General features: G+C 38.1%; 2 protein-coding genes across 6 annotated transcripts; both read right to left on the bottom strand.

Annotated features, from left to right (window-relative positions):
• Positions 1-12,049: 12,049 nt before the first annotated feature.
• Positions 12,050-41,100, bottom strand: LOC149813133 (uncharacterized). 5 transcript variants are annotated; one of them, XM_089992467.1, is made up of 6 exons: positions 40,788-41,028; positions 40,359-40,649; positions 38,310-38,444; positions 34,561-34,617; positions 31,824-31,958; positions 12,050-12,335 (listed from the first exon to the last, which is right to left on the bottom strand). In XM_089992467.1, exons 1-6 carry the CDS (start codon positions 40,848-40,850, stop codon positions 12,291-12,293), a joined length of 726 nt encoding a protein of 241 aa, XP_089848593.1. In that variant the 5' UTR covers positions 40,851-41,028; the 3' UTR covers positions 12,050-12,290. The 5 variants fall into 5 exon arrangements, with proteins under 5 accessions (XP_089848593.1, XP_089848591.1, XP_089848592.1 ...); XM_089992465.1 differs by having other exon boundaries at positions 40,758-41,002; XM_089992466.1 differs by lacking the exon at positions 12,050-12,335 and adding an exon at positions 20,733-20,955 and having other exon boundaries at positions 40,788-41,100.
• Positions 41,101-55,571: 14,471 nt separating this feature from the next.
• Positions 55,572-57,987, bottom strand: LOC149813132 (serine/arginine repetitive matrix-like protein). The gene has a single exon (XM_089992462.1). It carries the CDS (start codon positions 57,918-57,920, stop codon positions 55,767-55,769), a length of 2,154 nt encoding a protein of 717 aa, XP_089848588.1. The 5' UTR covers positions 57,921-57,987; the 3' UTR covers positions 55,572-55,766.
• Positions 57,988-60,948: the final 2,961 nt, after the last annotated feature.

The following is a 60,948-nucleotide window of genomic DNA, read 5'->3' as shown; positions in this document are numbered from 1 at the left end:
GATTTCATGGTAATAAACACTTATAAACATAGTTACAAACATTTTTATCGGCAATTTCTCATTTTTCAAAAACTCGCGAGAAATTAAAAAAACTCCATAAATCTCACATTTTTTCAACAAAATTTTGGTAATAAAAAATAAATTTAAAATATAAAAATTATTCTTTATAAGAAAATATTAATAAAAATTAATTTAAAATAAAAATACATGATTTTTTCATAATAAATAGCCATTTAAAACATAAATATCGCATTTAAATAATGGTATTTATGTTTTTTCATAAATCTTGTGATATTTTGAAAATCTCATGAGAATTTGTTGTTTTAAACTTTCAGGCAATTTCTCGCGATATTATCGCGAGATTTTCATAAATCTTGCGATATTTGTCACACTGCTTATAAAGCATGAAAAATAACAAAAATGCATTCTTTTAGGTAAAATCTAGGGTTCTTTTGCTGAAACCGGTCACAAACTGCTTTGAACCGGTCTAAAACGGCCCTGAACCAGTCATCTAAGGGTCTGAACAGGTCCCAGAACTTATAAACCGGTCCAAAACATGAATAAAAGCTCATAAAAACCCTATAATTAAATGAGAAAATCCTTGTCCATTCACTTATTCAAGAAAACATGGTCTCTACATTTCGAAACCAGTGAAAATGAATAGGAATCGGTAAAAAATGGCTTTAAAATAGTCCCAAAATGTGCCATATTGGTCACAAAATTGGTTCAAATGTAAATATTGAATGAACCCCTTTTTCGGATTTGATCCGATCCAATTCAGATCCAAATTCAGTTCTAATGGATCCCAGGTTTGATCCCCCTGATCCAGATCCAGACCCACGTATGACTGGGTCCCGGGTTAGATCCAATGACCCACACCTGAATCAGATCCAGATCCGTAAAGAAATCAGGTCAGATCTGGATCCTGAAACCTATTCAGATCAAGATCCAATCCTAATAGGACTCGGGTCAGATCAAAATCTCAACCCGATCATGATCCGGATCAGGTCCATAATGGGACTCAGTTCGGATCCCGAAACCTGACCCGATCCAAACTCAGATCTGGTTCAAACAGGACTTAGAGCAGATCCAGAAACCTAACCTGGTACAGACCCAAACCTTGTCCAAATAGAACCCTGGTTGGATCTAAGAACCCGACCTCACCTACACCTGAACCCGCCCGGTTTGATCGAGTCTGACCCAGATCTGAAACCTCAAATGGATCTGGATCCACCTCTCAGTTCTGAGACAGACCCGATCCATAATATATCCTATTATAATCTGGATCCTGGGTACATTAAAATCATATCAGACCCAGACCCGAAACTCAAATGGGTCTGGGTCCGATGCATGACCTTGGGTCTGATTCGAGCAACGGGGATGGATTCGAGTTTGGATCGGGCCACTTGGGCTTAGATCCAATACCTGATTGGGTTGGATCAAGAGATTCTGGGTCGGGTTCCATAGGAAATCTTATAGTGAAAGGCTAGGGGTTGTGATTCAAAGCCAAGGCTCTTAGCGATTTATTATGTAATTGTGTATGCCCTTTGATTCGGGTTTACCCTCCTTCCACATGTACTCATAATGGTATCAAAACACAATTCGGCAAACCCTGTCAATGCTCGAAATAGACGCGGTGTGCGTGTTGATGCAAGAATCAAACACATTCGATATCGACAAATCAAACAAGAAATTTAGTGAAAAATAGGTCAGTCAATATTTTTCTATTTTGTGTTAACAAACAATGAATATAACTCATTGTTTGTGAAAACCAAAAAAAAAAAATCTTTTACAGAGTATATATAATATATATATATATAGAGAGAGAGAGAGAAAATAAAAAAATTTAAGAAGCGAGGGGTTTAGATAATACCCAGTTTCTGGTTTTCGATGGTCAGCACCCTCTGAGAAAGGTCACCAAAAATCTGGTGAACAAAGGAAGCCTGGCGACTGCCCTGGGGGTATTCCCTTCATACATAAAAAAAAATCATGAAAATAAAGATTGAAAAAGGGAAAACAGAGGGTTTTCTATTTAACCCTTATTAGAGACACAAATCTGACTGGTGAAAGTCAATTTTGTAACTAGTGATGGCAGACTTTGTAATCTAAAAAACACTCTCAAAATCCTCTTTTTAAGGGCCACTTTTTCTTTAGTGGTTGAAAAATCCATCGGCCAAGACCATCAATTGGGTCAATTGTGTTGGTAAAATCTACCAAAGTGGGTTTAGAGAACAAGAGACTTGCCCTGTATTGCTTGAGGTTGAATGAAATAGATCAAATATAATCAAATCATATTATATTTGAATAGACCCAATTAAGGCAGTTTGATCCAATTAAACATGTTTGGTCAAATTGGACCAGATAGGATATGGTATTTATAGATTAGATCTTCTTGGCTTAAATTAGATGGATGAAAGTACAAGTCAATTCATCTTAACCATATATTTTGGTCGAATAAAATCAATAATAATTAATCTTGATTATGCTGGTTGGATCAAGTTAATGATAATTAATCTTGACTGAATGTGTTAGATCTAATATGTTTGTTAATATGAATTAAAAATAGAATATTTGGCTCAAACTCACATAATATATTTTAGGATCCAGAATTAGAAATGGATCCAGATAAGCATAATGAAATTATGAGATGTTTTACTTTTCTATGTGCTTTGGATAACTTTGGTTTAAATTTTATATTAGATCAAAAGAGTATCAAGTTGGATGTGGATCCATATTGATAGTATGTGATACAAGATTGCTGCATGTTTTGTTGACACTGCATCTTGTGTTGAATGTGCTTTATTGGTATTTCATGCTTAGATCTTATTGATATATGAATTCAGTTTAATCCATTTTTTTATGGTTGATCTGGATAAGATAAAACTTAATAAGTTTGGAGCCTAAGTATGTGTAAATTATGATTTGAAATATAGTCAAATCATAGTGATTCACAATCAAGGATATGAATGAACTTGATATATAATCAATTTAGATCCATATAATTGTTTAACTTTGCACCTGTATCAAGCATATTTTAAATGTCTTGATAATAATATCTCAAGTTAATATGGATATGTAAAATCTATAAATGAGATTCAAAAATATCTTAAGGGTTATGCTTTATGAATGGTCCCTCATTTGTTACAAAATTATGTAATGGGCATGAATAGTTGAGTGTTGGATATTTTTAGATCCATGTATATAATGGATTTGCACTATAGTCAAATCCTATATAATTCATGATTTTGCTTGAGTTATCTAGCCTTGCATGAAGATCAAATTTTAACTTTATGATAACATCTCAAGTAAATTTTATGACCTATATGAATCCATTAAAATGAGTATGCTAATGACATGGATTTGGACAATAGTGAAATCCTTCATGACCCATGATCAAATGCATAACCAAGGGAATATATTTTATTTTTAGATATGATATTATATCCATTTGACTTATATGGTAATCATATGAATTTAGACGATAATTGAATTCTATATGATACATGGTTGTATTTTACAATAAACTTGATGCCTATCTTGTTTGACTTGATGATAATATCCCAAGTCAGATTTTGTTATAAATTGAATCTAATAAACTTGTTCTTATATCTATATATGGATCTAAATGTTCATGTGTTCATTTGATATGTCAAGAGTCTTAAAAATGAATTTATAGCCTTTGACATAATCTTTATGATGAGATGAAAAATTAATCTCCTATTAGGTTTGGATATAATTTATATCAAATTGGTTAAAAGACTTGTGTTTTGTCCTAAGAAATAATACATGTGTTTGGCATGTAATACTTTGCATTGATAAAATGATATGCATAGCCGGAAGACTACAAAAACATGAAACTCATTTCCCTGTTTATGCAATCGTTTCCTTGTTTCTACAGTGATCATCGGCTACCTTCGACAGCCGGTCTCGGATGCCGTCAGCTATAGCGTCCTACTGCCAGCAATGACTTCCCTCCACCGGCGACAACATATGTTCAGAGGTCAACGGTTGTAGTGGCTGCAACTTACAGAAATCAGGGAACTAAGTTCCCTGATATTGTGGTAACACCTTCAACCATCAGCCACCTGTTGTGGCCGGTCCTAGATGCTGTCGGTGACATCTCAATGCTGGCGACGACCTGCAGAAATAGGAAACCTATCAGTGTCCTACTATCAGAGATGACGTGCACCTCCTGTCCCCTCTAACCTCCTTGTTGTGATCGACCATACTACCATCTGCATCGGTGGTCATCGGAGGCCAACCGTCAACAGAAAACAGCTAACAACAAGTTGGTTGTGGCCCGAGCAAGTCTGCGGTTAAACAAAAGTTGGGGGGCTCTAAAAAGAAATATGGCAAAAAACAAGATTTCGGTGAGTGACAACAAGAACACCAACACACCCACACCGACAATGGAATGCGAGGTGTGGGCCCATAACCCAATGTTGGCGTTCTATAAAGTATAACCAGAATATAATAGCATTAATACATATTGATAGACACCATGGATGAAATGAGCGTATGCTGGTGCTCGGCATTCTCCTTAGCCCATCAATGCCCACAATGAGCCCAGGTCGTCAAGTCAACGATGAGCAAGACCCTAAACCCAAATGAGAGAAAGATGACACCCCTGGTTGTTCTCATCAAGCAACCAAGCCTCTTTTTATAGACTTTTGAGAGAAGCCTGTAGTGGGAGTCTATAGTGAGAGGCTACCAAAATCAGTGGTTACCCTGCATGGGCAGTTGCAATAATTGGCCTGTAACTCCCATGAGTCATGACATCTCATGATGTACTTATGTCAAACTGAGTCACATCAGGTTGGATATGATCCATATTCTAATATTGCTTCATTGTTCACCGCGTCTTTCTAGTACAAGTCTATCTTTTGTAGTTTCAGTTTTGTTTGAGTATGGTCTAGCTCGAAGCTTAGCACAAAGCCTAGCACCTTTTCAGAGAGTGTTGCCTACGAGAGACGCCTCCCCTCTCTAGCCACTACCATCCCCGACCATCTCCGTCGCCGCCCCTTTCCCACCCTCCCTTCGGTGGCCACCACCATTGTCACCCATCAGATATTCTCCCCTCCCATACGTGGGCTTCTCTCTCTGACGAGATGGAGATAAATCTCTCTCTCTCTCTCTGAGTCGTGCCCTTGCCCCTAATTTGGATGGTTATTTATGGGTTCAACATAAAAATAGAGCCTAGAATCATTTTTTGTTGGGATTAATCTATCACAATCTCGACCTATCATGTGTGTAAGGCCATGTGACCATAAGGTGACTGTTGGGGGCCATTCCAACAGTCACACTACTCAAATGCAAGTGACATGTCTCTTGGGGGATTAAGAATTTTTTTCTAGGGGTGTGTCCCAAAAACTTGAACTCTTCACAACTATAAATGCAATGAAAAGGGTATGGTGCAAAGATGATGAATCATTCAAAGAATCATACAAGCATTCACAGAAAGTAACAATTTCAGTTACTAAAGGCATTCAAACTTGTGAAAGGGTTGAAAGTGCGGACTCCCTAGCGATTTCGAGAGTAACAATGACATCTTCACCCCTGCTACAATTTTGTATCTGTTCATAAAGGTCCCAATATTGATATCAAAGCAGGTTCAACAGATCCCTAATGGTGCCGGAAGCAGTTTGTGTGTGTGTGGGTGTGTTGACACAGAAATTGAACATCGATGATGACAACGTCTCATCGCCAGAAAAAGAGGCATAAAGAAAAATCAAAATTAAAAACAAGAGGTCAGTTTTTATTTTTCTGATTTCGACAAATCGACAAACCAAGCATTCTTGATTCGCGTAAAAAAAAAAGAGAAGAGAAAGAGGGTTCGATTCTCTCTCTCTCTCTCTCTGCTGAGAGGCGTTACTGAATGGAAAATGTCTACAGAGGCATTACTGAATAGAAAACGCCTGTAGAGGCATCAGTTGAAGCCATTGAAAGAAAAAAGAAGAAGCTCACCCTTTTCGATCGGAGGCCAAATTTATCACCAGATTTTCACCTACAACAGCAGACAGAGGCCGCAGAGGCCTTCTGAGGTCGTGCGGCTACCGCCGATCACCTAGTCTGGTGTAGCATGTTGTCGTCAGGCTGGTAGCCGGGTGTCGTGTGGTGTCGCTGGATCGACGTTGAATTTTTGCCTGCAGTGGTCGATAGACAAAAAAAAAACATAAAAAGGGGAAGAAGAAGAAGAAGGGGAACATGGTCTTTACCTCGCTGGGGCATCGCCGAACAAGTTGGAGGTGGTGGCCATTCCTTGCCGAAAAACTCGACGCCTCTCCAACGCCACTCCGGCGGGTTCCCCTCTTTCTCGAAACAAAAGAAAAAGAAAACAAAAAAGGGGAACCCCAATCGGGTTTCCCCTACATTTTAATGCATAAGCCTTTTTTACATAAAAATAAAAAAATAAATATCCAGTTTAAACCTGAAATTTCCTGTAAATTCGAGAAAAGGGTTGGTTTTCCTAAAAAACAGAAAACAATATACCAACCTTTTTAAAATTACAGAAAAGTGGTTCCTTTCTTTTCTGTTAAACTCAAGAAATTATATATATATATATATATATATATAGTTTGCTGAATAATTAAGAAAAGGCTACAGATCTTTTCTGAAACTATAGAAAGAGGGTTGAATATTTCTGTTTAACTCAAAAAAAATTATTTTTGAGGTTTTATTTTTTCGTTTTTGCTTAAAAAGGCTTTTGCCTTTTTGAAAATTGCAGAAAAGTGGTTTATCTTTTCTGATAAACTCAAAATTTTTAGGTGTTTGCTTTATTAAGTTTTTGCAGAATAGGGCCTTTCAACTTTTTTGATATTATAGAAAGAGAGTCAGAATTTTCTATTTAACTCAGAAAGTTGCAGAAACAGGTTTCTGTGATTTTTGTTTACACAAAACCTCTCCTATTACTTTATGAAATTACAAAAAAATAGTTTTGAGTTTCTGAAAACCACCAGCTACTTATTTTTGTCAAATAGTGCTTAAATTTAGCATTTTTTGAGAATTTCTTGGGTACTTGGAGACCATATTATATGCTAAATTAGTTTAGAAGGATCAAAACTAGTTATATTTATAAATATTAGTTGAAATAAGCTTTATTAATTTTAATATTTATTTATAATTAGGAATATGACAAATTGAATAGTTATGGTTGAGTTATCTAAAATCGAAAAACTCAATGGGATGAATTTTGGAATATGGAGAAAGAAGATGAAATATCTATTAATATATGACAATACCTTATACATATTGAACAATGTAAAATCTTCACTAACTGATAAATCGAGTGAAGAAGAAAAGAAAGCTCATAATAAGTTTATCGAAGATGATCAACTCTTTTAATATTTATGTAAGATGACCTCATCCGAGTGTTTAAAGACTTTGACACTGCAAAGAGAATGATCAAAGAAGTCAGAAAGAAGTATGATATGACTTCAGAAACCCACATTCAACTTCTTCTGGAGCAATATAACTCATACATGATGAAAGAGTCAGACAACATGGTCGATCATGTGAATCGAGTGCTGGTAATGGCTAAGGACTTAACCATAGATAGAAATGATATTTTCGAGCGCATGCAAATCTCCACCATACTAAATAGCCTTCCTCCAACTTGAAAGATGGTGTCAATTGCCATAAGATTAAATCAGAAAAACCTTATATTAACTGAGCTTCCTCTGCAATTAGCCTTTGAGAGAGAGCACATGTCAAAAGATAAGAAGGAAGAAGTTATGAATACCCAAGAATCCTTCCTGACAACCTCTTATAAGTTCAAGCCTAAAGGCACATTCTTCAATAAATTTAAGAAAAAAAAATTCAACAAGATGCGTCCAGTACAAACCAAAAACTCTAAGACTGTAGTCAAGGGAGCATATTTCTCTTATGAAAAAGTTGGGCATTTCAAGAATAATTGCCCAAATAGAACCAAAAAAGAAAATCCAGAAAAGCAAGTAAATAGAGCATGAGAATTAATATGCACTTTGTCTGAATCATTGATTACAGATAGTGATCTTTCATGGTGGTGGATTGATTCAGGGGCGACGCGACATGTGTCTAAGACAAAGTAAGGACTTATGGAGATGAAAGAATTAAAGCCTGGAGATCATGAGGTGTATATAAGAAATAACACCTATAATGATGTGGTCAGAATAGGGACCTATAGGCTTCAGGTAGAAGGGACGAGTCTCCTACTAACAATTGTACTTTATGTACCTTCCATGAGAATGAATCTTTTAGCAGTGGAAGATTTTACTAAAAAGAATTCCGAAATCTGCCTCTGTGGTGACAAGATTACTATTAAGAAAGATGAAAAAATGAAACTCAGTGGTCATTATGATGCTGCCCATGCTCTCTTTCATCTTAATGTAACTCTTTCTATAATTAATACAATGAATATTTCTAGTTATATTAATTGTGCATTTAATATCAATGTATATTTATGACATTTAAGATTAGGGCATGTAAATGTCAATAAAATGAAAAGAATAATTCACATGAGATTATTATATTTTCTTAAAAATATAGAATTTGAAAAATGTGAACCATGCATATCAGGTAAAATGACTAAAAAACCTTTTTCTAAGGGTAGTAGGTCATGTGACTTACTAGTTTTGATACATATAGATATTTGTGGACCTTTAATAGTAAAAACATATGAAAGAAAATCATATTTCATCACATTTATATATGACTACTCAAGGTATGACCACATATACCTAATCTCTAAGAAATCTGAAGCTCTAGAAAAGTTTATGACATATAAACATGAAGTTCAAGGATTAGTAGGAAGAAAAATTTAAATTATTAGATCTGATAGAGGAGGTGAATATAACTCTGATGAGTTTAAGACCTGCATTGATAATAATATAACTCCTTATACAACCTTACCTTATACACCACAAGAGAATGGTGTAGCAGAACGAAAGAATAGAACCTTAATAGATATGACAAGGTCTATGTTGGCACATGCAAATTTTCTCAAGAAATTCTAAGGAGAAGCAATTTGCGCTGCCATGTATATCCTAAACAAGGTTCCTTCTAAGGCTATAGAGCTTACACCCCATGAATTATAGATTGATACAAAGTTAGACTTGAGTCATTTGCGAAAGTAGGGGTCACCTGCTCATGTGTTGATTCATAGTCAAATGAGAGACAAGTTAAATAGCAAAATTATCAAATGCATCTTCATGGGATGCCTAAAAGAATCAAAGAGATATCGACTATATAATCCTGAAAAGAGATTTATAGAGAGTACATACGTAGAATTCCTGAAAACTCAAGAAAGCAATTTTGATCCTGAAGATAATGGTGTCTTTCTTGACATTATAAATGATCCTGAGGTACCAAGTCAAGAGTTAAAGTATAACGATCCAGTTATGAATAATGAGCAAAATTCACAACCAGCAATTGAAAAGAAAAGAACAAGAGCTCCTCAATCCTATTTGAAATACATTCCTGAGTGAGGAATTATGCTATTTCATGGATTTGAATGAAACTCTTGATAACTTGAATTTTGACGATACAATTGCTTCTAATGAGTCTGAACTATAGAAGGAAGCAATGAACGATGAGTTGGACTCTATAGAAAATAATAGAGTTTGAAAACTAGCTACTTTGCCTAGTGAATATAAGGCAACTGGTAGTAAGTGGGTTCTCAAGAAAAAACTTAAAATAGATGGATCTATTGATAGATTCAAGACAAGATTAATAGCAAAAAGCTATTCTCAATGAGAAGTGATTGATTATGAAGAAACTTACTCTCCTATAGCCAAACTAGCATCTATTTGTATTATTTTGGCATTGATAGCTTATTTTGATCTTGACCTATATCAAATGGATGCGAAAACGACCTTAAATAGTGAATTAAATAAAATTATTTTCATACAGCAACCAAGAGGTTTTTAAATTAAGAGTCAAGAGGATAAGATATACAAGTTAAATAAATCCTTGTATGGACTTAAGCAATAACTAAGACAATGGTATTTGACTTTTCATAATGCTATAACCAAATTGGGTTATGAGGTAAATAGTCTGGACCACTATGTATATGCCAAGAATAGTGGGAGTAAGTTCACTGTGTTATCCATCTATGCTGATGATATATTAATTATAGGAAATGACATAGACATGATAAATATGACTAAATCATGGTTAAGTTCTCAATTTGAAATGAAAGATATGGATGAAGCTTCATATATCCTTGAAATTAAGATAAAGAGAGATAGAAAATCGAGATAACTATGTTTAAGTCAAGAAAAATATCTTGACCACATTTTGATGAAATTTAGAATGAAAAGTATCAAGGCAAAGGATACTCCTGTAGTAAAAGGCCAAAAGCTAAGTAAGAATGATTGTCCAAAAGATGGACAAAAAAATTGAATGTTCCCTATGCACAGACAATTGAAAGACTTATGTATGCAATGCTTTGCATTAGACCTGATTTGAATTTTGCTATAAGTCTAGTGAGTAGATATCAAAGTAATTGTTGACTCTCTCACTGAGAAACAATGAAGATAATTTTTTGATATCTAAATGAAACTAAGGAACTCAAGCTATGCTATCAGTCAAATAGTTTAAAGTTTGTAGGCTACTCAGATGTTGACTTTGCTGGTGATAGAGATGAAGCAAAGTCCACCTTCGGTTATGTATTTATGTTAGGAGGTGGGGCAATTGCATGGTCATGCAAGAAACAAGGATGTATGACACAACATACCCAGGAAACTGAGTATATTGCCTATAATATGACAATCATATTTGATATGTGGATAAATCATTTTCTAAATGAGTTGAAATTGGTCATTCCAAAAGATCAAGTTCAACTTTATTGTGACAATAAAGCTGCTATAAGACTAATACAAACAAAAGCTGATAACTCTAAAAGTAAGTATATTGAAGTTAAATATCAATATATTCATGATATGCTTATGAAAAATGAAATGACAGTGAACTATATTCCTTCAAGTGATATGGTAGCAGATCCGCTAACCAAGGCAGTAACTGAGGATGTTTTCACTAGGCATGTGACTCAGATGAGACTCAGATATGTCTAAGTAGTGAGTGAGTGAGTAAAGATTACTCAAAAAGTGTGTATGCAAGGTTTCGATTGAAAACTATTATATAAACATAGAAAATCCTTTATGGCCAAGTGAGACACATAAAGCCACGTGACCATAAGATGACTTTTGGGAGCCATTCCAACTGTCACAATACTCAAATGCAAAAAACGTGTCTCTTGAAAGATGAAGGGATTTCTCTCACAAGTGTGTCCCAAAAACTTTAACTCTTCACAATTATAAATGCAGTGAAAAGGGTATGGCACAAAGATGATGAATCATTAAAGGTACCATACAAGCATTCACAAAAAGTAACAGTTTCAATTACTAAAGGCATTCAAACTTGTGAAAGGGTTGTCGATTTTGAGCGTAACAATGACATCTTTACCCTCATTGTAATTCTAAATTTGTGCATGCTTCTAGCTACGCATTGACTCAGGTGGGTGCATCTAAAAACGTCCATGAGAAAGAAAGAGAAACTTCTTTCATGACCCATAGGATGTGTTCAGTTACCCCCTTATGAAGGAAAGAGGTTGTTACCTATTGAGTTTACCCACTTGAAATTACTGATTTGATACTGCGGCTGGCGCTGTCATTTAATCATACAAAGTTTTTTGCATTCCCAAACAAAGCCATCGGAGAGAGAGAGAGAGAGAGAGAGAGAGAGAGAGAGAGAGAGAGAGAGAGAGCTTAACAAAAACACTCGGCAAGGGAAACGAAAATGCACACTTTGAGTATAAATTTTGCTTATCCTTTTCAGTGCCATTCCAATAAGACAAACAGTTGAAAACAACTTGGAGCAAGAGAACAACCTGATCCAAAATGACCTAAATCATTTTTCAAACATTTAAACAGAAAAGCCGAAAATTGATCTCTCTAACTTATTGAATCTTTTTTTTTTAATCAGCAAGCTAGGGGATGATGGCTCCTCTCCTTAATAATGAAAATCAATAACAAAACCATGCATCAGTTTGGATGCTTATCCTTCAATTAGAGAGTGTTATGACATCGCATTTGATGATCCAATTAGCAAGAGAATAACAGTTGTCAAATTACAAATAACATTATGGGCTCAAAAATCAAATATTTGTCACATCACACAGACAATATGCCAATTTGATACCACCATGTTGCTCCCAAGAGTCCGTTAACAATTGTGAAGCACCCTAATTCTTTCACTATATCACCCCACCCCAAGAGGCCATAGCGATTGCGAAGCACTCTAATTCTTTCGCTATATCACCCACCACCCGTACAAACTCTCCATTGAGTGGACCCTTTCTCCTACAAGAAAAAGAAGCCAAAAAAAAGTATTAGTACATGTTGCACTTCTCATTAGTAACATGCATTATAGTTGTCAAATTTCAACATATCACCATCACCATCACCATCACCACCCCATCACACATATCAGCCTAAAAATGAAAAGTTTAGGCCAACAAAAGGAAAAACAAACGTGGATTAATGACAAACAAACATACACATCCAAGAATTGATGTGTAACAACAAGCTTTGGAGTTAGACCGCGCCCAGTGAATGACGATGCAGATATAAACAAGTTCAGATATTTTTTGAAGAACCACATACGGTAGGAAATACATGAAACTAGCATACAGGGAGGATAATGACATGACATACGCATGATGACAAGATTCTACACTTCAATTTCAGTGTTGGGAATGCTAAAATCAGCATTCTCTGTTTTCAAATTTATTGCATTTTCTCCAACTGAAACCAAATATGCAGTTTCCTTTTATTTTGTTGGAAGGAAAGAAACTTTCATTAGAAAAGTTGTCAAGGGGGCACCATCCAAAAGCATCACAAGAAAGGCAAGAAACAACAAAATTTCAATAAAGGGGAGGGTAGTTCATGCGCCATACAAGTTGGAGATAGTCAATCCAACACATGTAAAAACCCCACACCTTTCACTTATCATATAATTCCACTCAGTAACCTTGTAACTACTCAAATATTCTCCTATCGAACTCCAACCAACTATATCACTACGCTAGCATTCTCCACCATTTCCAAACAAGGAACCACTTTTGCCTCTTTTCATCATCTATCGTACCAAGAAACTCAATTGAGTAGACTTGATATTATTATAGCATGCTGCCCATTTTGGCCATGCCAACCTCCTTAGGTGAGAGAAAAATGGGCATGACCAAAATAAGTGAAAACCTGATTCTGCAACATTTCTGCATAATGCATCAGATACTCTTGAAAAAATTGAAAGGAGATATTGACATTGAGAAACAGATACTCTTCTACAAATTGAATATTTCCAAGTACATGGAATTGGAAAAGCATATTCATTTGCATCAGCAAAACTCAATGTACCAAAGTATGCAGAGAGTGGGTTCCACTGTTCATGCAGAGCCGGAACATCAGTTTTCACTTTTTAGTGTACACCATGCTTGACAATACATAAAATGGACCACATGCAAGTCCTGATACATTCAGTTTCTGATAGAAGCTGAAGGTGTAAGCATGTGACTTTTACATGTATCAGCAAACAACCACAGCGGAGATGTCACGTTCCATTAACACAACCATTTCATGCATAAGATCATTTTTCAGGACAAGTACCCCCCCCCCCCCATTCAACTGCACAAACGTTTCAATTCTAAGCCTTACATGCTCCCACATACCAGTTAGCCTGGAGAGATCTAAAAAGAACATCATGGAGTGAATGAACCATATATAAGATTAATAAGTGAATGGATAAGGACTTCGACATTTCATACAAAATGAAAATTGATCTTGTTTTTTTCAGCTTATGATAAAGTTAGAAGATGTATCAAATCATCAATTTTTTAGCTCTTTATCCAGGGGAATGCGGCTCAACTTTAAAGCAATGTGACCAACATAAGAATTTTAAAGCATAAAATCAACTCGTGGATCTTAATTTTTGTGTTTTATGACATCAGCCTGCAGACTCGGTGCAAAGGGGAGCAACTCTTCTAGGAAGTTGTATCAGAGAACAACATGGGGCCTCCGGTGCAATGTAAAAGCAGAGTCTGAAGGGAGTACAAGGTAAAAAGTAACATCACAGTTTGGATTAAATTCCCCAAAAACGAAGGCACCCACCGTAGAAAAATCCCCCCCAAAAAAAACGAATACAGAACAAAAGCGAAGGCACCCACTGCAGAAAAATTCCCCCCCAAAAAACCGAAGACAGAACAAAAACGACCCGCTGCAGAAAATTCCCCCAAAAAAGCGAATACAGAACAAAAACAAAGGCACCCACTGCAGAAAAAACCCCAAAAATTAAACGATGTTGAACCCACAAACAACCACCCGGATTGGGCCAAGGTCTCGGCTCAGAGAGAGAGAGAGAGAGAGAGAGAGAGAGAAGTCCGCGTATGGGAGGGCGGGAAGATCCGACGGGCGGCGACGGTGGTGGCCGCGTACGGGAGGGCGGGAGAGGGGCTGCGACGGAGATGGACGGAGACGGTGGTGGCTGGAGAGAGCCGGAGATGGTGGTGGGGGTATGGGAGTGTTGAGAGCAAGAGAGGAGAAAGAGAAATCCTCGGCAGATTTTTTTTTTTATCGAAACGTGTACTATTGAAAGGGGTGGAAAGGGACGGATCGATAAAAAAACCCACTGAGGGCCTTTCGATTGTTCTTTGTTAATGTAAGTTGTTGCTTGTTAATACGAAAAAATGCAGTGTGTTGTTAATGTCATTCCATTTGTTCTGTGTAGTTGTGGGTCTTCACATGCTGTTAAATTTTTTAACAAAGGACACCATGAAATGACCTTTTCTAACTATGAGACATCAGGGTCTTTCCTTTAGGATATGATGAGCAACAGATTTTTTTGGATAAGCAACACATCTCAAGCTATTTCTTGCTCTCGTGTTTTTTTTTTGCGTGTAAAAAGGTGCATCTAGATAATACCAAACATTGCTCTACTTTATTTGTTCGGGTAATCATGCTAAGTTAAATAGCCCAATGAGAAGTGAGCTTGATTCGATACACGTATGGTTGGGTTTATCATGGTTATAGATGTTGGAGATATTTTGTGAACTTTGACGATTGATTATGAAATTCTTGAAAGCCTATATAAACTTCGATTATTAAGAGGATGTTCAGAAATTTCATAACTGGCTGGCTACCCACTGTCTTAACCGATGGACCACATGCTAGCTTTTCTTCTCTGTGCTCCGATTCATCTAGATAACAGAGAGATGCGCTGAGCTACAATTCATTTTGTTTGAAAAGACAATTGCAATACCGAAGCTAAAATGACATCATGGTGTGTTTAACCTTCTTTCTGTTAATGTGGAATTAAACTTCGAACAAATTAAAAATAAGAAACATTATCTTGGATTGGAAAACTTTCCACGACACTAGAGAAATTTAGTCTATTAGCTATTTGGGGTTATCATACTCTTGTTTATGGCAGTAATTTAAGTACGTTTGTGGTTGAAAACATATTCACCTGCTAATCCACGCTTTCTGTAACTTTGGCAAGGCAAGGATGGGTTACTGAGTTTGTTAGTACCTTTACAACTTACAATATCCTAGTCACAACTCACAAGTCTGCACTAATGACCTGGTTCAAGAAAATCAATGAAAGGCGTCTAACCAATGAACCCAACTGGGCTCATCTTGAACCATGGAAGCCAGTTTGTGGCTTTGTGTACATGAGACTTCAAAAGTTTATAACAAATTTAGAGAACCCTAAGTTCGAAAATATATGATTGAGTGCCAAAATAGAAGAGAAAAAAAATTCAAGTAAAATGATTAATTGAATACCATACTCAAAATTTGGGCTGATAGAACATTCACTACCATAATTGGAACATTCGGTGCTTAATTAAATTTGATTGATCTCTTTTGAACCTCAGAAACTAATGACAAAACCCAAATTTATCAATGAAGATGGAAATGAAAGAGAGAAAAATAAAAAGAGATCTAGCCCACAAAATAGGGGGAGAGAGAGAGAGCAGGCAAGTAGGGGGCATAGCAGATTTTCATCCTTCTGCAATGGGCGATGGCAGTAGATCAGGCGATCTCCGACGATAGGGTAGGGGATGGAGCAGACCTCCTTAGAGAGAGGAAGACAGTTCACCCACGAAATCAAGAGAGAGAGAGCAAGTGAGAAAGGAGACACGGCAGAACAAATTTTCATTTTCATCATTATGCAGTGGGCGGCGACAATAGATCAGGTGATCTCCGGTGATAGGGTGGGAGATGGAGCAAGCCTACAGCAGAGAGAGAGAGGATCGCAGGTCTCCGACAAGCTGGGAAAAGGGTCTCCGACGTCCTAGATCTCCAGTGAGAGAGGAGAGGCCTTGAATCTCAACAGAGAGAGAGAGAGAGAGAGAGAGGCATTGGATTGGTTCTGGTAGGTAAGACTACGATGAGGCGGGAACCCAAAAAGAAATGAGGCCAGCCTGGATTGTGGACAGCCCTCCGATCTGATTTGATCGGACGACTATTTTGGGTTCTGAACTGCAAACGTATAACATATTCCAGCGACTATATATATATATATATATATATATATATATATATATATATATATATATATATATATATATATATATATATAGAGAGAGAGAGAAAGAGAACTACAAACATCAACAAAAGAGTAAACAAACATTGAACCCGACAGCAATGCAAAACAGCCGAGAGCACAAAAACAAAACTAAGAAAAAAATAAATAAAAACCAGACGAGATCAACCTGGTTAGGAGGATCCAAGGCGACAGAAAGCGCTGAAGATCGAAGATGATAATACGCAAAATGGTGTACACATCCGCTAAAATACAGTTCACTAATTTATTGAAAACTGCCGAAACTTGCAAAAAAATGATATTGTTGCGAGTCATCCAAACAACCCACCAGGACTAGAGAAGCCACGTTCACCAAATAATCCGTCAGTGCTTGTAACTGCGAACTGGTTAAGGGCCCTACAAAAGGTCTACAACGAACGATTCCTACCGCATGCTAACGATAGGCTTATTGCAAGTAACCTTAAAGAGGTTCTGAAAAACAGGGCACTCCCAGAAAAGGTGAAACACAGATTCTTTAGCCGCCTCACACATGACACATTTACTCGAAAGATAAAAACCGATAGATTTGAGGAAGTTGTCCGTCGTTCGTAAAGGATTAGCCATGCCAGAAAACACGATCGAGGAGTAGGTCCCTTGCCCCAGATAAGACGTGCAGGTAACCAATCCACCCCCGAAGAAAGAAGAGAAAGGTAGCAAGCTCTTATGCGGAAAGAGTCGTTAGGGGTGAGAGTGTGGCGAAAGAACTAGGCCTGAGAGACATCAACGCCCTCATTAGAAAAAATGACAGACCAAGCTTGGATCCACGAGCGACGCAACTGCGAAACGATTGGCTATATCGCGCAGTGGTCAACAAACAACGATTCAACTGATCTGTATTTAGCAAGAAGAAAGCTTGCACATGGGGACCTCGGTTGGTGTGCAAGCCAACTATGCTTTACAATGAGAACAATACTTCTCAACCTAGAACCTGGAATCCCCAACCCCGCCTATTCTGAGGAAGCATTAGAGATTCCCAACCCACCAGGTGGCACTTGTTGGTACTCCGCCCAGACCAAAGGAAATTCGTTAACAACCGAAAGAGCTTCTTGCTGACCTCATAGGCATAAGGAATATAAACATAAAGAATTCTGACATAGCATTTAAAACGTGCTTGATGAGAGTAAGTCTACCAGCAACGAAAAGGTAAGAAGCTACGAAAAGGTAAGATGCTCGCCAGACCGATATTTTAGTCTGAACTTTTTAAAGAGTTGCATTCCAGGTTGCCGATGGGATAATCGAGATATGTAGCGGCAGCCCCAGGTAGGAAAAAGAATTTTCCGAAATAGCGCATCCGAAAATTCGCTGACCAATAGCGAGCATAAAAGGAGTGGCATTTATCATGGACAAACAACACGTATCATTATTCATAGATAAACCTGACATCGATAGGAAAAAAAAGGATAAGCTTGATTCTTAACATTTGTTGGATGAAGGCACTACCAAAAATTATCATGTCATCGACATAAGTAAGGATATGACTAGGGAGCTCCTGGATTTCGAGAAAAACAATGAGACCACACTCCACGACCCTCTTAAACAAAACCACAAGGCCTTCAAAAACGACGTTAAAGAGCAAAGGAGACAGGGGGCATCCCTGCCGAAGACCGCAACCAAGTTTGAATTGCTGGCCACAGACCCCGTTGATCTGAATTTGTGACTGGGCATTTGTAACCAGCTCACGCACCCAATTAGAGAAACGCCGACCAAAACCAAAATTCGTCAGCATGTGAAAAAGGATATGCCAATGAACCGAGTCGTAGGCTTTGTGGAAGTCAAGCTTCAGACTGAAGCCGCCCACTGATCTTGAGAGAGTGCAACACTTCTGTGGCCAGAATGAAGGAATGTTGCAGCCACCTACGAGGGATGAAGGCGAATTGTGCATCCTATTCGCCATAACCTTGGCGATAATTCGGTATATTCCTCCTAAAACGAATATGGGGGAGAACCACGAGATGTACGATGATGTTGCTTCCTTAGGAATAAGAGAAACAATGGTCAGGTGATAGTGAATTGGCAAACGACAATTACGATGTAACTCAGTGAAGACACTAAGAATGTCACTCTTAACACAAGGTCAGAAAATGCGAAAGAAATCCACAAGATAACCATCAAAGCCTGGAGCTTTCCAACCCGACGAATCTTGCATGGCAGAATAGATTTCCAAATCAGTGAAAGAAACTTGCATAAACGAGGAAAGAGCACGGTCCATGGACCGAACGAAAGCAGGACCCATTGAACCACCGACCAAGTGGCTGCAAGAATACAGGTTCATGAAATAATTGATAACCGGTGGTAGGACATGTTCGCTCGAGTAGGAGACACCCTCAATTGAAAGAGAGTGAATGGCTTGCCTCCTATGCTTATGAGATGTGAAGGAATGGAAAAACCTGGTGTTCTCATCACCCGCTTTAAGCCATATCACATGAGACCGCTGCTTCCAGCGAATCTTATCCTTCAGTCGTCAAGAATGCAATAGCAGAGTCACCTTTGCAGATCTTGCATTTAGGCTTTCAATATCGGAGGCATACAGAGAGGTCGTAATCGAGAGATACTGATGAATAGAAGACAGTTTGCGCTCCCAATCCCCCAGATTCTGGAATTTGCTGATGTTATTAGAAATAAGCCAAGATTTGATGTCGTGAGATAGGCGGAGGAGCTTGACCAGGGAACGGGTTGCCGCCCTAGCCGCAGAGCAAGGTCTACTCCAAGAATGGAGAATGACTGACTCTAAACCAGGCTCCTTAAGCCACCATTGCTCAAATCTGAAAGTTCTGTAGCCGGAGAAGCCATGCCCCCATTGGATAACAACCTGACTATGATCTGAGACAGATTGGGGTAGAAGACAACACAGGATGTCATTAAGAGAGCCCAACAGAACCGAAGAGACGAGCACGCGGTAGCACGAGCGAGATCACCGATTGGACAAAAAGAAAGCTTCACCGATACGAGGAACGAGATACAGCTGGTGCATCTGAATAAAGTTTTGGAAGCCAATCATAGAAGTCAAGTAGGAAACAAGAATGCTTGAGTCATTTGACGACAGCAGGCAGTTGAAATCGCCCATGATAAAATGCTGCTCCCCGAAGGACTGAATGACCCTATTCAGGTCCGACCAAAACTCCTCTCGATGGCTCTTATGGTGGGGACCGTACACCATGGTGACCAGAGCCGACACATGCTTGGCAGGAAGGGGCAGAGCGATAAAGATGGAGAACGAGCCTTCGTCTAGTTGGTAGATACCAAGAGAAGGCTTCTAGAGGATAAGGAGACCTCCTGCATAATGGAACACAAGCTTGAAGAAAAAATTGCCAGATTCCAGATACGACCGAGCGCGAGACCTCCACCATCTTTGTCTCATAAAGAACGATGAGATCAGTCTTCTCTTGATAGATCCAGCTCGCAAGGAACAAATGCTTTGAGGGGTAATTCAGGCACCTAATATTCCAACACAGAATCTTCATAACTGAAAACCAGGAAAACCCTGAGGAATACGGTTCCGCGTTGGGCGCCTAGGAGATAACCCATACTGGAAGGAGGGAGAATGCGATGTCTGACGGCGTCCCCCTGTGAGAAAAACCACCACGCCCCAGAGATGAAAAGTCCCCGACAGAAGGAGGAGGCGTGGTGACGGCTGAGATATGCGGATCAACAACGACCATAAACAATAAATCATCTGTGATAGCAGCGAAGGACTTACACATAAGGATGAAGATGTTTTGTATCTACAACTGAGGGAGCGATAGATCAAGACGCTGAGCTACTTCGATCGCAGAGACACCCATAGAGGACGAGAGAAGACTCCGCGGAGAAGGCAGGGCGACGATCGAAGGAGAGGGCGAGATGGGAGAGCCCCTGTCCATCAAACTCAGACTCCCTAAAAGATGAGGTATCAACAAAGGAGGACTGATTCCCGACAGCCGCGATGAATGGTGGGAGACGAACAAGACTATTGAAAATCAAGCATATATATATATATATATATATATATATATATATATATATATATAGAGAGAGAGAGAGAGAGAGAGAGAGAGGTGGCAGATCTAATTGGTAAAGTTGCCACTCTTAATTTTGGGAAAGTCTCCAACTAAAAGAAACAAAAGCTAAGGAAAAGTATGCAAGAATGCCCTTTTGCTATTTCTTTTTTTTTTCTCTTTTAATAAACGTATCTTTAGCTAGCACATCCCATTGACATAAAGGATTTATATGCCAATAACAAAGTAATACATCAATGGAACCGACTAAAATTGTTGTGTTTTTCATTTGCCAATGTTGTTATTTGTATATCCACTCGTTGGATCGACCACCAGACTCATCCATGTCAATGAAGATACTGACTGCCTGCAAAAAGAAAAGGCAAATTGAATTAATTGTTTTCCATATAGACAAATGTAATCATTTTTGGTAGCTTGACATATCATCCTGAAACCACCACACTTGGGATTTCATGCTGGGCTTCCATTTTTCTCTTTTAGTTGCTTTCCAAATGTATTAGCAACGATCGGCCTCTGATCGGTTCAGGGGACAACCAAATCCAAAATTGAGCACAACACATTCTAGCAGGAAAAATATTTACTTGCCACATGTACCAGTCACTAAAGTAAGAACTGTTAATCCATGAAGCATGTCACATAGGTGCGGGTGCGGGGAGTGTATATATATATATATATTAACAGTTTTAAGTTAACACTATGTGTATTTGTGTGCATTTATATATATATATATATATATATATATATATATATATATATATATATATATATATATATAATATAGATAAAAATGGACTTGATTAGGGTTAACTGAATCTACTTTTGGATAGAAATGGACCTCAGTGTGGTTGACTTCACCTAACACAAAAGAAGCTGTGTCCAAGTGTCGCACCCGCCTGGGTGCGGGTGCGACACAGGTGCGGTGCCCTGTTAGAAGAGTCCGTGTGAACAACTCACTTGCTATTTTGGAAAATCCAGCTCTCAACAGAAATATCACATTTTCTATTTAGCAAACAAAATGATTATCTACAAGCCTACAACTGCAACATATTTCTAAAAAAATAAGAAATCCATTAGCATCTGAAAAACAGATCAGCCCAGGACTGAATTCAAAAAAAGAGTAAGGCCAAACCTGAAAGTTGAAAAGTATCAGTTCGCTTGCCTGTACAATATTCATTCTCCTACCTACTATACATCATCTTAATTTACATGGTTCTGATAGGGTAAGATTTAGGAGTAACAAAGTCTTAATTTCATCTGATATCCTCCATGAAGAACTTGCAGGTTCTGCATCTCTTCCAAAATATTTAGCCTCTTTGTCAGAACATTCTTGTGTAGACCCAGTCATCTGATTTAGGAGCAATGAGGTAGGTGTATTTACATCTAGAATTTAAGAATTACAGGCAGACTAATGAAATTAAGCAAGAGCTTTTCTATCCTCATCCACCACAATGTGATAGGGGTTTGAAGGGGGAAGACAAAGTACATTGGCATTGAAGCATGCAAATGAAATTCTGAATCCTTAAACAAGAGTTTAATACCACCATTTATGTTACTAAATGTTAAATTATGTATATATAAATATATATATATATAATATAGCTTTTTCCTGTTTTGTATAAACCAAAAACCCGATAGGGGTGTTTTGGTAATTCCACCTGTACCTTTTCTTTTTTACCTTTTTTTCTTTTTTCTTTCTTTTTCCCCTTTTTCTTTTTGCTTTTTTCTTTTTCAGTTTTTTACTTTTAGGACCATAAGGGGCCCCAACAGTCATATTTATGACCGTTGGGGCTCCCAACGACTAGAAGGGAGCCCCCTTTATGGTCCTCCTTTATGCTTTCCTCCTCTATATAAAGAGGAGGCTCCCCCTTGTAAATGTATGGGTTTTTCACCCTTCTCTTTCTTTCTTCAATAATATCCAACTTATGACTTTAAGTCATTTTCACTTTTGAGAGTTTTGTGTGTGCACTTTTAGTGCTTGTATTCTTGACTCTTGTGGTCACTCTTTAAGAGTGCCTTTTGCTCTATTGGTGCTTCTGCCTCTTTTCATTACATGGTATCAGAGCTCGGTTGGTGATTGGGCTTCTCTTTTGCTATCTTGGAACGTGTGCCTCTCAAAGTTTTGAAGAAAGGAAGTATATTTGGTGCCGATGGAACGTGACTCTAAAGTGGAGCTTTCTTTTAAGCTAAATGGGTCCAACCATCTCATGTGGGCCTCCGCTATGGAAAATCATCTAAGAGGTAAGAAACTTTGGGGTTTTGTTATGGTAACTACTCCCGAACTCTCTCTTGTTCTCACTAAAATCGAAAATGAGATTGAAAAAGCTTTAGATGGCGATGAGCGCATCAAAGCTATCAATGACCATCAATCCAAAGTTGAGGATTGGGAAAGTAACCATGCCAAAATTTTGGCATGGTTTATGAACAATGTTGACCTTAAAAATTGTGCTAATATTGCCAAATTTAGAAGGGCCAATGAGGCTTGGTTTTTCCTTAAGGGTATGTATACCCAAAAGGATCTTGTTCGACAATTTTTTTGTCAAGAAAAAATCTGTTCCACCAAACAAATGGATATGAGTATCCGGGACTATTTTAGCTCTCTAACCCCTCTTTGGGATGAACTTGCCCTTCTTGAGCCTAAATGGGTAGCTCCACAAGATATTGAGTTAAGAAGAGAACAAATTGAAAAGGAGCACTTTTTTCAATTTCTTCATGGACTTCGCCTGAAATTTGAACAAGTTAGGGCATCTCTTCTCCATAAAAGCAAAACCCTACCTATTGAAGATGCCCTTGCCGAGATATGTCAAGAAGAAACTCGACTTGGCTTGAGCATTAAGAGTGATGAAGTTTTGGCCGTTACTAGGCCCGAATCGAATGTTAAAGCATATAGACCTCCCCCATTTTAACAAAAATAGTAATGAGCCTAGAAAGGGAATAATATGCCATTATTGTAATGAACCGGGACACATTAGACCGGTTTGTCCAAAACTTAAAGGAAAGGTCGCCGCGGTTGGAGAAATTTCTCCAAAGAAGGAAGAAAGTACCAAAGAGGGAGATATCAAAGAAACTCTAAATCACATCTCCGAAGTTCTCCAACATCTTCTCAAGACTTCTCCTTCAACATCCGGAGCCGCCATCGCCTACTCTTCATCACTTCCAAGTATGTGGATACTAGACTCCGGTGCTTCTTTTCATATGACATCTCATAAAAACTCTCTTTCAAATGTTTTTTCCGAACCCATGTCCTCCTATGTTTCAACGGCCGATGGAACATCATTGAAAATTGAAAGTATTGGAACACTTGACTTCAAAAATTCTCAAAACTTTTTCGTTCCTAAAGTAAGAATCGTTCCAAAAATTAATTTAATTTTTTTTTCCGTTTCCCAAATCACCGATCATGGATGCCAAGTCTCTTTCTCACCTAAAGATTGCACCGTGCAGGATCTCAAGTCAGGAAAACTGATTGGGCAAGGCCATAGAAGGGGTGATCTCTATTTTATGGACTTTTTGACGCTTCCATCTAAGTCATTTTGCAATCTTGTAAAAGACAAAAGTATTGGAATTTGGCATGAGAGACTTGGTCATCCAAATTTTGTAAAAATGTCTCTTTTTCCGTTTTTGAACAATACTTGTAAAGACAATCACACGACTTGTAAAGATTGCATTTTTGGGAAATCTAAAGCTACTCCATTTCCTCAAAGAAGTTACTTTACCACTCGGCCATTTGAGCTTGTTCATTCCGATGTGTGGGGACCCTCCCCTATTTTGTCTAAAGGAGGTTTTTCGTATTATGTGGTCTTTATTGATGACTTCACTCAATTTACGTGGATATACTTCCTAAGTCGCAAATCGGAAGTCTTCTCCTTCTTTAAAGAATTTCATGCAATGGTTAAAAATCAATTTTTGGGAAATCTATCTATTCTTAGATCCGATTTGAGAGGTAAATATATGTCTAATGATTTTCAAAGCTATTTAAAAGAAAATGGAATTTGTCATCAACGTTCTTGTCCTAACACTCCGCAACAAAATGGTCTTGCGGAAAGAAAGCATAGGCACATAATAGAAACTACAAGAACGTTATTGATTTAAAAAAATATCCCAAAATCCTTTTGGGCCGAAGCGGTTCTAACCTCAACATATCTCATCAATAGAACCCCTTCATCCTCTTTGAAAAATCTTTCTCCATTTGAAAAACTTTACAATATGTCTCCCGATTATAAAAGATTAAGAATTTTTGGATGTAAATGCTTTGTTCTAACTCGCAAAACTGATAAACTTTCTCCTAGGGCTATTGAATGTATTTTCTTAGGATATGGCGAAAAACAAAAAGGATATCGATGTTTTGACATGCTTAAGAACAAATTTTATATCTCAAAAGATGTCACATTCCTCGAAGAAGAAAATGGTTTTTCGCACCAACCAAATGAAAATATTGACTATTCCTTCTTATTTGACTTGTTACCTCAAGAAAACATCATAGATGATCATGTTGATCCTAGTGAACCTCTTAATGAAGATCTTTTTGAACATCCAAATAATGATCAAAACTTAGAAGAAAATGTTTCAAGACAAATACAAGTCTACTCTAGAAGGAATGAAAGAAATCCCCCTTGTGCCCTTGAAAAATTCTCTCAAAGTGAGTCGATCGAAGAGACCTCTCAAAGAAGATCAAATCGTATTCCCAAGATACCAAATAGATTTGTTTCTTATGACTCTTTTTCTCCTAACTTTCGAGCATGCCTACTTGCTCTTCACTCCTTTCATGAACCATCTCATTACAATGATGCTAAACAATATGCTCATTGGAATGAAGCTATGAAACTTGAACTTAATGCCCTTAAAAAGGCGCAAACTTGGAAAATCATTGATCCTCCCAATGGCAAGAAACTCATTGGATGTAGATGGGTTTTTAAGGTAAAAACTAAGAGTGATGGTTCATTAGAAAGATATAAAGCTAGGTTGGTAGCCAAAGGATATGCCCAAGAGTATGGGGTAGATTATGATGAAACTTTTGCCCCAGTTGCTCGAATGACTAGTGTTCGAGCCCTTATTGCTATAGCTTCTGTTAAAAAATGGCCAATCTTTCAACTTGATGTCAAAAATGCCTTTTTGAATGGTAATTTAAATGAAGAAGTTTATATGGAACCGCCTCCATGTATGAATTTAGATGGAAAAATTTTGAAATTAAAAAAGGCCTTATATAAGCAAGCTCCTAAAGCTTGGTATGACAGGTTTAGTAATGTATTAATCAATTTATGTTTTTCTTCTTGCTATACTGACACTGCTCTTTTTGTTAAAAGGACAGGTGACTCCATTATTATGCTTATGTTGTATGTTGATGATATGATCATCACTGGGAATGACAAAAATGGAGTAAATGATGTTAAGTCTATGTTAAAAGATACTTTTGATATGTCTGGTCTTGGTTATTTGAGATATTTTTTAGGAATTGAAGTGGCTTATTCCGCGCGTGGATACATCTTATCTCAAATGAAATTAGCTGCAGAAATTTGTACCAAATCAGGAATATCTGATGAAAAGAAAGTTGAGACTTCCGAAGTTATCAATTTGAAACTAAGACTTGAAGATGGTGTTCTCCTTGAAGATCCAACCCCCTACCGTCAATTAATCGGATCCCTCACCTATCTATCCATCACACGTCCAGACATAGCTCATGCGGTTTATGCAGCGAGCCAGTTTCAGCATGCACCTACTTCGGTTCATATGGCGGCCGTAATGAGAATTGTGCGATATATCAAAAATACCATCTCCAAGGGACTCTTCTTATCCTCTTCCTCATCTCTTGAATTGACTGCTTTTACTGATGCTGATTGGGGAGGAAATCCCAATGATCGTATCTCAACTACGGGTCTTTGCATTTTTTTAGGTGAATCTCTCATCACGTGGAGATGCAAGAAGCAGCAGAAGGTCTCATTATCATCTACTGAAGCTGAATATCGAGCTATGACGATGACAACCATGGAAATTGTGTGGCTCAGAAGTCTCCTTGGTGACATGGGCGTTCCCATTTCCACTCCCACCAAGCTCTGTTGTGATAACAAAAGTGCGATATACATTGCCAGCAATCACACCTTTCATGAGCGGACCAAGCATATTGAAATGGATTGCCATTATGTTCGAGACGAATATCTCAAAGGAACCATCACATTGCCATATGTTACTTCAGAGTATCAACTGACTGACTTCTTCACCAAGGCGCTCCCAACTCCACGATTCATGTTTCTTCTTGGCAAACTTTCGGTCTTCTCCCCGTAAAGTTTGAGGGGGCATGTTAAATTATGTATATATAAATATATATATACATATACTTATATATATACATTCATATATATATAAGTATATATACGTATATATATATATATACATAATATAGCTTTTTCCTGTTTTGTATAAAGTTATAAACCAAAAACCCGATAGGGGTGTTTTGGTAATTCCACCTATACCTTTTCTTTTTTACCTTTTTTCTTTTTTCTTTCTTTTTCCCCTTTTTCTTTTTCAGTTTTTTACTTTTAGGACCATAAGGGGCCCCACCTATCTAGTCGTTGGGGCCCCAACAGTCATATTTATGACTGTTGGGGCTCCCAACGACTAGAAGGGAGCCCCCTTTATGGTCCTCCTTTATGCTTTCCTCCTCTATATAAAGAGGAGGCTCTGTAATATCCGAAAATTTCTAAGTTCTTTTCTATAGCATTATGAAATGTCCTGAATTTTGTGCCAATATAAAACCCTAATTTCTTTAAAAATTAATGTTTGAGTATATTCGTAAGGATTAAGGGGTTTAATTATATTGAATTGTAGTAAATATAAACCCTACATGGTTTGGATATCTGAGAAAATTCTAAGTGATGTCTAATTGAAAACGTCTTACTTAAAAAGAAAATGTTGATTTTTCTTTTAAGTAAAATTATTTAAATAAAGTAAATTAACAAAAGTAGATTTTAAAAATATACATATTAACATGCTTAATAAGATAAAATTAACTTATATTCAATTCCTTTACATTTTCACATGAGTTGTGGGTATATAAAACTAAAACGGTTTTTAATTAGAATTTTATGATTATTCAATAATAGTTTAATATAATAGTTTTCTTTTGTATACATTAAAATCCATTTTTATTAGTTTAGTAGGAGCCCATAGGTGGGCCGTCCCATCCTATGTGGCATCTTACTTCAAATTCAAATTGAAAATAAAGGTATAGTGATTTTCAAGGTTATTTAAAGTTTGAAAAGTCAAAGTAGAGATCAAGGGCTCCAAATGAATTTCATTAATGAGATCAAGGACTGAAATTAATTCCAGCACATAACCTAATTTAAGAAGGGTTATAAAACCCTCCCATAGCCCTTGCCCTCCTCATTTGTGCTGGAAAAAAAAAAGGAGAGCTTCTCTCTCCCCCAAAAACCCTCTTCTCTCTCTCCTCTCTTTCCCTTCCCTATTCTCCTCTTTTAGGGTTTCTTTTGGTTCTTGAGTGCAAGATCCAGGCCTCATGGGGTGTGTAGAGGAGATCTAAGGTCCTCACCTTGCTGGAAGAAAGGGCTGATCGGTGGATCGAGCAAAAAAGGCCGTTCATCCATCAAGAAATACATTTTTTTCAACAAAAGGTAGGGTTTCTATGCTTTTCTTGCAAGAACGGAGTTCTTGGCATGGATTTTAATGCTTTTTCATGAGTTTAGATCATGATCAAACCCTCCTAACCGTGGGTTTGACTCAGATCTAATGATCCATGGCAAAAACACGTTTTCCCCTAAAGAAAACCATTTTTGAAATCGGGTTTATCATAAAAATCGGTTTCTTAGAAATAGATTTGTAAAATATATTTGTATTTGATTTATTCCATGATTTTTATGTAAATATTAATTTGGATTGATAGATTATGAAGTGTTTCATCTACTGTGATTATTTTAAAATTTTATTTCAGGCGTATTTCCTATTTCTTTTAATTTTTCTTGGGATTCGGGTGACTCGGTTTGATTCACCCAAATGCAAATCTCGGAATTTCAGGTTTTCCACTTGACCTCCGTTCAGTAAAATGGTCGTTTCTCCCTCGTCCGAAGGAGTTTTAATGAACGGATTGTTGCGTTGAAAAGCTAACTCCATTGTGCATCTACTGTAGAAATTTGGGCTTTGTTCATGGACCGAGCACGTCTCTGTAACAGTCGAAACAAAAACAAATAGGTCTGTAGTAAAACATGCATAACTCTCTCATACAGAGGAGTTTTTACGAACGGTTTGCGACTATGGATAGCTGACAACAATTCCTATATACTGTAAAAATTTCAGCTCTGTTCATGGAGCCAAAAATTTTCTGTGAGCTCTGTACCAGTTGGACAGAGTTAAGAAATTAGAAAAATTAGGGCAAATTCATAAATCAAGGCTCAAAGGGTGCATAGTATATATGTTTTTAATCAATTTCTTTATAGAATTAGTATGCATTATGTGAATGATTATGCAGGTCTGATTTTATGTAATCTTATATGATTATGGCATGAATTGTAAATGGAAGGTTACACATTAAAGATTTAGGATCAAAAGGTCCAATGAATACAAGTTTATGTTTTAAATTCTAAAAATGTGTTGACTACATGTATGTTCATGATATCGTGATGATATGATTGTTTCATTGATATGAATGTTCATATATATTCTTCTTGTTGCATTGGCCATGTACATGCATATGCATTATAATGTGTGAAAATGAATAAGATGTTTATGCTACGCATGTGCTCAAGTGTCTGTTACAAGTTTAATTATATGACTTTGTCCAATGCTTTATAAGAATGCATCCATGACCATAAAGTGGGTTAAGTTTGATGTTGCATAAAAAGTATGACTGTAAACAAGTAATCATGTGACATTAAACTCAAGATACTTGCTTGAAGAGTAGCAGGTGATACAAAACTTCGTGGGGCAAGTTCTGTTACGGGCACAGAAGGTTGCTCCTCCCCTCCCACGATTTTAGGAGAAAAACCTCTGCATTAGACTGCAGCGTAGAGGTTATAGTACTCATGAGGAAAAACTGATGCATCGGGTTGAAATGTGTTGGGAATCTCTCTCATATTAACGTCCCTCACCCCGTCTAAGTGAATGGACCTGGCCAGACTAAAGTCACCTCTGTATGTAAAACACGTCCTGTGTCATGGTCCTGATCTGAGAATGTCTGCCTGTGTCGTATCAGCAGGGCTAAGAAGTGATAACTTAAATGGTGTGTGCATTAATTTGGCATCGCATGCATCATCTAATTAAGAAAATATAACTAAAGATAAGAAAATATGCATGCATTGAAAGAGCTTCTGTATATGGTAAGTCATGCATTTTAATGGTTCATACATTTTGTATTTTGAATATATGAATTTATGTCTTTCTGTTAAATATGAAAATTCTAAACATGCATAATTGTTGTATGATTGTTTAAGTTAAATTAAATGTTAAATCATGAAATTTCTATTGAAATCCTTGTCTTGTTATTCTGTCTTACAAGTTTAGCATAATTACTCTACTGAGACATGTTGTCTGACCCTATATGGTTTAAAAATTTTCAGGTAATGAGTAGGTACTTATGTGCGAAGGCGGAAGGTTGCGACGGGGACTGAGCCTACCTTTCCTCTGCTTCATGAATTCTGAACTCTGATTTTACTTTAATTCAATTCAAGGACAAATGTGATTAATTTTGGATATTGTGAAACTTGAATTTTATTTCATGCATAGTTAATTAGTTGTTAAAGTTTAAATTCCATAAGTATATGTTTGCAAGCATTCATCTGAAGTAGCACGCCAAGTTTTATGCCCAATGTGTTTTTCCGCTGTTAACTGCTAAAAGATTTAAATGTATTTCAAAAAAAAAAAAAAAATTCCACCAATTTCGGGTTATAAAAATTGGGGTGTTACAGGCTCCCCCTTGTAAATGTATGGGTTTTTCACCCTTCTCTTTCTTTCTTCAATAATATCCAACTTATGACTTTAAGTCATTTTCACTTTTGAGAGTTTTGTGTGTGCACTTTTAGTGCTTGTCTTCTTGACTCTTGTGGTCACTCTTTAAGAGTGCCTTTTGCTCTATTGGTGCTTCCGCCTCTTTTCATTACAACTAAAATGCTCCCTAACCCAATACAAAATGAACTTCCAAAGTCCGCCGGGCATCAGAAAAAAAAACTATGAAAATGTGTAACTGCTCTTGATGTCTTTGTTTTCAAAAGTCAAACAACATGCTGGACACCAAAGGTTGAAAAATATCTCAGAAATGCCTTGTGATGAAAAAATTAAAAACTTATGCAGCAAAAGATCAGCTCAAATCAAAGGGCACATTGAAATATCAAAAAACAAAAGCATAGATCAGTTTATGCATTTCTCACTAATAATAATTGCCGCAATTTTCTCTTTGCCCATCTCTTTGTGGAAACTTGTTATGACTGGCATAAGATGGTTGAATATGTTGAAGTTCGAATATCATTAAGAAAGTTCAACAAGGACAAGTGACCAATGAAAGGTTCAGATATCATTAGATTATCTAACATGAGATATGTTGATCTCGCAAATGAGGCACATGCCTCTTGATACACAATGCGGCAGCAATAATCCCTTTTGTTGTTATATTGCTTTCACCCTCTCAAACATGGAAGGGGAAAAATATCCTTATTTTAGAGGTACAGGCAAGAAAACACAAGGAAGAAAGAAGAGATATATTCTAGATAATGAAAGAAGAAAAGAAGAAAGATTAAGAGCAAAGAGAAAACCATGAAGGGAAAGAAGGAAGAATGAAAGAAGCAAGAAGTGGACTAACGGAATGAGAAGATTAAGAAGAATATAGCTTAGCAGCCCACCAGCTATGATGTGCCATAAGCCTTAAAGGAGAAGAAGAAAATGAATGAAAGAAAAGGAAGAAGGCACTGGCCTTCTTGAGTTTCCTCACAATGCATATATGTAAAAAACAATCAAGATTATTGACAATTACATGTATTGTAAGTAAAATATAATCATGCCATTACCAAATGACATCAAACAGTTATTCACAACATTGATACCACCGGTCATACTAAATATATTACAAGAGTGCCACTTAAAGCTGGAGTTAACAGCAAAGAATATATTACAATATTGCCATTGTACTCATCCTTCAGGCACACGACGGATCAATCTTTCATATTTACTAAAGTTACTTCAAGTAGTAGGTTTATTATCAAAGTGTTGTGGTTAAAATATCACCTTTCCAATTCGAGGTCTTTCTTTCAATTTTGCAAGGCTATTCCGAACATGTGAAACAGCTCCCCAACATTTCAATGTGTTTGCAACATCATCGAGCCTGAGTAAGTACTCTTCCTCGGTCAATGGAAATGACTTCTGGAAGGAAAATCACTCTTTAAGTGAAATAGTATATTTCCTCAAACATAAAAAGAAAATAAATTATGACTTCTGAAAAGAACAAGCCACAACTTTCAATAATTAAGCAACTCAGCATTATTGACAATATACATGTATGTGTGCACGCACCTGTATGTGAATTCTTTGAACAATATCTATTCTACAAAAAGTTAAAGTTTAGCAAATTGGAGGCAATTTTGAAGAGTGAAATTAGTTTACTTCTAAGTTTAAATTACCATATTTATAGTGCACAAGAATAATACGAGAACTACCTCCAGAAAATAAACACAATGTGCTTCAACAAGCTAGGCAAGATAGACAGGTACCATCAACAGTATACAGAATATAACCATATGGACCGCTAATGATTAGTAATTTCTCTAAATTTCAAGTAAACAAATTGCAAGGTGGCTACTTTGTCATATACAAGAATGTTGTAATCTTGACATGGTTTTGATAAAAAACAAACATGACAAATTACTATATATATCCTAAACTTCTATCCAATCACAATGAGTAGGCTAAGGACATTTCTTTCACAACATTTATTATACTCATATTTATCATAAGGCAGTTTTTTACATAGGTGTATATATCCCTAGTCAAAACTGAAGAAAATCTACAAATCCTAACCATTAAAATAAAAGATCCTTATCAAAGAAAATAATTAAATAATTAAATTTTCCATAAAATTCTAAACTATATATAAAAATCAATAATTATAGCACCATAACTAAGCAAGAAAAATAAAATCTCCAGTTTCTGAGTCACTCTAATTGTTCCTATGTGATAGAGCATGGCCGATATCATCCAATAATTCCATGATTGCTGTACCTAAGAGGTAAACCATTTATTTGAATTTTATTATTTTTCAGCACTGTCACCAGATCGCTGATATTTTAAAAATATCACAATATTATGGGCAAATCCAGGTCAGCCGTTAATATCGACAAAATATCACAATGTTTTCAAACTATCAGGGAAAAAAATATTGCAATAATATCGCGCTATTAACACAAAATTTAAAAAAAAAACTCATTTTATATATTTTAAGCCCAGTTTTTGTATTTTTTGTATTTTAAAAGCTTTTCAAAGTTATGTCTTTGTATTTTTCCAAGAACACCTATTAATTTCTTATATTTATTATTATTTTTCATATTTTTTGTATTTTTAAATCTCTCAAGATTTTTCGCAGATTTTCCAACTTTTGAAAGTTTCTTCGAGAAATACCTTCACTGAGAAAATGCCTTGAACGATATAGGTGACTATGCTTTGCAGTAACCTATCAACAATTGCCAATGCTATATGTCCACAAAGCATAGAGCCACATAAATCCCACCACTCATCAGTTCAACACATCTGTTTCTTTCTTGCAATTTAAATAGCCTCAGTTCTTCAAGAAGTCCAGATTACAATGTTGATTTGAGCAGGTAGTCCAGAAACAATGGACACAACAAATACAAAAAATGACTGGACTGGGTTCAGTAGAATATGTTGAGTATTGCATCAAGCATTTAGGACAAAAATAGTAATTCGTGTTGAGGATCAAAAGCGATGAAATAGGTATCATAAAGTCATAGTTGTTGTAGTTCCCCTCATATCTACAATGATTATATATATATATATATATAGGAAAACTGGAATATGTAAATTGGTATGAACCGATAGTTTGTTTTTGCAAATCTAACCCTGCAGATGAATTCAGCGTGGTCCATTTGCTTGGAATCGACTATTAGATCATCGTAATCGGATCAACAAATGTGATTTTTTATGCTTGAATATTGACGCAAATTCTAAGCCATTGATTTTCAAGGCTTAAAAGATGCTTCTTATACATCATAATCAGATGATCCAAGAGTTTGTTTCTATAAATTCAAGCATCCAGTCATATCCGTACGGTAAAATTTTAGAAAAAAAAACTACAAAAATCTCGGTGCATACCACTATACATATTTTGCTGGTTTAGATATTCCAGTTACCCTAAGTATATACGTACTTAGGTACCTCCCACCAAGGTGTCTGCTTAGGCACCTAGGTTCTAATAGGCCAGCAGCTAGGCCCTAAGCCTGTAGGCTTGCTTTATTACTAAGTTCAGAAGCAATGGACAGCTGACAACACTAGAACAAACTATGTTGATGGATTGGATCAGTTGACAATGGAAAGTCAACTATAGGTACTTGTACTAGTAGAAGACAGACCTGATCTGGCTCTTAGATAAGGGAACCTTTGTGGTTGAAGATGCTTCATTGTTATGCGAGTTTTGAGCAGTCTTTGACATAGTAGTAGGTGATTAAGCTTCAATGCATATTTCCACAACAAATATGACTCAGCATTACAATTGATTTAAGAGACTGTTGAAAATACTAATATGCTGTCTTTCCAAACTGAGTTGCACAATTGCTTTATCCTTCTTATGATAGGCAAAACTAGTTTCAGACAATAACAATTGATGAAATATCAATTCATAAGTAAATGGAAGGTAGATGCTAGTTCATGCTCTCATGAAGTTATAGAAGTCCATCTGGAATGTGCACATCCAACTAAACATCCAAGTCAAAATGCCATAAATGAACTTTCAAACCTGCTCCATGTACTTCCACATAACGTTCATTGCAAGGAGGTTTCTGCCCATGAACTCCTGCATCAAGCAAATTGAAATTGAGAACCAGAATAATTTTGGAACATGCAATAGTATATGGCATGTGGTTGAGGCCTGTGCCTTGGAAATGGGAGGTCAGGTGTTCAAATTCCACTATTGGCATTATAAAAAAATGATTTTTTCTTAAAAACTATGTCACATGGGTGCGAATGCGGGAGTGCGGCACTTTAAAAAAACTTGGGTGCGGGGGTGCGGCAAAATCTCTCTCTCTCTCTCTCTCTCTCTCTCTCTCTCTATATATATATATATATATATATATATATATATATATATACATACATATATATATAAAGTCCAAAAGTTGAACATAAATCAACCTGGGTGTGGTCAACGCATCGAGTCAGCTGTCTCATCTCTCCGAGGGCTTTGCTCGTTGAGGGTAGGTGTAAAACCCACGATTTTATAAAAAAACAAATAAATTTGGACCCGAACCAGGACCAGAACCGAGTCCAAGGAAAACCCTAAGGGTTTTCCCTTAAAAAAAAAAAATTTAACGCACGCACAGCCACGGGCCTTCTTTTTTTTTTTCCTCTGCTGATAAGGGAAACCCCTTTGCGTCCTCCCGTGCCCTTTAAATCACGCAAGGGTGAGGGGGAAGCCCTCACCCCTGCGCTCCTCCTCCTCTCCCTCTCGATTGTGCATTCTCTCTCGCTCCCGGCGTGCGATCGAACCCCGATGCCGACGCCGACTCTCTCTCAGGTACGCATCTCCTTCTCCCTTTTTTCTCTTCTTCTTCGTCTCCTTCTTCTTCTGTTTGCCGAAGGGCCGACAGGAGGCCGGCGGCTCCCTGTCGTGCCCTCCCCTTTTCTCTCTGCGTACGTCGAAAGGCCGACAGCCCCTTGCCGCGTCCTTCCCCCCCTCTCTCTGCGTTCGCCGAAAGAAAAGTCAGGAGCATTTTTTTGTCCAAATATTGGACACAAATGACCCTGGGTGCGTTGACCACACTCAGGGTCTCGTTGACCGCACCGGGTGCCGCACCCGCATCGTGTCGACACAAGTGCGGCACCCAGTTTGCCGAGTGCCTGTGACATAGTATATAAACTCTGCTCTAATGCAGTGAGGCCCAAATACACAACTCGTCCGGAAACATAAATCTTGCTTCTCCAGCTGTCACTGGACTATAGAGAGAGAAATAGGAAAGGATGGATAGAATCCTGCACTTCTAAATGACACTGAAAAGTGATGATAGGGTGGGGAAATGAAATCATCAGGAAGAAGATAAGCAAGAAAGAAGGAAATAATGACCAATGTACCTGCAATCAAATTCATAAGCTTACAATAACAAATAGGAAACACGAGAAAAGAATGCCAGCAGTGGAGGATTTTGGGAACCTATTTAGAAACCACAAATACTACATGCTGGCTAAGTGTGGTGTTAACACTTCCTACGGAAATCGGAATAAAAGGAACACAGTAGCTAAACACTTCGTATAGGAAAAAGATAGAAAGGAAACTAGTAGTTAAACATTATGGTTAAACATAAACTGAATGAAAAGGCCATCTACAATCATGGTGAATGACTGAATTTTCACTTAGTCTATGGCCTTGTTAGTGCTATCAAGGACAAAATAACACCATGCATTTGTAAAAGCATTCATGGTTGGAGTGATGGTAGGGGTGGCAAAACCTGACACGACCCGCCAACCCGACCCGCCAACCCGCCTCTTAGGCGGGTTCGGGTTGGGCTTAAGCCAACCCGTTTAATAAACGGGTCGACCCGCGTAACCCGTTTATTAAACAGGCCGGGTTCGGGTTGGGGGTATGCCAACCCGCCAACCCGGCTGACCCGTTTAATAAACGAGTTAGGCGGGTGGGTCAACCCGCCAACCCGTCAACCCGACCCATGAACCTGAGAACCCGTTTACCCGACCCAACCCATTTATTAAATGGGTTGGCGGGTCGTGTCGGGTTACCCGTTTATTAAACGGGTCGGGTTCGTGTTTGCCACAGCCGACCCGTTTAATAAACGGGCCGGGTTCGGGTTGAGGTATGCTGACCCGCCAACCCGTCGGGTCGACCCGCCAACCCGACACGATTGCCACCCCTAAGTGATGGGCATTCTCTTTCAGGATTGTCACACTTTGGATTCCACAGGTTATCTCATAAGAAGATGCTAATAATTAATGAACAGAGACTTCACAATCAATTCATTAGTTAAAAAAAAGAACCAGAATAACCTTTGAAATAACACTTCATTCAAGATCCCATGGGATACATTCTGGACATTTTCAGCAAAAAAAAGAAGAAGAATAAATATGATATTCTTTTGCTGTTATAACGTGTACAAGCATCACCTACGCCCTAAATAACAAAATAAAATAAAAGAGAGAATGTAAACATCAAGAACCACTAAGATTCCATGCATGACCTGAGAGCAAGTTTATGAATGTGGTAAGTACATATTAACAGAAGGAGAAAAAACCATTATACCTTGTTTATTGGTGAAGATGCCATGAGCACTAAGTAGCATAAAATTCAAAACAGCCACCAGAAATAATTTTGCATAGTTACTGCCTTTTTCAGACATTTTGCACACATAATTTAGGTTATATTTGAAGGGTTCTCTCAGCAACTGTACTAATTTGATTTAATTTTTATAGTTATTTATTTAATTTACTAAGTTTGTGCAGATGGATAAACCTTTCAATATGCTTTCTCTATATTTATGTCTTTCCCTTTAGTTGTATAGAGTTCCTAATCATTGTTGGCATTCTTGGGACTCGGTATTGTATCAGACGCATGCAACTTGGCGACTTGGACGAGTCAACTCAGTGACTCAGGAGAGTCAAGGTTTTTTATTTAATTGATTAAAAATATATAATATATTTTTTATAGTACAAGAATTTTAAATTAATATGAGTGTGGTTTAGTACATATAATAATACACGTAACTTACAAAAATTATGGTGACAAATATTGACAATATTTTCAAAATATCACAGAAAAAATAAAATATGTTAGTTCATTATTTTAAATTGTACAATGACATGATATTTGCCAAATATCATGATATATTTGACAAAATATAAATTTACTTAAGATATTTATGTTCTACATATAAATTTAAAAAAAAAAAGTAGCTACGTTATTGCACGAAAATTATTTAAGATGCATTAAAATAATGTTATTTTTATTAACATCTCTCTTTATTATCATTTAATTCTCTCTCTCTCTAATGGTAATAAAGTTCTTCTCAACCGATTACCAAAACTATTTTCAAGAAAGCCTAGCTTTGAAAAGTATTACGAGTAGAAAAACATTTTTCAAAATCAGCTTTGGAAAATTAAGAAGCTTTAAATGCTTTTAGTTAGTGGTTTAAATAAAATATATTGGGTTAAATGCACCTTATGGAAAAGTAAGCAAGACTCGATCGAGTCAATGGTAAACTCGGCTGATTCTTGGCTGACTCAGCCGAGTTTGGTCCTAACCAAGTCATATGGTTTTTCTAACTTAGGGCCCGATCTGAGCCAACTTGGGCGACTCATGAGTTGACTCGCCGAGTTTTCCTATGTTTGCGCATCAAGTTTGGAATGTGAAGATCTTAACTTTTCTTTTAAATTCCAGTATACTTAGTGATATACAAAATACTGAGGAGCATCCAACAATCTTCCCATCATTATCAAATAAACGGTTTGGCATGTTACATATGTTAAATACATCGAAACACATACCTTCTTGATAAATTGGACATCATAAGATCTCCCATACTTTTTTCTGATAAGAGTTGCAAGATCTATTCCTGTAAAGTTTAGATCATCACTGCCCACAATCCTTTCCAAACTCTCACGAACCAAGTTGTCGTTCATCTGTAAGGTCAGATAGCAATGACATTATCTATCAAAGTGTTTTCCTGTTAATAGCAAAGGACAGATCACCAAAGAAATAAACCTGCAATCACATAAAGCATGTAAGAAACTTTTGAAGGTACTTTTAGGATGAAAGATTGGTTCCAAGAATTTCTCATGTAAATAACTTTTTAAAGATTGGAAGTTGCAGAATTATGATATATTGCAGTTTGGGATGAGGACATGAGGCACATTCCCAGCAAAGCAGATTATGTGGCTTAGAGAAGGTAACAAGGAAGATTAGAGTGAATTCATATGGATGTCCTTATCTTGTTTCTTAAAGCATAATATCAACACCCATGGCCAGATTAGTCCAAGGAGATTGTCCTCTCCATCCCATGAAAGAACACAACCTTGAGGAGGGATGACTTGGAAGGGATTTTACTCCACGATAGAGTCGGTCATTTATGATAATTGATAACATTAAAATCATTATGATCTCTTTGCATTCCATATTTGAAGTTACAATCAGATCTCTTCATTTAAAATAATACATTAATAGACATCTTATGTACTCATGGGTGCTATATTGGATTTGAATCAGATTTCTGCCAATTGATCTCCTGAAGGCAGAAGGGGTGATTTCTGTGAGCCACTGGTCATCATCCCTCTCACATTGTTGCCAATGGCCAATGGATACATGGGAAGGACCCTTGTGGCTATTAAGCAAATGAGATCGACAAAAGCAAAAAGGAGAAGCACATGACTTTCATAAAGTTTTATTTACAGAAAAGCTAGAGTGCTTTTTAACTTTATGGACTGCCACTTCCTCCTCCTCTTAATAGGATATCCTTGCACCATTCAATGAATGTTGTCTATAATATTCATCATCCATCACAAAATCACAAAATAACACCCCCAAAAGACAACCGTAAATAGATATTGTGATGATCTTGAACTCAAATTTCATATTTACCATGATTTCCTCATTGAGAAACAAAGGCAGTTTTGAAATAAAATAGGATGTATGCAAGTCAAATGATCATACTGAAGGATCCTATGCTTTACAGGAATAGGATATTGTCCTAAGGTGCTTAGAGACTTTTACACTTTGTTTGGATCTAGTTTTAGGATTGGTAATTAGAATTCTCAATCCACTAAATTCCTTAGAGTTCCCACCTCCCCAGGAGGAAACTAATTCTCTCATCAGTTGGGACATGGAGGGTTCTATCATCGGGTTCACATAACTTGATCTCTCTCTCTCTCTCTCTCTCTCTCTCTCTCTCTCTCTCTCTCTCTCTCTCTCTCTCTCTCTCTCTCTCTCTCCCCCCGAAGCCTCTGTTTTGGTAAGCAACAATCTAACTTCTTTGTCTCTGTTTTCTTTTTCTATTTTTTCTATGGCTACCTGATCATTTTCCTTGAAATATTTTGGTTGAATCACAGGGATATGTTCTAATTCTGATTCTTGAAATCAAATTTCAGTGATGATTTGTTTTCTAATAATTTGCAAAGAATGATGTTTAATCATATTATTAGTGTTGGGATTTTGAATAATTAGGATTTTTGTTTATGATATAACTTTTTTTGCCATGAGAATGATGTTTTTGTTATTTTCTGTGAGGAGTTTGGAAGATCTGATCAATTTTCTGCCAAATTTTGGCTCAAAATTGACCAGAAAACCCTCTCTGGTTTGGCTTTCTAGCTACAAACAGAGAGTAAAATTTGATGCTAACAGGGCATCTAGTTTCAGCGTATCTCAGTTTGTCATGAGTTGCAATGGCTAGGCTTTCTTTCATATAAAAGAGACAACAAGTTTATTCTGTAAGAAGAAGTTGGAATATTCAATATATCAGTTTAACCAAGCGAAGGAAGAAGAAGGCCTATGGTAAAAGCAACCGAAGAAGAACTAATAAAAGCAAAAGGAATTTAGTCCACCCTGTCCTCGGGCGATCGTGTGTCCTGCGGACCATCTTCTTCATCATTATCATCACCTCCTCCTCGAGTCCTATCTTGATCTCTGACGGCTCCAGAAACGGACGGCCCGGGACGGTGATGCCACCTTCTGTAAGAAGGTTCAAGGCGGAGCAGCTCTTGAGAGAATGAGGTGGGAGATGAAGACCAGCATGGTGTGCCCGCCAGCTTCTTAAACCTGGTTTTCTCCAAAGCGGCCCCTCTGTGAATGTGGGCATGGTGAATTGACAAACTTATAACAGTCCCGGACATAACCTGAAATTAATTTTGACGGAAAGGTGAGGTTGGTTTCCTGTTGATCGTCCCTCTTGGCCCCAAATTTTGTGGGGAAGGAGAAAAACAAATCTACAGAAACACACGCACATACACACAGGTGGGGAGGCTGCTGTCTACCTCAGTTCGTCCGTTCAACCCTTGAGAGAGAGAGGCGTTGGGTGCCAAGTGACGGGACGACATCGGAGACGACGACACACCCCAACATGAAACGCTACTCAATCGGAATATGCGGGCCCGTTCGGCTCTTCCAGAAAGAAGCTGCTGAGAAGGAGCCCAAAAGACGGCAACTCCTTAGCCCTTTGCTTGCTGTCGGGAGAGCCCCTGTGGCTGTGTGGGTGGGTGAGGTTGGGACGAGCACAGCCAATTGCGAGCACAAAATTGTTTAAATACCATCAAACAGTTTGCGACACGTCTCTCGCTTCCCCTCCTCTTTCTTTTCCTTTGACGCTTCTTTTTTTGGTCTTTTTCTTTCTTTCACGGTTCCACATCTTGAGTTGGCGAGTGGGATCCACCCAACCGATGGTCCTTAGTTCTTACCAATTAGCTGCTACCGATAATGAGTCCGGATCAGGTGCACAAAATTAAACACTCTATCACCCTCCATCAGATGGAGGGTGATCAGGTACTCAATGCACAGATATTTGTGCAATCGCATTGCACCTCATCTTTTCGCATGGATGATGGATCATTTTCCCCTCTGTGAGAAAATGCTGTTTCTCAGTTTTATATTTTCCGTTATTTCAAATACCTGGTCACACTGTCTCCGCTTGTCATATCTACACTCATCATGCCCACGGCATAAAACTCCAAAGCTAAGAGTAAAGAGAAAAGAACAAGATATGAGATGTACGTGATTCATATCAAAGTCTACGGTAAGAGAAAACACACATGTTATTTTTTATAAGGGGCAAACATACACTTAAATACAAGCAAGGTAAAAACACCAAAACCAAAGGATGAGAAATCAAAAGTGGTATATGACGCAAATCCAATTGATCGACCTTATCAGACTCTTGCAATTATCGATATCAATAACCGACTTCGAGGTCCATTGCTATGATCGATATCAATAATCAACTCCATTATTTGAGGTCTCTTGCTATGATCGACATCAATAACGGATTTGCTATGATCAATATCAATAATCGTCTCTTTCATTTGATGTATCATTTGTTGATCTCCTTCCATATGACATTTTTTGTCCACAAATATAGCTTTATCCCCTCTATCCAATGGTTTGTTGGATTCATACTTATCGAAAATGCTTTTAGACTCTCTTAAATTAAGCCGATTACATATGCCGAGTTTTCTCCTCAAAACTCCAAATTGAGATTTTCCCAATGTCTTAATAAAAATGTCTTCAAGCTGTTTGTCCGATTTCACAAACTTTGTAATGAGATTTCTATGAGATACCATCTCTCTTACATAGTGGAAGTCTATCTGAATGTTCTTTGATATGTTATGAAAGACAAAATTAATAGACATGTGAAGAGCGCTGATGTCACAATAATGAGTAGGCGGTTTCATAACAGGAATGCCAATATCATGCAATAATGAGAACAACCAAGTGAGTTCAGGAGCAGTTGATGCCATAATACAATATTCTACCTAGCAACAATATTATGTTTCTTCGCACTCCATGATATGCAATTACTCTAGAGAAAAGTATAAAATCCGGTTATAGATTCCTAGTGATAGGACAAGCAGCTAAATCTGTGTCGCAAAACGCATATAACTCAAGAGTGCTATGAGAAAGAATTTTCATCCCAAAATTGATGGTTCCTTTGACATATCGAAGGATTCACTTAGCTTCTTAAAATGTCCAATTTTCGGTATGTGCATAAACTGATTGACATAGTTTACTCTAAAAGAGAGTCTTGTGATAGTGAGGTATGTAGGGTCTTCAAAATCTTAATCACTCTCTCTATTTACCTATCCCTTAGAAATCATGGGTGTGTTCATCGGCTTGCATTCAAACATTTTTGCACGTTCTAAAATCTTTTTAGCATATTTAGTTTGGCATAGAAACAAACCAGCTTTGGTATATGTGACTTCAATGCCTAGGAAGGAAGGAAGCTTTCCAAGGTCTTTAACAGGAAATTCTTTTTGCAATTCACAAAAAAAAATCATATATAAAGGTATTGTTATTGCCAGTCAAAACCATATCATTGACATATACCAGTAAAATCATGATATTCTGCTTAAAATAAAAAGTAAACATGAAAGGATCCGACACACAACTCGAAAAATCATAGGAGAACAAAAAATTTCTCAATCGTTAAAACCAGGTGCGAGAAGCTTGGCGCAACCCATATAAAGCCTTCTTGAGTTCACAAACATACTTAAGATATTTTTTATCTTCAAAACCTGGGGGTTGTTTTATGTAAACAACTTCATTCAGGGCCCCATGAAGAAAAACATTATTTATGTCTAACTGTTTGATAGCCCAATTCTTAATAGTGGCCACAATGAAAAGAACTCTAATACTACCAGTGCATATGACACGAGAAAAAGTCTCTTGAAAATCAATTCCTTTGATTTGATTGAAACTGCGGATAACTAAAAGTGGTTTAAGTCTATCCAAACTCCCATCAACTTTTAGTTTGGTTTTACAAACCCATTTTGAACCCACTATGTTCATGGACGATTTTTATTGAACTAAGTCCCAAGTGTGATTGGCAGCTAAAGTTGTGATTTCTTTGTCCATGGAAAGTTTTCATTCTGGATGAGTCAAGGCCTCTTTGATGGACTTCAGATCTCTTGAAATAGAATCATACAAAACGTAAAGATTAAGATATTGGGGATTTAGTTTGAAAATACATGTCATACTTCCGGTCACCATAGGATGAGAGGTCTGAGTCTGTTCTAGAGTAGTTTCATCAAGTTGCATTGGAAGAACTGCACGATCGTCGAGATCTTCCTCACGAGTATGGTTACACTCAAGATTAGCATCCATTTCAATTAGTATTGGCAGTTCAATTGTATTAGAAACAACAGTTCTTTGATCGAAAGGCTCATTGCTATTTAGAAGAGGTTGCTCGATGCCCATCTCCTCATTATTGCCGTGAGGACCTTGACTATCAAAAACTTGCATATTCTTAGTTAGTTGATCATAACAGATAACATTTCAGTTGTTTGTAACTCCAAGGACTTCAGTACTCTCAAGAGATTTGAAATTATTGTCAGTCTCCTAGTTTTCAAAAAAATCTTTGTGATTCCAATCTTCACTAACAAAAAAATCTCTTGAAATATTCTCATCTTTATATAACGAGGGCAGGTCCTGGTAAGGCATATTATACTCATAAAAAACAACATGTCTTGACATGTATATATGCCCAGTAGTGGGATGAATGCACTTGTATCCCTTATGTTGCATGCTATATCCTAGAAAAATGCAAGGAAGAGATTTATGATCAAATTTACTCTTTCCATAGTCTCTCAAATAAGAGAAGCATCGTGATCCAAAAACCTGAAGACTCGAGTAATTTGGTTGTGTTTCACAACAACAACAACAACAACAACGACAACAACGCCTTCATCCCAAACAATTGGGGTCAGAGATATGAACCAAAAAGAAAATCATTGTGGGTCCTCCACATGAATCCTTCTCCTCCAATCATTTCTATCCAATGTCATGTCCTCAGTGAGGTTCAAAGCATTCATATCCTTTCTTATCATCTCCATCCAAGTCTTCTTAGGCCTACCCCAACCTCTTTTAGCTAATATATTTTCCTATTTCTCCATCCTTCTAACCGGAGCATCATTAGGCTTTCGCCGAATATGCCCAAACCATCGTAAACGATTCTCACTCATCTTATTTTCAATGGATGCAACACCTACCTTCTTACGTATTTCTTCGTTCCGAATCTTATCTTTTAGTGTATTTTCACACATCCATCGAAGCATATGCATCTCAGTTACACTCATTTTTTGAAAATGATGTCTCTTGGCAGCCCAACATTATGTACCATATAGTAAAGCGGGTCTAATTGTCGTCCTATAAAACTTTCCCTTCAACCGCAATGGCATTCTACGATCGCACAACACTCCAGTTGCACTTTTCCATTTCATCCACCCAACCTTAATTCTATGATTTACATTTCCATCAATTTCTCCATTCTTTTGAATGACAGATCCTAAATATTTGAAACAGTCATCCACCACTATTTCTTGCTCACCAAGCTTCACTACACTCTCATCACTACTTCGTTGCTTACTAAACTGACATTCTATATATTCCGTCTTATTCTTACTCAACGTAAAACCTCTTGCTTCCAAAGTCTGTCTCCATAATTCTAACTTAGCATTAATGTAACGCCCGTGTAAAAAAAAACGCGTCTGACTCGTGTCAGACACGTGTCGGACATGTGTTGAGGTCTGGACCGATGTGTCGGACCCGGCTCCAAGCTGGATCCGGATCCGAGTCTGAACTCGGACCTGGCTTCTCGAACGATCGAGAAGCCTGTGACTTTAAAAAGTCACAGGCGTCTCGGGCGAGGGGCAAAACCCCTCGCCCCTTCTCTCTCCTTGTCCGTTCTCCTCTGCTACGTCTCTCTCGTGGTACGGTCGGCGACTGGAGACGCCGTCGAGCAACTCCTCCTGGCAGGCCTCCCTGACGAACAACGATCACCCCACCTCTCTGCCTCCCCGTCGCCGGCGATCAACGCTGATGATCGTAGCTGACACCGGCGACATTCGAGCAGTCGACGACATCTAAGCTCCGGTGAGCCCCCGATCCCCTTTTTTCTGCTCTCGTGAGGCACTTTCCCCCCTTTTGTCGCCGACCTCTCTGTCTGGCAATTGGCTGCGCCAGGAACCCCGACACCGGTGACTCACCGTCGGCCATCTTCTTCTCCCTCTTTTTGATGTGAGCGGTGACCTCCGACGACCTGTCGACCATCGACGTCGCCACCTTTGCCGAGGCAGCTCAGCCGACAATGGGCCTCGACCTTCAGCGACCTTCGAGCTTCGGCAACCCCTGTCCCTTGCACCTCTTCTCTATCAGGCTCCTCTTGTCTTCCTCTAGCCATCGACCTGCTGCTGCCGCTTTCGGCCTCCATCGTGCTGACAACCTCGTTCCCTGACGACTCCCCCGTTGCGGTCTTTCGAGGTATAAACCCTCCCCACTCTTTCTCCTTTGTGTATGGTCGGTTGACAGGGGGGCTGAGCCCCCTGTCGTCGCCTGTTGTCAACAGGGGGCTCCACCCCCTCTGTTTTGCACCCCTACTAGTCTGTTGTGAGACTGACCCGTTCCATGGGCAGATGGTGGACATGTTGAGACAGCTTGCGATGGCACGATGATGCGATGCATTCAAGACAATGCCCTTTCCTGACGTTGCGCTCCTGGGGATACTTTTGATAGATGGGGGTATAAAGTTTCTTGAAAGCATCTCTTCTGATTAGAACTTTGGATTTATAAAACTATATTACCAAAATGTGGTTCTTCTTTTCATTTCAATAAAATATATACTTGAGTTGCAAATTGGTTTATAAGGGGCGTTTGCTTTTGTGTTGTAATGCGCCCAAGGTCTAGGGACTTGCTGTTTTGAACCTTATCTTCCGCTGAACTTCTGTTTTAAACTCTGATAAATGATTGATTTCAAAGCTTTCAACCTTTTTCATAAAAGGTTTCAAGTCCACGATTTTGGGGCGTTACAATTAACCCCAACTCTAGACTCATTAATCAAAACAATATCATCAGCAAACAACATACACCATGACATATTCTCTTGAATTGATCTCATAAGTTCATCTATCACTATAGCAAAAAAAAAGGGCTTAATGCGGATCCTTGATGTAATCCAACCGTTATAAGAAAATTTTTTGTCATCCCTCCACAAGTGCAAACATTGGTTACTACTCCTTCGTACATATATTTAATTATACTAATGTACTTGAGAGAAATACCTTTCTTCATCGTTGTCCACCAGAGAACATCCCTAGGTACTCTATCGTATGCCTTCTCTAAATCAATAAAAACCATATGCAAATCTTTGTTCGCCTCTCTATATCTCTCAATAAGTTGTCTAAGAAGATGTATAGCTTCCATAGTTGATCTTCCAGGCATAAAACCAAATTGTTTCTCCAATATCATGGCAACCTTCCTCAACCTTTACTCAATCACCCTCTCCTAAAGTTTCATAGTATGACTCATGAGTTTTATACCACAATAGTTTGTGCAATATTGTATATCACCCTTATTCTTATAGAGAGGCACTAAAGCACTCTTCCTCCGGTTGTGTTTCAAATAGATGAAAATAAGTAGAATATGTGTTTAAACTAGAAGAAAGAAGACAATTTATAAAAAAAATGGCCGTTGAGAAGGCCTCCATTCAATATTGTTTTGAAATGACACTATAAAAAATCATGGTAAGACCCAACTCAATAATATTTTGGTGTTTTTTTTCTGCAACACCATTTTGCTGTGGTGTCATGGGACACGATATTTGACATCTTACGCCAATATCATCAAGATACTTGATAAATTTATGACTTATAAACTCACCACTGCCATTCAATTAAAACACTTTAAATTTTTTATCAAACATTCGTTCAATATATTTATGAAAGTGAACAAAACTTTCAACAAAATTAAACTTTTGTTTCAAAGGATATATCCACATGAACCTTGTGTGATCATAGATAAAAACTACATAATAGTGATAATTATCATGAGAAAGTTTCAGAGTTAGTCCCCAAATATCAAAATGCACATTTTTAAAAGGTTCTTGAGTTCTATTATCATAATCTAAAAACGGTAGACGACAAGCCTTACTCAGCTAACAACTAGCACATATGGTATTTTTATTACTGGGAATAATATCAATAAGTTTGTTTTTATTCAAATATCTCATGGTACTCATTTAAGGATGTCTAAGATGCTCATGCCATTTCTTTTCTAAAATCTTTCAGAATTGTGTGGAGAAGAACGCCTCTGAACTTTCGCCAAGAGCATAGAGACCTCCTTTTCTACTCTCCTTAGCCACTATTTTCCTTGTTTTCGTGTTCTTTATAACATATTCAGATGAAAAAAAAATAAAAAATATATGGCAATACCCTTGTTAGCTGGCTGATGGATACAGGATCTTTCTTGAGAGAAGGAATATACAAGACATCTTGTAAATGAATAGAAACAAAATTTACCTTAATACTGACACTTTTAGTGTAAGTAATGAGTATTTTTTCTTCATTCCCACCATCACAAGGTCATTTCCAGTATAAGGTTTCATGTCATACAATTTACCTGAGTTCTTAGACATGTGTGTCATAGCTCTAGTGTCGGCAAACCATTCAGCATCTTGACTTTCGAACATCGTCATTGTGGCCAAAGCTTGAGGCACCCTCAGTTTAAAAAGTATAATTGAATCAATTGAAACACTTAAATACAAAGTGATTTTTCTTGTTGCAAATATGACAAACAACACCTTCACCCTTTCCTTTCTTTTTGTCATTTTGCAGTTGAGATTCACCATTTTTCTTAGAATAAATGTTGTCCATAAAAAGCCATTTATGGCTGGTTAGACTCATGCATCTTTTTTTTTCTTCGTAACTTTGCAAGAGGAGAATAATTATTTATATGAAGGAAAATGTGGCTTCAACATGCTTGTTACAAAGGACTTATATTCAGGACCAAGTCCTTGTAACAGCCAAAAGACCTTTTTATCGTGTTCAACGGGTTTGCCAATGGTAACAAGATTATCGCAAATGGATTTATATTTTTAATATAAGAGTCGATGGTATCTGTACATTTCTTGATAATAGTCATCATATGCATAAGATGAAATTATCTTTCTTGAGATTCATGAGCAAAGGTGTTGACCAGGGTCATCCATATTTCCTTCGATGTCTCAAATCCAACAATAAGTCCAAGAACACTTTCAGACAAAGTTTCAGTGATCCAACCTTTCAAATAATGATCTGATTGTTTTCAGGCTGAGTACTGAGGATTTAGAACCTCCTTCAATTCGGAATTAGCATCAGTGTTAATATGAATCATGATAGGTGACATAAGTGTCTCATTAGTAAGAAACTCTGACATGTCTTGGCTTTCGATTAAAGTCATGATTTGGGTTCTCTACAAGAGAAAATTGATGTGAGACAACTTCAAGGAGATGAAATTCAACACATTTAGTATCACAGGATATGGGTAGATCAACGACTGAGGTGTAGGTGAAGCCATGGAAACGAAATGAGCAAAATCACCTCGATGACTCTGATACCATAAAGAAAAAAGAACAAGAGTGAAAAAATAAGACACGAGATGTATGCGGTTTGGATATGAGAATCCTACATCCACGGCAAGAGAAAACACATGTTATTTTTTATATAGGGGCAAACATACACTTAAATACAAAAGAAGGTAAAAACACCAAAACCAAAGGATAAGGAATCAAAAGTGGTATATGACACAACTTTGATTGATCCGACCTTATCAGACTCTTGTAATTATCAATATCAATAACCGACTCCTTCATTTGAGGTCTCTTGCTATGATCAATATCAATAACTGACTCCTTCATTTGAGGTCTCTTGCTATGATCGATATCAATAATCGACTCCTGCGTTTGATGTATCATTTGTTGACGTCCTTCCATATGACATTTTTTGTTCACAAATGTAGCTTTATCCCCTCTACCCAACAGTTTGTTGGATTCATACTTATCGAAATGTTTTGAAAGAGCCCCACCCCCAGAGCTTATGTTAGGCATCAACTTGCATAGAGGGGCAATGCCCATGGAAATAGAACCTTGGACACCCCGTCTAGCGGTTAAAGACCCATCCACTACGCCAACCCCTCCTTGGGGCAGTGTTTCTCAATTTTATGACACTTTTGGAAGAGAGAAAAACTCTCATAATAAAAAAAGGTTTTGCCTATAAGAGTTTTTTTGATAAGAGAAGTTCTCCAAAAGAAAGTTTTTCCTCTTGTTTGTGTAGCATAAGAATAATATAGTGCAAAAATGTTAAAAATGAAAGAGAAGAGGAAGAGGGTGGTGGTGGGTGGTCGCGAGAAATGTAAAAATAAATTCTCTTAGTAGAAAACATTCTTCCACTCTCATGAAAGAATATATCCTATCAAAAAGTATACTTTTTAGAAAAACTCTCTCAGCCAAAAAGTCTCTCTCATTTGGAAGGGTAGGAAAATCCTAATTTTCTATTTTGCATTACTTTTCTTACAGCTTTCTCATTTTCAAACGTGCTTGGCTTGTGAAAAAGTCTCTTGTTTGGTTGAGACGAGCACAACCAAATTTTCTATTTTGCATCACTTTTCCTACATCACCTAAACATTTTCACAAATGATGAAAATGACTAGCCTTTGGTATGTCAATTCTTACATGTTTTTGGTACACACGAACCCATAGTCACACCGGTACATATGTGGCATATGATGCCCTTTCCGATTTGAGAACCTTTTAAGTTACTATTATAGTGGTGTGCACGCAATCTACATAGATGTAGCTTTTGAGAACCTTTCATGTTATTGTTGTATTTTCATCGGATTTTCTCATTATAAACCTAAAAAAGAAGCGCCAGTTCGAAGATCTCGATTGATCTAAACTCAAAAAAGAAAAAATATTTTGCTAAGAACTTTTCTTGACTTATTAAGCAGAAGAAAAAGCAAGAGAAAGGAGAAGATTTTGAACACTTAGAACATGTCTACACTTTCCCAGGCATAGAAGAGAAGTAAATCTTATTCCACAAAAACAAATAAAAATTAATTCCTACACCCTACGGATTTGTACTGCGTTATAGAGCATGAGTTTGTGTTTAAAAGACTCTCGATACATGTGAATGTACACATGTATTTTTATTTATCAAGATAACGATGACCTCCTTATTTTGTTATTGAGTATTAAGATAATAGTTAGTTTGTTATCAATATCTATGCTCTGTCAAGGGATAGATAATACTATTACTTGTTATCTTGTTATCGATAATCAAGGAATAACGTCAAATATAATGGTTAGATAATAGCGTCAAATGTTTTGGTTAGATTATCGATAAGCGCAAAATGCATTGAACAGTTAGGCATAAGGTCGGTTATAAATTTTAATTGTATAACATATTATGTAAAGCACACAGAAAATCATTAGTTCAATTTTTCAATAACATTCTTTTTATATTCTCGACTTTATTTTTCTTCATGGTATCAGAGCACTTAGGCGACACCTCGGCATGATGGATAGCGGAATGAGAGTGCTTCAAATCAAAATCCTAAAGAAATGGAGAGCCCATTTTTCCTTCACCATTTAAACAACCTTGGCATGACGCTAGTATCACAACCATTAATCGGCGACAATTATACCAGATGGTGTTGTGCAAAAAACAAGTTTGGATTTGTAGGTGGATCCATTGCAAAACCGACTTTTTTTGCAAAAGTTATTGTCGCTTAAGAACAATGCAACAACATTGTACTGTCATAGCTACTCAACTCATTGCATTCAGATCTGTCCTCAAGCATTAATCGCTACTGAAGTATGGGCCAAACTTCGTAAGAGATTCTCTCAATCGAATGCCTCACACATATATCAAATTTAGCAAGAAATCATAAATCTCAAGCAAATGCAAACCTCCATGATAGTCTATTACACAAAGATGAAGGGTTTGTGGGACAAGCTTTCCACATATATGATTAATCTGTCGTGTACATGCGGAACCGCGAAGGTCATTCATGAACAACAAAATCAGAAAAGACTTATGCAATTTCTAATAAGATTAAATGAGAGCTACAATGCCATAAGGAGCCAATTGCTCTTGATGAGGCCATTGCCGAACATATCTAAAACCTTCACATTACTTGTATAAGAAAAGAGACAATGTGATCTTAGGGTCACAGCTAATCAAGAACCAGTGGTGGGAATCACCAACAAATCTAATGCTCAGATCATCACATATCCCAATAAAAAAGTGCAAAATCGTGTTCTACCAAAATGCGATCATTGCGGAAAACTCGATCATGTGAAGGCCAAATGCTTTCATCTACACGGGTAATTGGATTGCCAAACAAATCTTCTACACATACGATTCACATGGGTAGCGTCTGATTGGCACCAAATTTTCTTCTCTCAAATGTCCTTTTTGTTCCAGAATTCAAATTTAATCTTATTTCTGTTAGCAAATTGATCCAAGATCTGAAATATGATATTTTCTTTTATCATGATCATTGTATTTTTTAGGACCATCTCTTGAAGAGGAAGATTAGAGTGGGTAAGTGGCATGGTGGACTTTATGTTTTTCAGATCGATGATAACTTTTTCTTGAATAGTTCATCCTTTGATTCCAACATCTGGCACTTAAGACTTGGATACCTTTCAAATACTAGATTACAAACTCTTATAAATAATAATAAATTACATGGTTGCGTTCTTCACAATCATTGTGATATCTGTCATATGGCCAAACAAACTCATCTTTCTTTTCCGAGTGGATCAATTGTCTCGCCAAAACCTTTTCAATCAATCCATTGCAACATATAAAGATGATATCAAACCACCTTGTTATCCGGAGTGCAATATTTTTTTACCACAGTGGATGACTATTCAAGAACCACATGGGTCCACCTTATGTAGCACAAATTAGAAGCGATAGTCCAGATCAATTTTTTTTACTCATTGAAAATCAATTAACAACAAGATTTTGAGTCTCAAATCTGACAATGAAACTGAATTTTTCTCAAATGATATACAAAATTTTTTAAAATAAAAGGGTATTGAACACCAACATTATTGCATTGCAACCCCCCAACAAAACGGCATGGTCGAGTGCAAGCACATAGATATTCTCAATGTTACGAGAGCCTTGAGATTTCAAGGCTCTTTACTCGTTAAGTTTTAGGAAGAATGCATTTTAACAACTACATATATTATTAATCACATTCCCTCCAAACTGTTAATAGATAAAACCCCTTACAAGTTACTTCATAGGAAGAACCCTGTTCATGATCATTTTTGCATTTTTGGATATTTGTGCTATGATCACAACATACATCACTCTCATAAATTTGATAATCATGCATGCAAAGGAGTTTTCATAGGGTATCCATATGTCAAGTCAGTTGTCGTGTATATGATATTGAAACAAATGTTAGTCGGGATTTAAAGTTTTATGAAAATGTGTTTCCCTTTCAAGATCATAACAACATGGATAAAGAAAAAAGGCATATCTTACCCATCTCCATATTCGACCTCAGTCTTATGAGATTCAAGAACCTAATGATATCCAAGTCAATGAGAGTCCTAGTCCAAATCATCTTGATCAAAATTCTTAATCTCCCAATTATAAAGCCATTGAACCAACTCAAGTTCATCTCCGAAGATCCAAAAGAACCCGACAACTACCATCACATCTCAAAGACTATAGCTAGTACACAGTTGCTCCCATACTTAATTGACTGACATGAGAGAGGAGGTTCAAAGCACGGATCATAAGTTGTCCAAAGTCATAAGTTATGATCACTTTTTCAAGGAACCCCATGCCATGAAGTTTCAGCATTGGCGAGATGCTATGACCTTAGAGATTAAGGCATTGGAGGAGAACAACACTTGGTCGATTGTGGATCTACCCATGGACAAGCACCACGTTGGCTGCAAATGGGTGTATAAAATTAAACATCACTCTATGGCTCCATTGAAAGGTATAAAGCTCGACTCGTGGCTAAGGGCTACACCCAAATTGAAGGATTGGATTATAATAAGACATTTGCTTCTATTTCTAAATTGGTAGCAATGCGATGCTTGATAGTTATTGCAACAATAAAAGATTTATATCTCTATCAAATAGATGTTAACAATGTCTTTCTCCACAGAGAACAATCATCTAGAAACTAGTTTGCCAAGCTCTCACACTATCTAATTTAAGAAGAATTCGACCAATTTAAGGCTAAGGCTGATTTTTTTTTCAAAGGCTACTAATGCGGCATACATTTTTGTTCTAGTTTACGTAGATGCTATTATCATTGCAGGAGATGATATTACCTACATCCAACAACTTAAATCTCACATCAATCAGCAATTTTGATTGAAGGACCATGATGACTAAAATATTTCCTCGGCATTGAAGTTGCAAGATCTAAAAATGATATTTTTTTATCTCAACGAAAATATGCTTTTGATATCCTGCAAGACATGGGCGGTTGGAGCCAAGCTAAGTCAATTTTCCATAGAACCACATATCAAACTTAGTAACGAAGATGAATATTTGTTGGAAGATCTAGGGCCGTATAAGCGCCTACTGGGTTGATTGTTATATCTTACTATAACCCGACCTGATATCATTTTTGCGATCAATATTCTAAGTCAATTCAGCAGTCAACCGCGACAACCTCATATGGATGTTGTCTTTTGGGTCTTTTGATATATCAAGGGTTCGTCAGGACAATAAATTCTAATGTCGTCCACCAGCAAAATTCAAGTAGTCGATTACTGTGATTCTGACTGGGCCTCCAGACCAATGACTTGTAGATCCACATCCGATTATTGTATTATTATTGGGGATAACCTTGTTTCTTGAAAGACTAAAAAGCAGTCTATCATGTCACGGTCATCGACTCAAGCCGATTATCGAGCATGTTGTGAACTCACATGGATCAAGTACCTCATGTTGGATTTTGGCATTGATCACTCTCAAGCCATGATGCTACATTGTGACAACCAAGCAATACTTCAGATTGCTGCCAATCCAGTTTATTACAAGCGCACCATACAAGATTAATTGCCACCTCATACAAGAGAAAATTCAAAGTGGTCTCATTCAAACACAATTCATTCACATATATTCTCAGTGTGCAGAGCTCTTTTACCAAGGCGCTCAACATCGATCATTTCACTCACCTCAAAACCGGGCATTCTCAATCCGCACACTCCAACTTAAGGGAGAGTAAAAGACTCTCTATACACAGTGTACATTTTATTTATCAAGATAACAACGGTTAGTTTGTTATCGATATCTATGCCCCGGTAGATACTTAAGGGATAGATAACGATAATCAAGGAATAGCACAAATGTACTGGTTAGATAATAGCGTCAAATGTACAAGTTATCGATAAGCACAAAGTGCATTATTGAACTGTTAGGATAAGGTCGGTTGTAAATTTTAGTTGTGTACTATTATATAAATTTTAGTTTGCACCAAGATTCAGATCCTCGGCAACAAAAGAAGAGAACGTTTATTGCCAAATTTCTCACAAGACCATCTGACCTGTGGTTCATAAACACATACACAATGACCACTCTTCTTGTAGCTGTTCATTCTTTCTATATCCAATAAAGAAGTCAGAACTGTGTATACCACTTGACAGACTCTTTCTTGTTAAGCTTTTGGTAACACGCATATCCCGGCTTCTTGAGCCTTAGGTAGCTATAAACTAAATGGGCCGCAGATGCTTATGTATAGCACAAAGTGCATTATTGAACTGTTAGGCATAAGGTCGGTTGTAAATTTTAGTTGTATTATGTAAATTTTAGTTTGCACCAAGATTCAGATCCTCGGCAACAAAAGAAGAGAACGTTTATTGCCAAATTTCTCACAAGACCATCTGACCTGTGGTTCATAAACACATACACAATGACCACTCCTCCTGTAGCTTTTCATTCTTTCTATATCCAATAAAGAAGTCAGAACTGTGTATACCACTTGACAGACTCTTTCTTGTTAAGCTTTTGGTAACACGCATATCCCGGCTTCTTGAGCCTTAGGTAACTATAAACTAAATGGGCCGCAGATGCTTATGTATGCATCGTGACAGAAGCTTATCGCTTTTGCCATCACTGATTAACTAACTAAAACGGTGTTCATTACCTGGAAACCCCAGGACATCCATTTCTGTATAAGAAGCAAATGGAGCAGAAAAGAAAACAAATGAATTTGGCCTTTTGATCCAGTGACCCATTGCCTTGATCAAGAGTTAGAGAGAAAATGGACTCTTCCATTTGAGAAATATAGATATACTTCTCATACATTTTTGGAGTACAAGATGACAGGGAGAACACCAAAGTTCCTTGCCCATTTTCACTGAACAGAACGGTTAGTAGCCAAACAACAAACGCCCCTTGAGAGGTTGCAAAAGTTTGCAACAGTTGAAAAAACAAAACAAAAAATGATTACCTCCCTTGTCCCAATAGATTAGAAGGATTCATGATCGTTACATTCCCATCTTGGAAAATCTCTCTCTTCATGTTGTTGCTCGATGTTATGACCGGCAAAAATTTGTTGCCGCTGTTACCTCTACCAGCACTCCAATTGGTGGTGTTTGAGGCATTCTCTGATCTTACTCCACCATCATATCTTCCACAAGCAAGTTTTTCTTGTTCTAATGTACCATTTCTTCTGCCTGCTTTAGTAAAATTCTCATGTGCTCCGCACTGCTTTTCCTCCATGTCTTCCGCTCCAGCAGGCAAGTACGTGAAAGGGTAAGCAGAAGAGGATGAAGGAGACTTATCTTCTTCCGACGCCATCATCTTATGGAATAGGCGGCCGTCTACCCACCGATCGGTGGAGTCTGCCGATGTTGGCTCCCAGGATGAAGAACAAGTCATGACTGTGTTGCTACCTGCTGATGATTCTTGGCCTTCTGAAGATGCTGGTTGAGGATTAATCTCCCTCCTCACCGATACATATTTGTGCAAATTGCGCTCCATGATCATTTGATGCTCACTCTGCAATATTGTTGAATCCAGCAACTCCAATGGGTCTCTTGCCCTCATGGTAGTGCTGTTGGAGTTGAGATCAGCTACTGCTTCCAGGATAGAGCAGGCTTTTGAAACACAAGGTGGGAGGTAAAATGCTGGAGAGTGGACATCATTGTCCAAGGATGATGAATACACACATTCAACTTCAGACCTTGTGAGGTTGTGGGAATACCTCTCGGTCTCTAAAGTTGCTGTCTCTTCTGTGATTTCCGCGGCCTCAAGGGGTTTCTGATCCAGAGCTGGCAGTGGGGAAGGTTGTCTTTGTGGTTGCTTCACTCTGCAGGCAAGCAGCTGCTCCCGCGTACTGCTGCGACCATCTCTGGTCTTGCCACTCCCATCTACGCTCTGCGAGCGAGGATGAGAGGGATTCTTTGTTCTTTCTTCTTCTCGATCATCGTCATCATTTTGGTGGTCGCCGTTGCTGATGGCGGTGGTGATAGTGATAGTGGTGGGATCAGTGTGGTTGTCCTTGTGATCCTGCGCTTTGGGCGGCCATTCGCTGCCGGTCAGGGGCCTCCTGTAAGGCGAATGCTCGGCCTTCTTCGAGGAGCTCCGGCTGAGGATAGGCGCCGGGTGTGTGTTGCTGTGGTTCTCAGTTGTTTGAGGGGTTGTAGATGATGGTGCTCTGGTGGCCGGAGACCGGGATCGGGAGGCAGCGTTGCTCCTCTTGGCGACAGGTTTGCCCCCAATATCAGCCGAAGATGGTGCTGATCTCACAGAGCGCGACGATCTGCTTTTGCGATCTGGGGTAGCTTCTGATCTCTTCCCCGGGGAACGGCTCACTCTTCTTTTTGCCTCACCAGCAGCAGCAGCTGCAGCTGTGCCAGCTCCTCTCCTCGGCAGTTGCTCGGCAGAATTCCGTTCCCTGCTGCTGGAGCGCTTGTAGTAGTACTCCACGACCCCTCCCATCTCTCCGCTCGGCGTCCTCTTGTGGGAGGCCCGACCGCTGCGTTGCTTCCCCTTTCCATCGTCGCCGCCCTCGCGATCATCGAAACGGTTCTCGTTCTCCCCTTGATACTCCAAGTGCCTCTTCGATCCAGAGTGCCTCTTCGTGCTCGCGCTGCTGGTGAGAGCGGCCCGAGAGGCGGCGGCATTTTCGTTGGAGGACTTGCCGGAGGAGCTCCGGCTGAGGCGGCCGCACTGTATGAGTATGGCATCCACCTCCTCCTTGGTGCAGCTGGACGTCCTCACCATGCCCTCGTTCTTCTCCCTTTTAAGCGCGGATGCGGGGCTGTTCTGTTTCGGACAACCCCCACCGTTCTCCTCGTCTCGACTGGCAGGAGGAGCGGCGTCCGATTGCCGATTGTTGTTGGGCTTATCGGCGGTGAGGTTCGAGATCTCCGCGAGGGGGAGCTTTACTTTCTCTGCTTCATCGAGGGCTGTGGCTTTCCGCGGAGCAACCTTTCGAGCCGCAGCAGCTGTTGGCACCAGTTTGACGGGCTTTGAAGTCGAACCAGATGAGGCTGCTGGCTTTGCACCAGCAGAACCAGGTGGACAAGGAGGAGAAGGAGAACAAGAAGGGCCCTTGTTGACGACGGGATCTTTCTTGCTCAGACAAGTCCCCATGATTGATTTTGTGATGCAGAAGCAGCAGAAGAAGAAATGATGAAGTGTTTCTACCTCGAATCCAGAGGACCATAAAACCGTGGACCGAGTGTGGTGTTGGCTATTTAATCGGGCCGGATATCTTTTTTCAAATTTTTTTGAATTCTCCATCGGAGTTGGTGAAGTATGTCGTTGAGGGGGATCCCGAATTCGAATGATGCACTGCATTGATTATAGCCGTTGGAAGCCTACGGTCAGGATTTAGCCTCGAAGCCATGTATCAGGCGATCAGGAAATGTACAACTTTTGGGTCCCCTCTTTTATCCCCTTTTTGTACCCGTTGGTTGCACCCAGAGCTTCTGAACTCCGCGTCCATAACCAATCTCCCCCTCCCCTTGTTTGTCATGTAGTAAGGGACCCCACAAGGCAAAAAACTAGCCGTAGCATATTCTCCCTTTGTTTCTCATAAGTCAGAGGCATACTGACACCATACAACGGCTAATTTTGCCCTCCACGCTGTCAACGGCCTCGTGTGATATATATGACCGTTGGCGCAGCAGCACGTGACCACCGGATATCACCCTGCTACTCTATTAAAAAATGGACTTGCCACGTTATCAAACGGCAAGCATTCAAAGAAAACTCGAGATTAATTCACGTGGAAACAACTGCATTATCGTCATAAAAGATTTTGAAAAAAGAAATGACATTGAAAGCCCTTTGAATCTTGGATAGACCAAATTTGGCTATTAAAATAAGGGTGTCAACGGTCGGGTTTTTACCTGGGGTCCGGGGTACGGTGATGAATAAGGACCTGATTAAGATCCGGGTCCAGACTTGAAGGTCCTATTAATACATGGATCCTGGTATATTTTATGAAATTTTATGCTAGACCGGGCCCGATCCAAGTTCTGATTAAGACCCATAATTTTTCAATATAAAAATGATAAAAAGTTATTATTTTATCAGGTATGGTCTAGGGTATGGTTTCTCTTATAGTGGAACCAATTAGACTTGAGTCCGGACCCTATACCATACCCAAAAATTGGGTCAAAGTCTGGTTCCACCTGGGTCTGAACCAAACCCAACCCGTTGACACCCCTAAAAAATAAGATTACAGAAGATTTATCTGTGGTGTTTGGCTATTAAAATGACAACAACAACAACAACAACAACTACTACGCCTTCGTCCCAAAACATTTGGGGTCAGCGATATGAACCAAAAAAGAAATTCATTTTGGGTCTTCCACATGAATCCTTTTCCTCCAATCATTTCTATCCAATGCCATGTCCTCGGTGAGGTTCAAAGCATTCATATCCTTTCCTATCATCTCCATCCAACTCATGTTTGGCTATTAAAATGACATAAATAAAATTCACCTTACTTTGAAAACACTGAAAAATGTAAATAAAAAGACAGAAAAAAAAACTTTATTGCTTATGACGCCTCTGCCTAGTAGCCAGTCTCCCACCTTGCTTGCTCGGCTGTGTGCCCTAGTCACGGGTAGCAAATGAGCCTAACAAGATCCAAACATGAGTTGTTCAAGCTTGGCTAGGGATGGCAGTGGACCGGGGGACAACAGGGCTCTGCTCCGCCTCGCCCTGTTTGGACTGGGATGAAGGGCATGAAACTGGGATGGAGGCGGGGATGAAGGTTAAAATCTATCCCCGTGCGGGGATGGACTTAAGTTTTTCCCCGCCCCGCCCAGCCCTACCCCATCCCCGTCTCAATCCCTGCCCCGCCCCATCTTCAATCCTTTAAGGGATGACTATAGACAAAGGGAAAACGGGCCCCCGCCCCGCCTCGTCCCCATTTGGACCAGGGATGGAGGACATGAAACGGGGATGGAGGTTGAAATCCATCCCCGTGCGGGGATGGAGGCGGGGATGAAGGTTCGGATTTTGAAACGGGGTGGGGGCGGAGACCCTATCTCCCGACGGGGGCAGAGACCCTATCCCCCGCCCTTGCCCTGGTCCACTGCCATCCCTAAGCTTGGCTTATTTTTGTGGTTAGTCAAGTCAAGCTCAAGAGCTAAACAAGCCGAGTTAGAGCTAGCTCCTATGCCACCAGGACACTTGTTTTGACAACATGTTCTTAGTGACATGGTGTGATCGTTGTAAAAATGTTCTTTTTTTTTTAGGGAAAGAAAAAACTTTCGCAAGGTCCACTTGACCTTTTGAAAATATTTTGAAAAATTACTCACCTCCGTTTTTAGAAAATATGAAAAAATGGGGAGACAGGGCTCGCTAGTCGGTACAAGGTTCAACTGTTTCTTACACCTTTACCAGGGGTAATTGAATCAATGATCGAATTTATGCATTTACTTTGCTCAAATTTGTCTAAGAAATTATTCTAAGTCTTAAAATTCATAGAGAATCATGCTTATGCTATGATTTTGAACTTGAAAATATGTATGCTTTTGGAAATATTTCAGAAATTTGGATTTCCAAGTGTTTTTGAAATGAATTTAAAGATATATTTGGAAAAGTTATTTGGAAATGACTCAAAATGATTCAGAAAACGATCTAAAATCACATAGAATTATTTTGAAATTACAACTTGAAATTGATTTTGAAATCGAAATTGAAAGTTTTTTAAATTGCAAATGAAGTGAAAAGTTGAACTTGAAATCGAATCTGAACTTTGAACTTGAAACTGAAATGAATTTGAGTTTAAATTGAAAAAGTTGAAGTTTGAACATTGAAATTGAAGTTGAAATCAAAATTAGAGTTTAAAAATTAAGTTTGATTCTGAAATGGAATTTGAAATTGACTTTTGAAATGTAAATCAGAGTTTGAAATTGAAATTTTGAATTGATTTTGAAATTGGAATTGATTTTTGAAATCAGAATTGAACTCAGAAATCAAATTTTGAATTTTGAAATTGAATTTGAAATTTAAAATTGAAATTGAAAATGAAAATCAGAATTAGAGTTGAAATTAGAAATTGAATTTAAACTTTGAATTTAAAAATAAAATAAAATAAAATTGAAGAATTTAATTTTGAAATTAAAAATGCAATTTGAATTTGAAAATTGAAAACAAAAAT

This window comes from Nuphar pumila, chromosome 16 (genome assembly GCF_984573655.1).
Source record: "Nuphar pumila chromosome 16, dmNupPumi1.hap1.1, whole genome shotgun sequence".
Taxonomy (NCBI): domain Eukaryota; kingdom Viridiplantae; phylum Streptophyta; class Magnoliopsida; order Nymphaeales; family Nymphaeaceae; genus Nuphar; species Nuphar pumila.
This window is presented reverse-complemented; position numbering and strand designations above follow the sequence as displayed.

What these genes read in the sequence shown, in the direction of transcription:
- LOC149813133 (XM_089992463.1), bottom strand. Translation starts at nt 40,850, where the DNA reads ATGTCGTCCCGTCACTTGGCACCCAACGCCTCTCTCTCTCAAGGGTTG. An exon ending in ATGTCCAATTTATCAAGAAG is followed by an intron (nt 34,618 to 38,309) that starts GTATGTGTTTCG and finishes TGCTTGATGCAG; the next exon opens with GAGTTCATGGGCAGAAACCT. An exon ending in TGTGGAAGTACATGGAGCAG is followed by an intron (nt 31,959 to 34,560) that starts GTTTGAAAGTTC and finishes TTTTCCTTCCAG; the next exon opens with AAGTCATTTCCATTGACCGA.
- LOC149813132 (XM_089992462.1), bottom strand. Translation starts at nt 57,920, where the DNA reads ATGGGGACTTGTCTGAGCAAGAAAGATCCCGTCGTCAACAAGGGCCCT.